The sequence below is a fragment of the Euphorbia lathyris genome, chromosome 8 (assembly GCF_963576675.1).
Source record: "Euphorbia lathyris chromosome 8, ddEupLath1.1, whole genome shotgun sequence".
In the NCBI taxonomy this organism is placed as follows: domain Eukaryota; kingdom Viridiplantae; phylum Streptophyta; class Magnoliopsida; order Malpighiales; family Euphorbiaceae; genus Euphorbia; species Euphorbia lathyris.
The window spans coordinates 64,909,289-64,981,377 of NC_088917.1; the positions used below are offsets into that span (position 1 = coordinate 64,909,289).

General features: G+C 35.9%; 3 protein-coding genes across 3 annotated transcripts; 2 read left to right on the plus strand and 1 right to left on the minus strand.

Moving 5' to 3' along the window:
- Positions 1–4,267: 4,267 nt before the first annotated feature.
- Positions 4,268–25,456, plus strand: LOC136203708 (probable manganese-transporting ATPase PDR2). Its single transcript, XM_065994918.1, has 22 exons — positions 4,268–4,574; positions 5,307–5,571; positions 5,662–5,754; positions 9,015–9,217; positions 11,405–11,477; positions 13,863–14,035; positions 14,116–14,287; positions 14,874–14,978; positions 15,090–15,200; positions 15,295–15,381; positions 15,460–15,642; positions 15,913–15,963; positions 16,050–16,175; positions 16,409–16,488; positions 17,092–17,200; positions 17,851–17,979; positions 21,073–21,138; positions 21,277–21,348; positions 23,130–23,275; positions 23,718–23,829; positions 23,909–24,025; positions 24,122–25,456. The coding sequence occupies exons 2-22, from the start codon at positions 5,323–5,325 to the stop codon at positions 25,226–25,228; spliced, it is 3,564 nt and encodes a 1,187-aa protein (XP_065850990.1). The 5' UTR covers positions 4,268–4,574; positions 5,307–5,322; the 3' UTR covers positions 25,229–25,456.
- A 28,402-nt stretch (positions 25,457–53,858) lies between these two features.
- On the plus strand, positions 53,859–57,229 carry LOC136203807 (choline monooxygenase, chloroplastic). Its single transcript, XM_065995043.1, has 10 exons — positions 53,859–54,216; positions 54,302–54,347; positions 54,440–54,575; positions 55,662–55,736; positions 55,835–56,041; positions 56,117–56,212; positions 56,417–56,538; positions 56,625–56,718; positions 56,804–56,854; positions 56,939–57,229. The coding sequence occupies exons 1-10, from the start codon at positions 53,946–53,948 to the stop codon at positions 57,074–57,076; spliced, it is 1,236 nt and encodes a 411-aa protein (XP_065851115.1). The 5' UTR covers positions 53,859–53,945; the 3' UTR covers positions 57,077–57,229.
- An 817-nt stretch (positions 57,230–58,046) lies between these two features.
- Positions 58,047–62,527, minus strand: LOC136203178 (bifunctional D-cysteine desulfhydrase/1-aminocyclopropane-1-carboxylate deaminase, mitochondrial). Its single transcript, XM_065994263.1, has 9 exons — positions 62,171–62,527; positions 61,885–62,079; positions 61,614–61,724; positions 60,510–60,601; positions 59,870–59,962; positions 59,304–59,361; positions 59,110–59,223; positions 58,628–58,725; positions 58,047–58,446 (listed from the first exon to the last, which is right to left on the minus strand). Exons 1-9 carry the CDS (start codon positions 62,483–62,485, stop codon positions 58,242–58,244), a joined length of 1,281 nt encoding a protein of 426 aa, XP_065850335.1. The 5' UTR covers positions 62,486–62,527; the 3' UTR covers positions 58,047–58,241.
- Between the last annotated feature and the right edge of the window lie 9,562 nt (positions 62,528–72,089).

Genomic DNA, 72,089 nt, shown 5'->3' on the forward strand with positions numbered 1-72,089 from the left:
ATGAGAATAACACTAACCTAATTGCAGATCCACATACCATGAAATAGATTGATTCATCTAATGCCCTGCCATCAATTAATTTCTTTAATGACATTCCTCAATTTCTTATCAGATTTTTCATTGTCTCATCCTTTTCTTTGTCCTTATTGGTTCTCGCTTCAGAATTAGATCATGCTCTATGCCATAAAAAAACAACTTACTTAAAAGCACTACCTAAATACAAATCCAGAAACCACATATTACCTACCAGTTTGGAAAATAACTATAGCCTCTTCCATCTCATCTGCGATGAAGAATAACACAACCCCAAATAAAAAAATATGAAACTCTTAAGAAATCAACAAAAGAAAGTAAAATCAAAAGTAAAAAGCCATATAAAACCCATCAGAAATTTGAACCTTATGAGAGGCTGCAAGCTGCAAACATGTAAATATCATGAGAACATGAAACTAACATGTTATAAAAGATTAGTAAACCGCATTATAGAATACGAATCAACTTTAGTTGCTTAATTACTCACCAGTTTAATCAAAGCCTTATTCAGCTTTAGAAATTGAGGGGTCATCTGTTAACAAAGCTAGAGAATTTAGATCCAAAAACCTAAAAAAAAACCTTAAACCATAAAGAAATCTATACATGCAAAAGTCCTCTTTAGAGCATCCAGTGAATCGAGCCTAATAGAGTAAAAAAAAAATCCTAAAGTATTGATTTCCACTCCACAAAAATCCTAAAGCATTGATTTCCACTCCGCTTTAAGATCTGCATATCACAACAACTGAAATTAGATGAGAGAAGAAAGAGACAGAGGAGACACGGAGGAGGAATTGAAAATTAGTCAGGGAAAAGATGAAATTAGCGTAAGAGAGAAAGGAAAGAAAGGAGACGGAGATGGCCCATAAATCGATGCTCTTGAACTGGAAAAGACTATGAAAACCGAATCGTCGAAGTTGGATCGATTGGTGAAAATTTATGGAAGGCAAAATGAGATTGGTAAAACAGAAAGCTAAGCGAGCACAAAAGTAAAATAGATCTAGAAACTGAAAAAAAGACTACACTAAAGATAATTGAAGATTAATTACACAAATCAATACATAAATACACAAATAGAAATACTAAGGAAGAAATATGAAAGGTAAATAATAGAAAAGAAAAATAAAAATAAATACTTGTAAAGACCAAGAAGGAAATAGCATAAAAAATCAAAGAAAATATGAACAGAGCCTGAAACACAAAAAGAATATATACCTGCAAAGTTCTGATAAAAGCATCTACATAGGACATCAAAAGTTGAAGTCTCAATACTTGGATGAAAGGAAAAAACTTGAGAAAATCATGCAATCAGAAACAACCCAAAAAAACATAGAAAGGCAAGAAAACCGTTCAATATTTCAGATCCTTCCAACCTACATATCACAATAATTGAAGGTAGATTTGAGAGAATCAAGAGTGAGGAGACACAGAGGAGGAATGGAAGAGATAAATGGGAGAAAATGAAATGGAAACAGAATAATAGGATGGAGATTACCTCATGTCTGAAGGATAGAACCGTAGATCTTCGAGAACGGAGGAGGTGTGGAGAATAGAGACGGTTGATGAGAGCAAACTAATAAATAGATGAGGGAAGATAGAGAGATAAAGAGAGAGAAATAGTAAGAGAGTGATTGTCTCTGGGAGAGATGAACGAAGAGAGAAGGGGAGAAGGCGCAGAAATCAAGGAAAGATGGAAGAACGACATCGTTTTGTTGCCATGTAGCTGAGAATTTAAGTGATTTAAAAGGGTAAAATTGTAAACTGTGTTAAAATTGGAAAAAAATTGTCAATTTTACTGTTCCAATGATTCACTTTTATAGTTATATATAATAACCCTAAAGTTTATATTTAATTCAATTAGAATCAATTAAGTTTAATTGAAATATCCACAATTACTATTCAGGTCCAAAAGAACTAAATTGCATGAGTAGTTCCCTTAATAAATTATCCTATGCAATCTAATTAATCAATTGATTAATTAATTATATTAGAAAATATGTTAATTAACTATAATCAATTTAAATACTAAATTGATTAACTTGTTATTTAACAAATAATCAATTATTTCCTACTGTTAATTAATTGACAATTAATTAACTCGTTCTTTCAGATTAAATACAATACATGTACTTAATGATTAAATTCTATTCCAGCAGTTATATGTGCACGATCCTAAGAGTCCGTCCTCAATCAGTCATGGACCTAAAGCCCAATGACCGTAAGTGGATTCTAGCAAACCATTACGGTTCCGACTAATACGAATGATTTCAGCCATCTTAAGAAGACATATGAAACCTAGTAGATGATCTCTCAGAATCTCTTACCAATTGTATATCAATATTATAAACTAGAGACATAATGATTGTCATTCTCCGTGTGATTTATTATATTTCTTGATCAGAAGTGAACTGATGAATAAGATAAGTAAAACTACTTATCAGGGTATGACCATACACTTTTTCAGTTCCATTTATTAAGTGGCCGGTGATATCAGCTCACTGTTAGGTAAAAGGCAATTCCTTCAGTTCACTTATCTGTAACAACGTGTTCACTCATTCATCCAATATACCCATATTTGGCATCTTGTTATGGACATGTTAGGTTTATATCAAAATGAACCAGATTCCACGTCGTTCACTATAATGAAATCAGGTCTAGAGATAATAGAGTTCTACATATAGAAAGATCAATGACACGTCCACTATGAATCTTTCTAAAGAAGACTGGTTTATTCATGCATTGTGCTACATCAATGCGTACCTACATCAATATCTGACTATTTAACTTTTTTCTACCCTAGTGGACACCAAATCCTAGCTCGGTTCTAATGACGGTTCTTCTTTCTTTAATCCTATACAATATCACAGATTGGTAGGTGCTCTATAGTATCTACTTTTACTCGCCCAGATATCTCTTATGCGGTTCAGCAAATATGTTTGCATATGCACAATCCCAAAGATACTCACATGAACACCCTCAAACGAATTTTTAGATATATTAAGGGCACTCTTCACTATAGCCTTCATCTTTTCAAGTCCTCCTTCTCGAATGTTGTCTCATATACCGATGCTGATTGGGGTGGTTGTCTTGATACTCGACGTTCTACATATAAGTATTGTGTTTTCTTAGGTGATAACTTGATCTCCTGGTCATTAAAACGACAACCTTACTCTATCTCGATCTAGTGCTGAAGCTAAATATAGAGGCATAGCCAATTTTTAGAAACCCTCTGCAATCTTCAGTTGGAACTTCCTTGCCCACTTGTTAAAGCTACTCTCGTTTATTGTGACAATATCAATGCCATTTACTTATTAGGTAATCCGGTTCAACATCAAAGGACCAAACATATCAAAATGAATATTAATGTTGTTCGTGAGAAAGTTGCTCGTTGTCACGTACAAGTTCTTCACATCCCTTCTTATCATCAAATCACATATATTTTCACCCAAGGGCTTCCGACATATCGTTTTTGATGATTTTTGCTCCAATCTCAACGTCCTACCACCTCTCGCTTCAATTGCGCGGGGGGGGGGGGGTAATGGAATAATTACCTTATCTTGTAAATTAAGCATATACATCTGCATTGATTTGTAGTCAAATCAGTTAATATTCCTCCCCTATTCAAAGCTTACATTATAGGCTAAATTTTTGTACAAATCTTATATATCTAGAACGTTTCTGAGCAACAGAAAGCGACCAACGATATTCATCCTTTAATAATAATATTTTTTAATACAAAAAAAGTAATTAATGTAATTATGGAAGATTAATCAGTAACTATCATAACTAATACAATTTATTAACTTTTAGTTTCCTTAAAAAATATAGCGACTAATTAGTAATTAATAAAATTTATTAACCTTTAATTTCCTTTAAAAGAATTTGGAAATTTAAATTTAGACTCGCTCCAACCCGTAAATCCATACAGGGCTTATGGGTCACTGATTGAACTGTGGATTGGACAATTTCTTTTAACGATTTTTTAATAATTTGATAACTTTGATTATAAAAATATCATGAGCCTATTAATCGGTTAAGTTTGATTATAAATTGATATTTTCTTAAAAATTATAGACATATTTTGATACCTTATCCTTTTAAGGAAGTAGTGGGTTCGCCATTTGAAAAAAAAGTCAGGGGTCTAATTGCTGAAGTTTAAAGTATAAGAATGTAATTGATTTTGATGTAAAGATTCGCGTCCAAATTGAACTTTAAACCATAAAAAAAACCCTTCTTTTTTCCTCTTTGTAAAATCCTCCAAATTCCCAATTTTAGAGATCCGAGTTCTGGCCCATCTATTTCCCCTAAACCATCGTCGCATTGTCCCCTTCCCGCAAGTCGGAGGTTTCATAGGTAGCACCCATCGAGCCCCACCCTCAAGTCGCCTGAGCTTCGCCTATTCGCCACCACCTCCAGTCCGTTTTCAGTCGCTTGCCACCAGGCACCAGTACTGGAACGCTCCGCTGACTCCTGCCTTCATCATTTGCTATTTGCTCTTCGATTTTTAAATTTGAAGCGCTCTACTGCTGCCCCTCTAGATCCTTGTGAGTTATGAGTTGTGAAGTTTTTTGTTCATGTGCTTGAAGTAAGCTACTGATTGTTAAGTTTTATAATGATTTTGTCGATGAGCATCAGAGCATGAACTGATGAATATGAACTAAATTACTGCCTTGTGTTCGTGCGGTCATGGATTGATGATTTGCGAAATTTTTTATTGTTTCTATTTGGTGATGCTGTCAATTGTCCTAAATTTGTGTTGCACGAAAGGGACTTGACACGCCAACTAGAATAATAAGAAGTTGATGTAATGGATAATCAAATTTGGTTAATGAACTTATTAACTACCATTTAATACTTGATGTAATTTCCTAATATCCCAAAGGCTTTGATTTTATGTTGCTCGTCTCATTTTATAGTTTCCTTACAAAATTGAGTAAATATATCACAATGCACCAAATGGGCATAATAGACCAAACTTTGCAAAAATCTCTGCCGGACGGACCATCTATGGGACCAAAATCACATTTTTCATTTAACGGGAACAAACCAAAGTCTCACTTCACAAGTCTTGCCCGAATCAATGTGGCTTTCGATCTCCTCCCCATCTCTCATTTTATAACTGTGAATGTTAAGTAATTTTATTCCAATTGCTTTTTTTCTATTTCATATATTTCAACGTGCTATTATTTTTCTGGATTTCCTAGTTTTCTATGAGCAGGAAGGCTTGATTTGAATTTGGAGCATGATTGATGGTGACGTTATTGTTGTTGTTTTAGGGTTTAAAGGAGTGAGATGTCGAGATTTCATGTTGGAGGGAAAGTGGTAGAGAGCGTTGATTTGTTAAGGAATAAACATTGGGCATGGCGTTTGGATGTGTGGCCTTTTGCTATAATCTACCTTGTCTGGCTTGCTACTATTGTCCCCAGCATTGACTTTTCAGATGCTACAATTGTTTTGGGTGGTCTTGTTGCTGTTCATATTCTCGTCTGGCTTTTCACTTCTTGGTCTGTCGATTTCAGATGCTTTGTTCAGTATAGTAAGGTATATGACTTTTTATATTCTGTGTGTGTATTATCTGCATAATTACTAATCAATGCTGTAATATTTGGGCACGGTTCTTTCTTTTTGAAGGTTAATGATATTCACCTAACGGATGCCTGTAAAATAGTTCCGGCGAAGTTTTCTGGTCCCAAAGAAATTGTCCCATTGCATATTCGTAAACAGGTCAGCCTAGCATTCTGTTTTGATTTTGAACTCAGGATTTACTTTAGCTTGATGCATTCCTTGATTGTGTAACTCTAGTGATATACCCTCGCTAGCCGAACTCTGTTTCCCCTGTGCTAGGATAAATTGAATACAAGGGTGCGGGTGCCAATAAATATCGTTATCACTCTAGGTAACATGTAATCTGTTTGTGTTTATTATATACACACACACACACACACACACACACACACACACACGTAAAGTGTGATTGTAATTTGCTAGAATACGCGTCTGCCAATTCAGCTGATTGATTTTTTTGAACAACTACTACAAAAATAAAATAATGATAATTGTAAAACACATATGCTAATAATGGGATTAAATATCTTAATTCAATTGAAAATAATAACTTGGATGTCAGGAGTAATTGATGGTTGCAGTAAGTGATTAGGATCAGCCTCCTTAAATTTTCACTTGTTTGTAGATCTTTTTCATGGAAATTCTCTCCTGGGCATAGTTATTAAAGGCGCATGGCACGATAAGGCGCAAGGTGGTTCCGGAGCATTGGCTCAAGGCGCCGGCGTGAGCCCAAGTGACACAAGCCACACTAAAGGAGTAAAAATATATAAAACCATAAGTAATAATATTTAAAATATAAAAAATATTAAATTCTAAAATCAAAAGGCAATAAATACCAAATCATGACAATATTCTTAATCATAAATTCTAACATGCAATAAACCTCATATTCTAAAGTTTTAGTGTTCAAGTAAATAGCTTATCCTAAGTTGGCTAACAGCTACTTCTCATCAAATTCATGAGAAGTAGCTATTAGTCAACTTATCACAATTCATCAATCATCACTTATCACCATCATTCTCCTCATCTCCAACATCATCAAATTCTTCTTCAAGGATTTGATCCTCTTCATCCTCATCATACTCATGTACAAAGTCACTAGATGTGTCTAATCCAACGGTGGAGAGTAAAACCCTAAAAAACCCATGTGACATATAGGCGTTCCATGATGCCCCTCTTATAAAAACGGCTAGGCGCAAAAAGGGCCTAGTGCCTTGTGCTCCTGGAGCTTTAGGCCCTATGATCCTTGGTTTATCAAATAAAAAGTTAAATAGGTTGCAACACAAGAGTTAAATTCGCTGATTTTATTTGTTTCAACCTTTAGGAACTAGAGAGCATTATTAGCTATTCAGCTGGTAAAAATGACCTAGTCAAAGGATGCAGATGAAGCTTCTAGGAACAATAGGCGTTGATCGATTTTCATTTTGATCTAAATAATATGTACCTCACCTTTTTTCTTGGAATTTTAGTTTTGATTTACTCATAGTTTTACTAGAGGGATTGCTTAATTGAGAGAGATGACAAGTAAGTAGGATTCTATATTGTTTTTTGTTGGAAAGTGATTTCTATTCTCCCGATGGCTTTGATAAGGCAAACAGGTTGGAAAGATATTTCAATGAATTAGATTGGTCATAGTACTTGGATTGGGAAGAAAGGAAATTCTTCACATATGGGATCTTCCACTTCATGTAATTTCTTTCACAATTTCAATGAACTCATGGATCATAGGTGATGTTTGAAAGGGCTAGCTAGTATGATATTGGAACAAGGACATCCTAAAAACTAAGATTCCATGCAAATATTCTTGGGATTGGCTTCATAAATCATTTTTCGATCCTATTTTACTTTTAATGTCTAACCTTTTACTGGGCTGGCAGTTATACTTGGATTGGGAAGTGGACAAGAGCAAAAACTTTTATCAATTTGGAGGAGTTCTTGTGTATTGCCAAATAAAGCTATCCATGATTTTTGATACTTACAAAAGAATTATGTACCTTTTGAGTCTTGTATAAGAGCATGATATGGTCTACTTACAAGACATATTCACACGTACCGTCACTAAATTTTTTGTTTAAGTAGTTCAGATTGGTTTCAATTGAGATTTTCCAACTAATATACTTATCTGTTGTCAAACTCCCAAGCAGTTGAAATTTAAGTCTTGTAAGACAACACACCTCCTTGTCATTTCTGGTCTATTCCTTGTCCTTCTCTTTCCTAGATCTGTCTTGTTAAAGGCAGGACTGGTTCAACTAGGTGCTTCCCCTTGATAAAATAAGGTGGTGGTGCGCAAGTCCCTCATGTTAGTCAATACGAGATGATTTCACCTACTTGCTGCCTGCTGTCTGGGCACTGAGACTGAGCATGTAGGTGCTGATTCACTTATTAATGTTACATGGTTTAATTCTGAAGTAGGTAAACATAGGTTCTGGCAGAATTTCATTGATCCATGACTACTGCACAGGATAATCATTTATTAACTTTTGAGAGAAGAGACGGAGAGAGGTAAACATAGGATCTTTCCTATATAAACTTTGGTCCATGACTACTGCATGGGTTAATCATTCTCCAAATGTTTTAAGATATCATATGCAGTAGGATCCACCAGATTGCTGAAACAATTCTTTCTCCTGATTTTTTGCTATGGTATTTTCAGGAATGATATCCTATAACCATTTTTTGATTTTTTTTTTCAAGGACACAGGTTTCATTTTCCAAAATGAATTATATAACCCTTATTCTTCCTCTGTCTATAGATATGTATGAGAAGCTTTTAAGTGAGCAGATCTTAATAGGGTCACAGGATGGTAGATTAATTTGCTGTTCACTTCTGTTTCCTTTGCAGAATTAATGTTCTTGCATTATGCTAGTCATATCATCATTCTGGGGTCTTGAGATTGGTATTTTTGGTATGTTAAAATAATGGGTCCTTGGTAAAATTAGAGATTAGAGGACTTAATACACCTGAGATTTTTTATTACTGAGTACACATTGGAATAAACTTAGGAATTAAAGCTTGTATCAAGTGAATCTGCCGATTCTATTTGCATTATATGGTAAATCGAGTAAGTGCAAGTAATTATAGACTTTTTTTTAGGGAAGTTCAAACTTCTCATATTATGTGCACTTCTTTTGCCTCTCTGTCTCTCTCTCTCTCTCTTCTGCCACAGTTTTAATGCTTAGAAAATTAATGTCACTGCCTACACTAGCAAAGACAAGTGTTTCTCTTAGATTATCACATGTATCAACTTATATAAAGTTGTAACATTTGGTCAGTCTATTTGGTTGTCTCCAGCTGTTTTCTCTGTGAGTTTTTTTTTTTTTTTTTTTTTTTTTTTTTTTTTTTTCTTTTTAAAGTTTATTAGTCTACAACAAATTACCTTGGTTATGTCATTTTATTTTTTATTTTTCCAATTCTACAGTTGGGAGGTTCTTCATCGGCTGGGGACATAGAAGAAATTTACTTTGATTTCAGGAAGCAACGTTTCATCTATTCAAAGGAGAACGGAACGTTTTGCAAGCTTCCTTATCCTACCAAGGAAACATTTGGATATTATCTCAAAAGTTCTGGCCATGGCACTGAGGCTAAAGTAGTGGTTGCTACTGAGAAATGGGGACGAAATGCGTGAGTGGCTTTTAAAATTTCTTTTCATTCATATTCACGTGTAATGGCTATTATGTCTTTGATTCCGTCTCCTTACTTAAAATGAGATTTGAGAAACTGTTAAATCTATTTTCCTCTGCCATTCTGTGTTGTCTTTGTTAACTTGCTTTCTGATTATGTATTGTTTGTGCATGCTATCTCCAAAACCTCAGGTATTCATTCAGCATAAATGTTGTTTATCTTCTATTTATGCATGTATAGTTTCAAAGCATATTGTCCTTAGATTTCAATGGAAGTGCTACATTAATGTTGATAAGAAGAGAGTAGCACTCCTTAGGGTCCAATTGAGGGTCCACAAGATAAAGTAAATTTTATGATTTTTGAATTTCTGTAGAAAACATTAAATCCTATCAGCTGCAAATATTATATTCTGCTACCAGGAAAAATTGATGCTACTACTTCCTTTTTGACAGTCAACTGTTATTGGTATTTAATGAGACTTGGAATTTACTGATTGAAACAAAATGGTTTGTATAGAAGCCATCTTCGAGTTAAGGATAGCATTTAAGATGTCTTAATATTATTGTTCTAATGCGTGGTCAATTTGATGCAAAATAAAATGGCCTAGCAATACTTTATTTAGGAATTGAATTATTGTGGAATTATTAATAATTTATCCTAACTATCATTATAATTTATCCTAAGTATTATTGTAAAGTACAATAATTCTGATTGGGGTTATTAGGTAGTGAATGAACTTTTAGTAGTATTGCAGCAAATTCTTTTATGGAGGATCATTTGTGCCATCTGCATGAAGATTGTTGTTCGTCTTCCTCTTATGTCATTTCATTATTTTAGGTACTTTGTTAGCTTATCGTCAGAATTACTTTGACCATATGTGTACTTTATTATTAGAATATTTTGCTTACATATATGCGTATTCTCCTATTAAAATTGAATGACTATGGAATAAATATATTGCTTTATACTTTTGTTCAAGACATATGTGCGTAAGGTTAACTTATGAGACTCAGTTCTTCTGTTTTAGTAAATAAACGTTCTGAACTATTGAATAGAAAATAAATATTCTGAATACTCAGTTGCTACTCTTACTTGGGTCAATCTAAAACATATGGTTTGAAGCTCAACTTGATTGATTTCTTTGTTTCACATTTTTAAATTTGATTTTATGGTGTATTTGGGATGCTCAACCTCTAACCTTCCAATGAAAACTCATGCCAATTTTTCAATTTCACTTTTGGCTCGAGTCTGCTAAAGTTTAAGATTGTTCTCTCTCTTCATTTTTTTTACTTGTGATTTGGTTATTTATTGTATCATTATTTTCTGAATTTTTATATAACCATAGACATTGATATGAAGGGGTCAGAGGGGAATGAAAAAGAAGATTTTTTTGCCTGTCCTTTGATCATTATGTGTAGGAGGTTGCACCTAATTGATATGTGTGTTTAAAATCTGTAGCTTTCTTGAATTGAGGAAACCATTTATAAAATCGTCATTAATTACTGCATGAGAAGCTTCCTGATAAGTAACTAAAAATAAAGGTGAAATAACAGTCGTGAAGCCATAGATGTGTATGGGTGATATAATTAAATCATCGAATATTTAGTTCATCCTATTCTCCTTATTTGTTTGGGTGTTAACAAAATTAAGCCTTTAATGAAATTATTAATTAAAAGCTGAAGCTTGCTGGTCCATTTCTTCAACCTGATGTTTGTGATGCTTTTGTGCTGCAAAAACTTGGCCCATGGCCTAATTATTGTTGGGATACGTTACAATTTAGCCCTCAAGTTTATCAACAAATATCAATTTAGCCCTTTAACGTTAACTTTCTTTCATTCTTGTCCCTACCATTACTAGCCCTTGTTAGTTTAGCCCCTAATTGAATATTCCATTAACTATAATACTCTTATCATTCTCCTTTGCCATGCTATCATGATTTTAACGGAATTTTCAACTGGGTAAGTTGACTAGGATTAGTAACATTAGGAGCAAGAATGTTGAGGACCAAGTTGATATTTCCAATATACCTTGGGGGCTAAATCGTACCTTATCCCGATTATTGATTTTGTCCTTGTTCATCTGTATACATTGGTCTACTTTTCCTGTTTCCCAAAAACTTACTCTAAAGAAGTTTGCATTGTATATATTTCTATATTCGTTGAGTTTTTTTGTTCTCTGATGATGTAGATTTGAATATCCGCAACCGACCTTCCAGGGTTTAATGAAAGAGCACTGCACAGAGCCATTTTTTGTCTTTCAGGTTTTATCTTTAATTGTTCTCTCATACACATGCACACCATCCACTGATGCATAAACTTGCTCCTACTTCGAGAGTTTTACCTGTTTTGATATGCCTCAAGTTTTTCTCCCTGAACAATTTTATATACTAGGCTGAAGGTGCATTCAAGGACCTGAATTGTGCGCCTTCTGTTTTTTGTTTTTGTTTTAGCAACAGAGTCAATTTTTCTATTATCTTTGCTGACATGGATTTGTGAAGTTCATAAGTTATGGAAAATTAAACTTTGAATTAAATAAAGGACAAGATGTGATTTAAATTTAAAGGAGGATAAGATACAAAAGGAACAAGTTACCTTTTCATAATCATTTTATTAAAAGAAGTAAAGTTATATCAGAAAATAAGAAATAGAACTTCAATGCTAATTATTCTAAGCAAACCTGATATGTCCATCCTGGCATGTCACCCACATATCACAATGGATCATGTGCATGAATCTTTATTGCTGTGTGTGAGAGCATCCAAAAATCATCTGAAGAATGCAATATGCCTCTCTATTGCTATATGCATGGTGACTTCAAAGAGGTTTTACTTAAATCAACTTTCAACTTCATAACATGAGAATCACCTCTTCTGCACAATACTTGAAAAGGATGGGCCTTTCTCTGAGGCAACGGGATTTCACATTCAGTTGGGAATTTCTTCTCTTTGATCGATTGGTTTGCTTTTCTTCTTTTTTGGGGTAAAATACTGAGAGGGAGTTCATAAATGGTTGTTAAAGTGTCATCTACTGTTTGGGTAAAGTATTACAGTCCAGAGTAAGTTTGTAGATGAAACACGTCAGATGAAACTCAACTGTGACGCTTGACTGATCCAGGTGCTTGTTCATTTTCTTCTTATTTTTATTTTATTTTTTTTATCCATCTCAATTCCATTTCAGCTTGAACAGTCAACCCATATTAGCAAGTACAATTTGTTCATTCTTTTAACGACGAGTGAAGTACACTTTCCAGTTACTAAATGGCTCAAAATTGGAGTTTGTAAATAATTAGGGGCTTAATGTGATAAAGTAATACATCAGGTGCTGAATAGCCAAAACCATGAAAACTGTGGGGCTTAAAAGTACGTTATTCCTGGTACAAATATTTGGAGAGGAAAAGAAAACATACAACCCAAACTTGAACAGTCAAGAATCCATAATTCAAAATCTAAATCCAAAATGATTTAAAAAATTTCTCATACAAAAATATTATTGTTGAGAGAAAGAATGCCTAATTTGGAAAAATAAGAGCATAATTCTAGATTTTTCTCAAAGAAACCTCTCTCCATCTCCTGTTATTAATTTTAGAACTACTTTTTTAAATTTCCTCCATCCATTCATCCATTCTTTCATTCAATAACTTGGGCAAAGGTATCGTAATTAGTCCATCTACAATTGTTAATTTCTACCCAATTCTTTCTTTTGTTCTGGTTCAATCAGAAGCTAGTACAAAATCAACAAAATTAAGTTGAAGTAAACTTTTCCCATCAAATTCCCCACTTAACAAAATGAAACCTCCATTGTTCTGTTAATTCCAGACCCAGACTTCTTAAATTTCCAAACTATCAAAACCAGAATCCAATTCAACTCCTTTTTTTAAGTCTTCATAGGAAAAAGAATTCTTTGGGAATTTTAAACTATGGGATTGCTCGAGCAGTTCAATTTCTACCTTCAATTTTTTTTAATGTACTTAAGGTGTTAGTACGGATTGTTAGCAATTGTAGGTGTCAAAGTTTTTTGGTAGAGATAGGGTGCAAGACTACTTTTCAAAAAAATAAATAAATTTTATCCTGTTCTTTTTGCTTGTGAAAATGGTATGGAGTTATTCATATAACCTAGATTCCACACTTTTTCCTCAAAATCTGAGCTTCGAAGTGCATTGTTAAACTACAACGGCAAGTTCAACGCCAACTAGTTTTGAGACAAAATCTCCATTCTCTCCTCTGCTTCACTTGCGCTGCTTATGGAAACTTCAGAGCACCAACTTATGCACAAATGGTCGAGAATAGCACATTCAGAACTCCTCAACTCTTCATACTTAATCTATTTGCATATCCCTAAGAAAATGTCCACTACAGAAAGAAAGAGAGAAGATGAAATTTGAGAGGAGAAGGTATCAACAAAGAACGGGGGAAGTGAAAAGAAAGTGACTTTTTTCTCCTCTTATCATAGACTCCTCCACGTGTTCCATGTCAGCAAAGTTATGGAAAAGAAAAAGTCCTAAATGATTCAAATCCAAGAGTGCTTGTCCTACGTGGACCGCAAAAATAAATAAAATTCTCGATCGATAAATATGAAGATTCAAGTCCTTAAATACACCTTTGGCCTATTTAATATCTATGCATTTTCTCATATACTTTCGTATATAGGTCTTTTGTGTAGGGCTTTGGTGCTTGGATGAATATTGGTATTACAGTTTGTTCACACTATTCATGCTGTTTATGTTCGAGTCAACAATGGCAAAAAGTAGGTTGAAGACTCTAAGTGAGCTACGGCGTGTTAGAGTAGATAGCCAGACCCTAATGGTCCATCGATGTGGGAAGTATGTAATTTTGATGCCATTTTTATAGCTTTTACTATTGCTTGAGGTCTGTTGAATCATTCTGTGCATTGCAATTTTAGGTGGGTGAAACTCTCTGGCACTGATCTTTTGCCTGGTGATGTTGTTTCCATTGGGCGCTCCTCTGGTCCTAATGGAGAAGATAAATCAGTGCCAGCAGACATGCTTTTATTGGCTGGAAGTGCCATTGTAAATGAAGCTATTCTTACTGGCGAGTCTACTCCACAATGGAAGGTTGTTTTCTGTATTATTTCTTTTGTTTTGCTGTCCCTAAAAAAGCTCAACAAGTTATAGTTTTGTGACATGGGATTGAAATCTGGGTCAAAAAAGCTTTTTGATTTATGAAATAGATTCCTGATTGCCGAATTCAAGGTTGGCGCTGTATTTAACATGCAGTAGTCTACTTAATTTTTAAGGACAATAATTTAAATGAAAACATACTCTTATAAGTTCATGATTAAGGATGCTCATATTAATGATATTATCAACAAGGTATCTTGTTGCTGAATTAAACCTTAATCGTTTATTAGAATGGTAAATGCCAAATAAGCATTTTACGTGGTTCTCTTGTACATGGTTTTGTATAGGGTGATTTTGTATTAATTGATTTTTGTTTATCTTTCTTCTCCTTAGTTGATAAGTTTAAGGATAATTGAAAAATTATTGTCTTTGATGCAGTAAAATGGAGGAATATGATCCGTATAGTCAATCCTGATTGGGATAAGGCAGTTTTCTGTTATGTTAAGAAAATTCTTATTCAGATACTAGAAATTAGGATACTATATGGATAATAAGTTCTTTGGTCTAATTGTTTTCTCAGGTTTCTGTCATGGGTAGGGGCACTGAAGAGAAGTTATCAGCTAAGCGAGATAAAAGTCATGTTTTATTTGGTGGGACTAAAATATTACAGCATACCCCAGACAAGGTAGGTTCTGCAATGAATGCTCAATTAATTTTTATTTTCTTTTTTCCATTTTTTGTTGAGTTGTGATATACTGTTCAAACGGTTGCTTTCTTTTTTCATTCCGGATTCAAGACTTTTCCTCTGAGGACACCTGATGGTGGCTGTTTGGCTGTTGTTCTGCGAACTGGATTTGAAACAAGCCAGGGCAAGCTGATGAGGACTATTTTATTTTCCACAGAGAGGGTAAAATATACTTCTGAGTTTGGTGATTGGAGAAGATTTATTGATTATTAATTTGCTTTGAGTAATTTCTTTTTTTAATTTGTGATTGATGAAGGTCACTGCCAATAGCTGGGAAAGTGGACTCTTTATTCTATTTTTAGTTGTTTTTGCAGTTATTGCTGCTGGTTATGTCCTTAAAAAGGTAACCTGATGTTCCTTATCAAACTGCTATAAGAATTTACATATTTTACTTTTAATAATGATGATATCCTTAATGTAGGGACTAGAAGATCCTACGAGGAGCAAATACAAGCTTTTCCTAAGTTGCTCTCTTATTATAACTTCTGTGATTCCGCCTGAGCTACCCATGGAATTATCAATAGCAGTTAATACATCACTCATTGCATTGGCTCGGCGTGGAATATTTTGTACCGAACCTTTTCGGATTCCCTTTGCTGGGAAAGTAAGTTGGTTTCTCAAGTACTGTATTGTTTCTGCATGCACAAATTTTGTTTAATCATTCAATGGATCGTTCTTATGTCGCTGATTTGATGTCATTTGTTACCCATCTTTGCTTCTTATGCTTCAATTATATTACTTTTTTGCTTGCAAAAAATTATATTGGTTTAGCTGTTATATAATGGCGTTGTGCTGTTTTGTCAAAATTGAACAAATCATGCATGGATATTCGAACGCTTGTATGATCAATATTCTCTTCCTTTTTCTACTGCAGGTTGACATATGTTGTTTTGATAAAACAGGAACACTGACATCAGATGATATGGTATGCCCCTGAGATAATTTAAGATATTGTCATAATTTATGTGAGATATCTATCAATCAATGAATCATTTCCCTTTTGCTTCCTAGGAATTCCGTGGAATTGCAGGGTTGGCTGGTGAAATGGATTTAGAATCTGATATGACCAAAGCGCCTTCGCGAGCTATAGAAATTTTGGCTTCTTGTCATGCATTGGTGTTTGTAGACAACAAACTGGTATGTTGATTTAATTTTATCCTATGTAGTGTTAATGAAATACTTTTACTTAAGTCTGAACACCTGTGAATACGATTTAGTAGGAAGGAGATGCTGAAATTGCTAAAACAAAAACCACGCCATTAAGATTGCTGAAACTAATAGACTATGTACTGAAGAGAAAAGAGATATATCTCCAATGATTATCTTCAAGGTCTTTATGTTGATCTGATGCTCCTAACCATTGGGTGCAGGTTGGCGATCCCCTTGAGAAAGCTGCACTCAGAGGTATAGACTGGAGTTATAAATCTGATGAGAAGGCGTTGCCAAAAAAGTACGTTCTTATGTTTATGGATATTTTCATGTCTATGTTGCTCCAAAGTGATTTGTAGATATGTTGATTCATATTTGATATTTACTTTCATCCTGATATTGTAAGTTCTGAACTGTTTAATTTTTATATAGTCTAAATTTCTTTGAATTAATATAAAGGAAGAGAAGAGTTTATCATAGAAAACAAGTCTACTTACATTTATTAGAAAATTGTGACTTGCTATTGATCTAAATGGTTCATATAATTAATTTTTTTTGGATCAAAATATCCGCTGTTTTCTTGGAACTGCTAATAAATAGATATAGGGAAATAGATAGGGTTATGAAACATAATAGAGGTTGTTAAGTAATTCTTACATTTTGATTTGATCTTTCACTCTTCTTTTTAAGCCTTATTGTCAAATTGGCATGTTCGTTCTTTTTTTCAGGCGGTGTAGTTCTTTCTTTGCTATTTTATGTGTATGTATTTATGTATTCCATGCACATACTGCATTTTCTGTTGTTGTTTTCTACAATGTTTTCCGTTTTTCTTGTGATAGTCTCAGTTTTTATTATATTGGAAGAATGCAATGCGGTTATTCTTGTCATTTACTATTAATTGCAGGGGAGGTGGCAATGCAGTACAGATTGTTCAGAGACATCACTTTGCGTCGTATTTGAAACGAATGTCTGTTGTTGTTCGCATACAGGATGATTTTTTTGCTTTTGTGAAGGTTTGTGGTTTCCAACTTTCATTTGAGCGAAGCATCTTGAAATATGCTTACAGACAAAAAAAATGCATTGTGTAATAGACTGGTTATTTTGATAGTCCCCTCCACACCAACACACACAAAAATTAATGTACTAGAAATGAGTTACATAAATTATCATGGAAATTATCTTAAATTGGTTCCTTACACAAAATTCATTTGAGTTCATAAATTTTAGATATTGACATATAAGGTACCCAATTTTTATGAAGCAAACCTGAGGGACATGGCAGTGGCACAAGGGTAGCTTGCCTATTTCCTCTGGCACCCTTCAGTAAATGTGTGCTTTATACTAGTGGGAGGATCCTGAATCTGAGTCACCTCTCCCAATTTGTTGAGAGATGATTGTTTAATCTCTGGACTTACCTTTTGCACTTCACAACCCAATCTAGTTGCAGAATAAACAGAACTTGAAGTTGAAACGCAATGGCCCGTTCAAACATTCTCTTACATTCTTGCATGAATATTTATCATTATTTAATTACCTAGTCATACATGATCTGTTTTACAATTGGGAAACACAGTAACAGAAGAACCATTTTCATTGCAGCACTCGCGTTACTGTGATTTGGCAAGTTTGTAAGTTTATTATTTTTTAAATGTTTTCTTTTCAGGGGGCACCAGAAACTATCCAGGACAGACTCACTGATTTGCCCAAGTTCTACATGGAGACTTATAAGAAATTTACACGTCAAGGATCTCGTGTCCTGGCTCTTGCGTACAAGTCTCTTCCAGACATGACAGTAAGTCCTAACAAATAACAATCTCACCACCTTTGAGGCAAGACAGAATGACAGTTCCTATTTTCAATGGAAAACTATGTAAAACACAAGAAAAGGTGTAGGGGCTGGTCCACTGTAGAATGAAGAAAAAACACAAGGTTTCTAAGGGTTACGCATAGAATTCCTTAGTGTCATATATCAGGTTCTTATAGGAATTCACAACCTATGGAGAGAACTTTATCATATTAAAAGCCCTCCAATTTTATCTCTCTTCCTCTATTCCTTTTAGTTGTATCAAGTTCTGTTCTCTCAAATTTATGCATTGGAGCATTCTTGGACCAACATCAAACATGTTTAAACCGCCTCAAACGTCCTCTTGTTTTGTCTTCCACATACCATTTTTTCTGGATACACTATCCATCTGTATACACTCATTCATCCATCTCAATGTCCTTGTCTTTTCTAAGCTTATATTTATCAATATTTTGTCTTCTTCCCAGCACTCACTTGCATAAAGCCTTGCTGGTCAAATAGCTGTCAGTGTAGTTTGAGTTTATAGGTATATTTCTTTCACATAATGTGCTTGTTGCACCTCTCTATTTCAATCATCCTGCTAGTTTATGACTGACATCATTCCTCTGCCATATTTCCTGTATTATGAGTTATAAATCCTAATTTTACGAGGTAGTTAGACAAAGGTATTGGCATCCCCCAAGACAAACTTTAACGTCTATATTAGCCTTGACTATTTTGAAATTTAGGTTGCCTATGCTTAATTCTGTTCTATTCAACTTGAATCCTTTATCTTCTGGTGTACTTCGCATAGTTCCAACGACATATATACTCCCTCCTCAAGTCTCATCAGGGGATCTCCTCTTTATATGCTTGGTTAGCTTATCTATTACTATGGTAAAAAGATAAGGACTCAGAGCAGATTGTTAACTAAACAATTATAGGGATTTCTCTTGATTCCCCAGTCAAGGTTCTTCACCTTTGTCACGACCCAACCCAGGCCATGACCGGCGCATAAATTAAACTAACTTTAATCTATGCTAGCCTTAATTCTGAACAAATGAAAATTCCAAAATTTATTAGCAGAATATCAAACTCATCTCAATTACATCAATAAACCTTAAAGGAATCAAATGTGCAAGTCTAAACCTCAATAATCAAAGTTCTCTAAAGAATAAAATAAAGCTAAATTCTTAATCAGTCTCCTTCAACATCAATCCAAGGGTTACCTCATGAACAGGGACCTTAATCTGAAAAAAAAAAGATTCAACGAGAACCTCTCTTGATACTGTATTCTAAGTTTTCTCAAGGTCCATGGAAACCATATGTTGGTCATATTTGGCTAGTTGTAAATTTTCACCGAACTTCTTTTGAGGAATATAGCTTCCATAGTCAATCTTCTGTTCATAAAGCCAAATTAATTCTCACACTTTAGAACAACTTCTCGTTCAGTGACCATCTGATGCAAGTTCATAGTATTAGTCATGAGCTTGATACATCGATAATATTAAACTCTGTTACTGAGGACAAACCATACAAACTCTTACATTTCCTGCACCTGTCCATACTTCTATGGGAATCTCATATGGTTCATTAGTTCTTAATGTCTTCATATTTTTTGAAGAACTTTTTCACCTCATGGGCATCTCCAAAATTACTCGAATGATGTTTGTCAGATATTAATATGTAGTGGACCAAGCGGTCTAGTGTTCGATTCCTGGCAGCTCCATTTGTGGATTAAATTGCAGGACATGGTAATACGGGCCTGTGTTGTGCACAGTTCAAACCAAGTGGCATTCGCGTGTGGGGGTGTGTCAGATATTAATATGAAGTGAACCTTTAACTATCAGCTTAAGCTTTTAGTTCAACTGGTTCCATGACAATTTTCAATAAAGAGTTCATCATAATGCTCCCCTATCTCTCCCTGATATCCTATCGCTCATTGAGAACTGATCATCACTATTATTTGTACATCTCAGTTGATTTAGATCTTTACTTTTCTTCTCTTTTGATCTGTAGATCTGTTCGTCGCTTCTTTAGTTCTCAATAATTTGGTAGAGGCCTTTTAAACATTTACTTCTCGGTTCTCCCTCCACTCATAATTTTCTTTGCTTCCTTTCTTTTTCCTTGTTTTTATAATGCCTTTGTAGCCCGTGTTTAGGTAAACCTCCATCAGCCCCATTTTTCCTCATGCATCTACCACCACAAACTCTTTTCCCTCACATCTTTCCCTGTAGACTGTCCCTACACATCTCATGCTTTTCCCTTGATGAAAAAAAAACCCCTTAACTAATGTTGCAGAAGAATTCCAACTAGCAGCTAATTGATTAAGATGAAAATGATGGTTTTTTCCAATCTGTAATATTGGGTGTACTTATTTACGTGTATAACCATGTCCTTCGTCCCTTCATTTAGTATTATTAGGTTCTTCTCAAAATTTATATCTCTTGACTTCATCCTGCCCAAGTGCCTTTCTTTAGATGGAAGATGTAACATAATAGTCATTCTCTTGTAGCTTGTCTAATATTATCTTTTATGTTTTTTTGTGTGCTTAAATTTAATTCCACTAGTCAAGCTCTTTACTCTTTTAATAATCTTGGTTGATTAAAGTGTGAATGTCCACTCCAGTAGTTTTCATGTTTGCACGGTTACTTGTCATTAGCCAGAGTCACAGTTACAAACATTGTTGTTAAAGGCGCAAGGCGCGGTAAGGCACTAAGGGATCCTGGAGCCTAGGCTCAAGGCGCAAGGCGAGGCGTGCACCTTAGGAACATGAGGCACATAAAATATAATAAAAATATATACTCTTTTACTAGTTAAGCATAAACCAAAAAAACACACTTATGACCACACAAACAAAACAACTATGGTTAGAAACTTACAATCGCAAAGGAGCTTAGCACTAACTAAGCTTAGCTCTTGGGTGTTTTGAGCTGTGAGTGAACGCACACACATGTTAAAACACACATCTATTTACTTCTCTCTCTATCTCTCTCTCTTGTGAGTGTGCTTAATTTCTTTTTATATTAAGAATGTGTGTAAAATTGTTCTCTGTATACTTAATTCTTAATTCGGCACATGTCATCTTTAATTTGGATGAAGGTTAGTGAGGCTAGAAGCTTGGATAGAGATGTAGTGGAGAATGGCCTTACTTTTGCGGGTTTTGCAGTAAGTACATGACAACAAGACTCTCTCTCTCTCTTGTTCTTCTTCCTTACTCATATACTAATTGATTGATTTTATAGAGTATGTTTTGCTTGATACCTTATTGTTATTTACACTAATTATTTAACAATTTAAACTCAGGTTTTTAATTGTCCTATAAGAGCAGATTCAGCTGCTGTTTTATCTGAATTAAAGAATTCATCCCATGACTTGGTAAGCAATAAGTTTTCAATTACTATTTTTGCTGACTTGCATTTTATTTATTTAGTGAACAACTATAAGTTACGTGCAGACTGTAGATGTGCAGTAGTGTAAAAATCCCAAGGTTTCTTTTTGATTGGTGGGGTGCAAGTGAACAGAATCATACTTGATACATTAATCTAATTAAATGTATACAATCTGATGTAAACCCCTATTAGTATGTTGAGATATCAATTTTCTATACATAAGCCCAATTTAGTAAAATATGAGGTACACAAATGTGTGGGTTAAAGAGAAAGCTCTGGTTGTGTTCTAAGAGTTGGAGTGTCGCTTTCAACATTAAAATTTGAAGAATAGTACATTAACTTGTTGCTGTTCAAAAAGTGAGTGAACCAAAAGTACTTTAACTATAAAAATGAAAATTTTAATAAACCACTTCAGACACGTGCATTTGTTGGCATAATGTAATATCAATTATCAATAAATTCGTAATAATTTCTGAATATTCATGCAATTGTTGGAGAGGTTATGTAGCTTGAACTGCCTAATCTTTTGGTTGTCTGTTCCGTATGCAAATTTTATCAGTGTAATATTGAGGCAAAGTACATTTTTGAAGCTCCTAAATTTTACATGTTGGCTATTAATCCTTGAACTTTATTTGTCTATGTCATTAAGCTCTTCAACATTATTTTTATTCCATTAAACACGTGAAATTTTTAATGAAAATCTGTTGAACCCATTTTTTTGTGTTAGCTTTGTTAGCTAGAACATGTGTTTCTTTTTAATGGTGCAGGTGTGTTGTTTGTGTTGACAATGGCTTTTTGTCACCTCTATCATGCGTCTTTTATGGTGCACACATTCCTTTTATGGCTAAAAGGGTTCAATAAGTTTCAATTATAAGGTTCAGGGGCTTAAAACAAGTTTGAAGTTGAGTGGCTCAAATCAATAACAGAAACATGTAAAGTTCACGGGCTTAAAAGATGTGTTTTGTGTAATATTAATATAGAATTGATATGCAAAATATTGAAATACTGTCCTATTTATGGATGTATTTTTTTGTTATTTTGTAATTAGCATTTGCAGTTTTGATTTTGGGGCTTCATATTTCTTAGCTGATGTGCCTTTGAACATAAATTCAAGTCCTGCTATACTAAATTCTCATTAAAGATGCTGTACCAAGTGATTGAGTCTGTCTTCCTTTTGTTATGCTTCTATACCTTTCCTCCTTCATGAGCTATGGATATAGGATAGGTGATTCTCTCCTATCCGAATGTGATAATTCTAGTTCCTTCCTATCAGAAGCCCATTGCCTGCTTTTCCCTGTTCTTTCTCAATTACTTTATTATGACTAAATGAGTTTCGGAAGAAATTACTTTTCTGTAATTAGGGACTCATTTGTTTTAGCTGTTCCCTTAATTTCAATCTCAAATATAAAGCCATAGTTTATGTGAATAAAAATTATCATGCTGTTTCAACATCTTTTGCACTTGTTCGGTCTGCATTCTTTATGTTCATTTGGATTATTTGTATGGAAAGGAGTTCCTGGATTTTGAAGGGTCAGGTTTTGATCTTTGGATTTGATAGAATGAGTTCCATATTTTATTTTTTGCTTTGCGGTCTTGCCAAGTATTGTCTTTTAGCATTTTCAGCATAGATGGAGAATGGTTTTACATTTTTCTTTGAGGTTACCTTATCTGAAAGTTTTGTTCCTCACTCGTGTGAAATTAACTGTAACATTTACTGCGAAATTAATTGTAACTTAATTTGAAATAACCTTAAGCATTTTCTGTCAGGTCATGATCACTGGTGACCAGGCTTTGACAGCATGTCATGTTGCTACACAAGTGCATATCATAACTAAACCAGCATTGATTCTTACCCGGCATACCGAAGGATACAAGTGGATATCACCTGATGAAACAGAGATAATTGGCTATAGGTGCTGTATTATCTTTTTTTTTTTTTTTTTTTTTTTTTTAATATTTATCAGTTCATTTTCTTTCAAAGGTTATAATCTAAAATGTTTATATATTTCTAGATGATTTTTGCTGTCTAAATCACATTTCTTAGTGCAGTTTCTTATTTTTACTGGGGTGGTTAAATAATAATGATAAATTTACTTAGGAAGAAAAAATTGGTTGTTTATATGTTTGTTCAACGATGTAGGTGTTTTTCTTTTCTCCTTTTAGTGTCTTTTATCTTTAATCTTTTCAGCTGTTGGTTTACTTGTATTTGTTGCATCATGATTGTGATAACGTCGATCAGCGATGGAACTTGGAATTGAAATGACAAGTTCATAGTCATCTAACTTAGGGCGTATATTCTCGATGTTGCCAAAGATGTGCTGGATGCTTATTCAAGTTTCTATTATTGCATTTCAGTGACAAAGAAGTTGGAGCCTTGTCAGAGACACATGACCTCTGTATTGGGGGCGACTGCTTTGAGATGTTGCAACAGACTTCTGCTGTACTTCGAGTTATTCCTCACGTCAAGGTTCTAAACAATAACATTCTTGTATTAGTATTTGATGACAAATTTTCTTCGATGATCCTTATCCCCGTTACCTTATCAGGTCTTTGCAAGAGTTGCTCCCGAGCAAAAAGAGCTCATCTTGACCACTTTTAAAATGGTTGGACGGATGACATTGATGTGTGGGGATGGAACCAATGATGTTGGGGCTCTGAAGCAGGTATATATACACCTGGAATGCTGTGTTTATTGAAAATCTGTCTTCTACATTACAGTTTTTTAAAAGAAAACAAAAAACGTTGGACATAATTTTCAGGCACACGTAGGAGTTGCACTATTGAATGCTGTGCCGCCGGCACAAACTGGTAATTCTTCTGCAGAAACATCTAAAGATGGAAACAAGTCTGCTAAATCGAAAAAATCTAAGCCTATTTCAGAAGCAGCAGGTAAAGTTAACGGAGAAGGCTCTTCTAAAGGAAAGATTGTTGCAAAATCAGATTCCACTAGCCAATCAACCGGTAATCGCCATTTGACGCCTGCAGAAATGCAACGGCAGAAGCTAAAAAAATTAATGGATGAGATGAATGAGGAGAGTGATGGTCGTACGGCTCCTGTAGTCAAGCTTGGGGATGCCTCAATGGCTTCTCCTTTTACAGCAAAACATGCATCAGTTGCTCCTACTACTGATATAATTCGTCAGGGTCGCAGTACCCTTGTCACTACTATGCAGATGTTCAAAATCCTTGGCCTTAACTGCCTTGCAACAGCTTATGTGTTGAGTGTTATGTATTTGGATGGCGTCAAGCTTGGCGATATCCAGGCCACAATCAGTGGAGTCTTCACAGCTGCATTTTTTCTGTTCATCTCGCATGCACGCCCGCTTCCCACCCTTTCAGCTGAAAGGCCACATCCCAACATTTTCTGCTACTATGTTTTTCTTTCGCTTATGGGGCAATTCGCAATCCATCTGCTTTTCTTGATATCTTCTGTAAATGAAGCTGAGAAGCATATGCCTGATGAATGCATTGAACCAGACTCGGATTTTCATCCGAATCTGGTGAACACAGTTTCGTACATGGTGAGCATGATGCTCCAGGTGGCTACATTTGCTGTAAACTATATGGGTCATCCTTTCAACCAGAGCATCACAGAAAATAAGCCATTTCGGTATGCCATTTTGGGGGCCGTTACTTTCTTCACGGTTATCACTTCCGATCTGTTCCGGGACTTGAATGATTGGTTAAAGTTGGTGCCATTGCCCCCAAGCTTGAGGAATAAACTGCTGCTTTGGGCTTTCCTTACTTTTATAGTATGCTATTCATGGGAGAGATTTTTGAGATGGGCTTTCCCCGGTAAGATTCCGGAATGGAGGAAACGACAGATTCATGCCGAAGCTAATTTGGAGAAGAAGAAACGTGTCTGATTATCTTATTCATTCTTGACTGATACAACTAGTAGGAGAAATTTCGTCCAGAAGGTATACCTGAGTTTGCTTTCATATATTATATTTATGTCCCATTAATTTTGTCCGATGTGGGAAATTTTTTATATGGTTCAGTCATTCTCCAGGAATATTATATTTATTGTGGTACGAGATTTTGTTAAACAGGTTTATCCTGTTATAGTTTTAACCATGACCATTTTTGTTGTCTGCTTTTTTGTTTAAAGTATTAATATTTCGGGTAAATAATTTATTAATCCCTTCAGTTCGACAATTAGATAATATATTATGTGAAAGTATAGGGACTAATAAATCACTTACCCATTACTCTAAATACTTTAAACCCGACTGTTATCCTCTTATTTTGAATTTCATCATTACGCTCTCTCATTTTGAATTTCATCATTATGCTCTCTCATTATTTTGATGTTTAGTCTAGGATTGCAAGTAGATACGTAATCTACAACACATGCTATGCAAAATGAAACCTTGGCCAGAAAGAAGAAAATAATTATATTCGTGCAATCCAACAATTAAAACAAACTCGATCTAGAGTAATTGTCTTCTAGTTTGGGTAAATATGAGGGTGTTCAAGAGGCTTTAAATTAGAAAGAATAAGTTGAGGGGTGCCGGAAGGTAATTTTTTTTTTTTATTACTTCTCACTTAAGTTCAACTTATTATCATTTGCAGGTCTTGTCATGACATTCTATCAACAATCATTGTTAATACTATATATGTAGCTATTTTGTATGCTGAGTTAATGCTGAGTTTTTGAGTTCGATATTTTGATCGATATAGATTTTGAGGAAAGAAACAGATCCACGAAGAAAAAATGTTTTCAAAGCGGAATTATGTTCAAAGTTGTCAAATCATCTTAGCTTAGCTTTTTCATCTGTTTCTTATTAGCAATCTTGGTCAATCCTTTGAAAACATTTGTTCGTAGTCGATTTGCTTCTTCCCTCAAAATATGATATATCAATCAAACTCAACAACTCATCATACAATTTAGCAAAAAAAAAAAAAAAAAAAAAACTGCTTATATTCTAGATATATATAGTATCACCAATGGTAATTGATAGAATGTCAAGACTAGACATAAAAATATAATAAGTTGAACTTAAGTGAAAAATAATAAAATAAAATAATACCTTCAGACGCCTTTCAACTCATTCTTTCTGATTTAAGGCATTTTGAACACTCTCATGTTTACCCAAAGTAGAAGACAATTACTCGATAGAGAGTTTGTTTCAATTGCTGGATTGCACAAATATAATTCTTTTCTTCGTTCATGACTAGGGTTTCATGTTGCACAACATGTGTTCCATATTACGTATCTGCTTGCAATCCGTAGATTGAACGTAAACAAGTGGTAAAAAAATGATTACGCACAAATCTAAAGAGAGAAGAGAAAGCAAATAGTGAGAGAAGAGATGGTGATGAGAATCTCACTTTTTGACGAAACCCCGTGTTTTTGGCCGTAAAAGCAATTTCACTCGATAAAAGAAAATGGAAAGAAGACTTTTTACGTTTTCCTGTGTCACTTATAGATTTTAAGTGTTCAAATTATATAAAAAATGGAATGACAAAAATATTATTTGATTAAAAATTGCCACACTCACAGTGTTAATAAATGAACTCCAAGATACCCATTTGTCAAGTTTTAAAACGATGAGGTTAAGTATGAAAATGGTTGAAATCATATGGTTTATTTTTGTATTTCCTTTTTTATTTATGTTGAAATGTTTTGGTTATAAGAATGGAAATCACGGAAAGCTAGAAAATATAAATGAAATATGGCATTTTGTAAAGAAATTGAAATTAAATAAAAACAAACTTGAAACTTGAATAAATCAACTGGAAATGTTGGAATCTTGGACGAGAATTTAAATTGAAATTTTGAACTAAATTGTGAGAAAACTTGAGAAATTGGCAAAGAGATGATCTAATGGACAAGGATGAGAATGAGTGTTGATTTTTTTGAGTTTTAATGCATTGTAAGTTCCAAAGTAAAAAATTAAGTTTTTTTTTTAGAGTTATTGTATTCGTTGGAGTTTTGGCCTTTCATTATTTCACTCCGGCTGGAATGCCGGTTGAAAGTGGTCTAAATTATTAAAAAAGTTTAATTCCCATACAAAACTTTTTTTTTTGGAAAAAGTACAAAAATAATACTTGTGGTTTGTCCAATTTGCAAATAGAGGCATGTGGTTTAAAAGTTTGCAAATAGAGGTCTGTGGTATGATTACACTGTTGAGTTCTTATTACAACCAATAACATTTTTATCTTGAAATATTCTTACATATCAACAAAATAAGGCCATTCTTCCAAAATGCAGCTCCCTAAATCGAACCATAAATCATATGGTGGAAATTTTACGTTTTTCACTAATTTCACGGTTTATGAACTATAATTAATATTGAAGTTCATTTTACACAACTGCAGTTTAATTTTTGGATATGTGTTTTATCAATATGTAAATGTAATTTAAAAAATAGAATAAAAATTTTCTTGATTGAATCAGAACATTGTAATGGAATTTGAAATACCTTATTTTGTAAATTAAATCATACCACAAACCTTTATTTGCAAACTTTTAAACCGCATACCCTGTTTGCAAATAAGGCAAACCACAAGCATTATTTTTGTACTTTGCTTTTTTTTTTTGCTATTCTGTGCAAATTGACAGAAAAATGTGCATATCTCGCGTAAACGATTCCGTTTTGGCTCCACGAAAAGTCTACTAACTCGTAACGAATTAAGGAACTCCAACTTAGCTCAGCAGGATTCTATTGAATTTTACCCTTAAAAATCAGACTTTTAAGAAGAACGTGGAACTGAAAATTAGATTTCAAATATTAACTTGTTGCTTCCCTTAAACATGTAAAAAAACATTCTTTAATATTAATAAATTATTCTTGTTATTTAAAGGGCCAATTATTTAAAGGGTTGGTAAATTATGATTTTATTATTCTAATAAACTTAAATAAAATAAGATTTTGAATATTATACCCCCAACAAATGTGGTTTTTATATGTAAATAATTTTGATTTAATTTGTACATAAAAGATAAAACTTAATTTTTTTTTTGTCATTTGTACCAAACTCCTTGATTTGAATTTTAAAAGGGTAAATTACAAAACTAGGTCAAATGGGAAGCCTATTTACATATTTAACCCATTTACTCATCCTACAACATATCTAGACTATTTTTGTGTGACTTTCCCATAATATCCCAAATCTTTCATCTTCCTCTTCCTTACGGTTTCCTCTTCACCCAAAATGGCTCCTCCTCATTCCACAGGGATCTAACCTGCAAAATCCGTTGTTGTTTAACAGCGTTCTCCAGCAACTCCTACTCCGGTGAGAGAAAAGGGAAGTGAACGGTGGTAGAGGAAAAACGAGAGGGCGATTTTAGGGCGAACGACGGTAGAAGAATGTGAACAGTGAGAGCAAAGAAGAGGAAGAATGCGAACAGACGGTAGAAGAAGGTGAACAGTGAGAGAAAAGACGAGGAAGAAGGCGAACAACAGAGAAAAGGAAAGAAAGAGGGCGATTTTAGAGTGAACGACAACCTCGTTCTGTGAGGCGGAAGATTGGAAAACGCAGAGAAAATGCCTAATTCTATAAATCTCACTGAATTATTGTTGGTGTATTCATTTATGTTCTGATTTTTTTGTTAAATAATGTTAGAATCCGTTGTTGTTTGCCATTTTTTGTTATATACCACTTAGTGAATGTTAAAAACACATCCAGACTTCGCATATGCTAACTAAAATCATCAACTAAACCAAACGTTCGCTTCGCAGGCTTCACATATGCTAATTAAAATCATCAACTAAACCAAACATTAGCTTCGCAGACTTCGCATATGCTAACTAAAATCATCAACTAAACCAACCATTAGTTTCACAGGCTTCACATATTTAGCTTCGCAGGGTTCGCATATGCTAACCTCTGCGAAGTCAGACGGGAGAAAGACAACCGCGCGCTGTTTATGAATGTCTACGTGGTGGACTTTAAAGATAATGCGAACGTAAACTCCCAACCATTTATGCGAGGCATTTTGAATTGTTTGTTGACACGGACAAAGTCAAGGAAAACCTCTGAAATTATTCCAATATTGGACCTTAGACATATAATAGTTCCGAATCGAATCTATTTAGAAAGAAGATCTTTTGTAAATATTGAGGGTATTATGGGAAAGTCACACAAAATCAGTCTAGATATGTAGTAGATTGAGTAAATGGGTTAAATATGTAAATGAGCCTCTCATTTGACCCATTTTTGTAATTAACCCATTTTAAAACCAAACCCACTTGAATCCAGCTAAATCAAATAGATAAAAAAATGTGTTGTTAAATCCAGCCCTAAATTCCCACCCCTAGCCCCGTGAAAGGACGAAAATGCCCTTTCATGGGTTTTAGGGTGAAAAGCTATTTTTTTGCCTCTCCGTCACGCGGGCGTGTGGCTATCACGCCTCACCGCGTGGTCGGGCGTGATAGCCACACGCCTTACCGTGTGGTCGGGCGTGATAGCCACACGCTCGACCACACGGTAAGGCGTGTGGCTATCACGCCCGACCACGTGGTGAGGCGTGATAGCCACACACCTGCGTGACGGAGAGGCAAAAAAAAAATAGTCCGTTAATCCAATTAAACCCGTAAATACCTGTTACCTGCTCAAACTACACAATTATACTTAAAACCTATAAATACCATACAGTTTTAACTAAAATCAGTAACAATAATATAAGTTCATGAATAAATATTATTAATTACAACACATAAACTAATATACATCAATCAATGTAATCTAGTCCAAGTCGCTCTCCTTTCAGCGTATATATTGTCCGAGTGATGAACACTCAGATCACGAAATGTATGTCATAGGGTGGCAATGGGAGGCACTGGAAATCCAGGTCTTAAATAAAGACGTATGTAGTGTTGATAACTCCCCAAATGACAAATCACAATCTCTCGCTCTGGTGGTCTTCCATCCTCCGAACGCATCGACAGTATAGTGCAACATCCTAACTGTGATGTTTTTCTTTGATTGCAGCAAAAATAGCACAAGGCTTAGCTTGAGCTGAACTCATTTGACAAACAATTTTTTGGAACCCAGGCTTAGTCCGCTCATTTGTCTGTAGCCCTGACGATATACAACCAACTGATGACAATGTTGTCCTCTATCTCCAGCGATCCCATTCACCACCCAACCGGCTAATTCAGCGATTTCTAGAACTTTTATCTGAAATTTGCAACCACAGTAGTTTGTTTTTGTATTCCTCCGTACTACTTCCTCCCTATCCATATCCTTTTTCCTTCGATAATTCTTAATACCAAGAGCACATTTATCAATATCCATTTTGACTTGTCCCCTGTCTTATGCGACGCCGTGGTTAGCTCGAAGCCGATCTCAATTGCCTTTTGTTTTGCCCAGTTAACAGCTTCATGATATGTTTGAAACGTTTGTTCAGGAAAAAACTGGAAACTGTAATCAATGCCATTTCCGCCAAAATCTTCAAACGAAACCTCCTGCAAATGATAAATAACGAACATTACATTCCAATACGCGATATTTCTACAACGTTTCAGTGTCTAAACCCAAAAATGCGCCAAAAATAAGCTGGGACGTGTGCCAATCACGCCCCACCATGCGGTGGGGTGTATGAACATCACGCCCCACCATAAGGTGGGGCGTAATATTCAAACGCCCCACCACATGGTGAGGCGTGATGCTCACATGCCCGAGGTCCGTAATTCCGATTGTTTTGCAATTTTTTTACAGAAATCAATGGAAGTTCAATCGGAAAAATACCTCGACTTCAGGGACAACGTCATTCTCGTCTCTTTCCGGTGATAACGGATTGCTCGCCATGAAACGTATCCACTTAGATTTCAGAATAAAATGTATTTGGGAGAGTTTGAGAGAGTTTGGGAGGGTTTGGAATTTTCAATTTTTGGCTAAAGGACGGTTACGTCTTTTTTTGGGGCTGGAAGTGTGAAATTGGGACTGGGTATAGTAATTCACTAAAAAAAATCAAGTAGATGACAAAAAAAAGTCAAATAGAAGAAAAAAAAAGTAAAAACTCAATCAAAACAATACATGGGTAAGCATTTATTCTATTTAATCTCTCTTTTCTACCCCAAAACTTTTATTCGGATGGTGAAAATTTATTGAAAATTTTGGAAAAAGTACCTTTAGGGGCGTTGGACAGTGTATATTTGGGAAAACTTATTTTATTTTATTTATCATTTTTCTACTTTTAAACACCCTAGCAAGAAACTTTAGAATGTGCATGAGAATGGATGAGTAAAGCTCAATTTCAAATAAAGGAATTTTGAAGAAAAGTTGAAGAAAAGGGTAGAAACCATAACTTTTGAATTTTGGGAATTTCAATTTGAAATGATGATATTGGTTAATTGTTTGTGCAAATGAGGGTGCAATTGGTTATATCGGGTAAATTTGAAATCGAAAAGATGGAAATTTAATTTGACAATGGATTTAAAAAAAAACGTACGTGGACGCATGTTTTTGACCATTTTTTTTAAATACAGAAATAAATTTGATGGGTATTTACAAAATATGTTTTAAGATTTTTTTACTCATTTTCTTCTCTCAAATTTATTAAATCCCACTTAATTTGAAAATGCCTTTTCAAATACTTCCAATTGATGTATCTTTTGTGTGGTTCTCCTTTTAGTCTCTTTAACCAGGGCCAGCCCTGGGCATAGGCCCGGGGTGCGGCCGCCCAGGGCCCAAGGCTAAAAGGGGCCCAAAAATTTTAATTTTATTGAATATATACTATTTTTTTTAGTTACAAATTTAGTTAAAATACCCATTAGGTCTAAAAATTGACCAAATAATATGATATTTTAGGTCCAAAATGGGTCCAAATTTTTTTTTTTTAGATTTTTAAGTATATTTTTTTTTATTAAAAGCCGATTATCTCTTACTTCGCCTGGGGCCCCTAAAATGTCAGGACCGGCCATGTCTTTAACCAATAGGCGTTTTGGAGTAAAATTCTGTGTATTTAAACAGACCTTCCCAATTTAACGACTACTTTTCAAGTTTATGATCTTTTGTTCTAATTGGCAAGACTAATTTCTAAACTAAGTCTCATTCTTGAAATTTCTTCTTCTTCAATTTCCTATATTATAGACATCAACTACTTTCTTCTTCCGAACGATCATGCAATCTAGTGCCTTTTGTCTTTCATAATCAAGCTTCTCTAACTCCATCATTATGGTTTGCACGTAGTTGTCCGGTTCTAAATCGTTTTGTTTCATCATGCATAAAGATAAGGCCACGACTTCCAGTGGAGACATTGCGTCATGACCAAATGTTAGAAAAAAAGACTTACATAAGTGGCTCTAATTTTCGATGTTCTCATCATCCATAAAATTTATGGTAGAATATTGTACCATTTTCTCGGGCTATCTTCCAACATTTTTTCCAGGATTCTGATCAATGTTTTATTCAATGCTTTTGTCTGTCCATTTGCTTGGGCATAGAATGGTGTGGAGCGAACTAGTGATGGATTTTGTAATCTCAAACCTATGAATCAAATTTTCCTTGATAAATGGAATCACATCCTTTTATTTTACCTTCTCAATTGGCGTTTCCTCCACCTATTTTGTGAAATAATTTGTTGCGATGATAATGAAGTAATGTCCTTTAGACGAGGTAGGAAAATTTTGCCAATCCATAATGAATCCCTTAAACGACCAATGCTTCAGAACTGTCTGCAAATCCTCCACTGAGGCATACTTGAGTGTACACCTGACACTCCTTGCAACCCTTTCATATTTAATGCAATCTTGTAGAATCGTATGCCAAAAGTACCTATGTTTATTAATGAGCCATCTCATTCTTCTTCCCAACTCATGCGCCCCACACACCTTATGGACCGACTTCATGACCTCCACCTTATTTTGGAATCCTGCAAGAAGTATGCGATTTCAAGCCTCGATGCTAAACGAATCGTTTACTTTCTTGACGGACAATCGAGGAATTCCATCAAAGGTTTCCTCCAGTCTTATGCCAAGTTGATATGTACATTGAATGACTCCATCTAAATTCCTCTTTTCATGGCCGATGAATGTCCTTTCCTTTTGATAAATCATTTTGTACATTGTTTCTTTGGATATCTTTATACCAGATGCAATTTGACTAGTTCGTCAACTTCCCAATTCACTTTTCTTGAAATATGTTCTAGGCTTACTTCTTTGAATTCCTTTAGGAGTGGAGTGCAAATGTAAATGGAGCTAATGACAAGGTTGAACTTTTGTATTCTTTGGTTAAGTTTCTGATTACAAGTTGTGAGTTGCCAAAAATTTTGATTTCCTTTGTGCCAATGTCTATAAGAATCTCCACTCTAATGATTAACTTCAAAGTTCACTTGATTATTAGTACATTCAAAACCAAGCTTCACAAAAAAAAAAAAATCGTCTTTGCTCTTGATGGGGAAGTAATTATCACACTTGCTCCATTTTCATTATCTGTGCTACAACCATCAAATCTTAATATCCACGGCTCGTTTCGAACAATATATATTGAAAGCTCTAATCGTTTTACTGATGTTTGCAGTAGATAAATTAGTGTGAATTCTGCTAAGGCTAAATAGCTTTTCCAATTCTTCCCGAGATGATTAGTTGATTCAATATGTATTTAATCAAGTTCATGCCAAAGATCACGTACACCCTTGATTTCATTAAGTAATGGCGCAACTTGGTACAAACAAAATAAAGTGAGAGGAATGCCTTCTCAATTAGGTTGTAACACATTCTTACTACAAGAAACGTCCGACTAAAATAAGAAATAGCCTATTCCTGCTTGTTGGCATTATCTTGAGCAAGTGGGCATCCGATCGACTCGTCAGTTGCTACTATATGTAATTTGAGTGATGTGCCTTCCCGTGGAGGCATCAAGAGCGATGGACTGCTAAAGTATTTTTTAATCTTTTCACACATTTCTTGGTGTTTTCCTCCCACTTGAATCCTGTCGCTTCTTAAAGTTTTTACGAGTCCAAAAATGCCCTCAATTTTTCAACTAGATTTGATATGAGTCTTCTCAAGTAATTAACTTGATCCAAGCATCTCTACAACTCTTTTTTGTTCTTAGGTGGCTAAGCTTCCATAATGAATTTGGCCTTGTTCCTGTCTACTTCAATACCTTTTTGATGGACTATGAAACCAAGGAAAGTCCCAGGCTTTACATTGAATGGTGCACTTCAACAGGTTGAGTTTCAAGTTGAACTTTTGCATTCGCTTGACGCCTTTTCTTAAATGTTCCACATGATCGCATGCCCATCTTGATTTGACAATGATGTCATCAACGTATTCCATAAAAATTCCAAGCAGTCATGAAAATAGCATTAATCGCCATTTGGTATGTGGCTTATATGTTTTTTAGACCAAAAGATATGACAACACATTCGAAAGTTTGGATTAACCTCGGGCGATAAAAATCTATTGTAGAAACGTCTTTTTGGATATTGGAATTTGGTTGTAATCATCAAAAAAATCTAGAAATAATAGGTTTTCATTCTTTGCTACTGCGTCCACCAACATATCCGCGATTGGCATAACATACACATCTTTGGGCGTAGCAAGATTCAGATCACGAAAATCAATGCATACTCGTAGCTTTCCATTCTTTTTAATCAGCTTAACAATATTCGCAAGCATTCTACATACATGGTAGGAAAATTGAACTTAACTTTTAATAACTTTTTTTTTATCTCTTCCTTTAAATTTTCCTCCACATCCTTACCCATTCTACTTACTAGTTGTTTGAACGGTTTAAAGTATGGTATTAAGGGAAGCTTGTGTTCCACCATATTTTTTACTAAGTCCATGCATTTTGTCATAATTATAGGAAAAGTAATCTTCGAACTCATGGAGTAATTCAATGATTTTTCTGTGTCACCACGCGTTACGTATGTTAATAGACTGCTACAGCTATCTTTGGCACATAAAAATCATTGAATTACTCCATGAGTTCAAAGTTAGTTGTAGCAGTCCAGTAACATACGTAAATCATGGTTCTTCTTCCGCCCCCAAATTGGCTTCTTCCAATGGATCAGTATCCATGAAACCTTCATCTTCCAACTTGAGATTTGCCACTTTCAAATCCTGAAGTTGTAATTCATTTTCTTACTGGATTATCTTTGTAGAATGAGGACGAGCCTTGGCGCAACGGTAAACGTTGTTGTCGTGTGACCAAGAGGTCACGGGTTCGAGTCTTAGGAGCGGCCTCTTGCCAAATAAATTGGCAGGGGAAGGCTTGCCCCCAGTACACCCTTGTGGTGGGACCCCTCCCTGGACCCTCGCTCAGCGGGGACGCGTAGTGCGACCGGACCGCCCTTTTTTTATTATTATCTTTGTAGAATCTTTGTGGATTTTGGCCTTTGAGGCACATCACTCCATATATTTTTGGTACAACTTGCTGCATCTTTAATTTCATCTTAGCGGCTGCATCTACCACCTTATCCCTTGATTGAGATTTAATCATGCGAATTTTTCAATTATAGGTTCACCATTAATCGACCTTTGGTAATTACTGTTGGCTTTAAGATCCTCTTGATCTTATTGTCGCATGATTTCTTCTTTCCTTTGTTTTTAACTTTTAAATGACCCACACTTTCTTCATAAAGCCTACCTTCCACTATGTACGAACATGATTTGAAGGGCCTCTCATTTGCCATACGTTCTCCACATCGTTCACTTCCCAAAATAGAAGGAGCTAATGAAAGTATGATGTAATGCAAGAATTGGAACGAACCCAATATTGCCATAGTAGGGCTTAGTAATTGGTTGTTGAATTGCCCATGAAAACGGATGCCATGGTGAGGTGAGTGCTGATGAGAAGCTCCATTGGTAGGACTTCATAAGTTTTGGCTATTTCTCTTGTATATTCTGGAATAGACATTTCCAACGAGATTATATCATCTTCTGTCTTGCCAAAGGCCAAAACCATTCTCATTGACATTATATTGACAACTCAACCATTGGAGATAATAACTCTAGAGATAGGTTTACCATTCGAGTGTGCCTCGATATATAATGGTTTCATGTGACAGATCATTTTCTTAATTGGGTTATCAAAATAAACTAGCTGACGCCTTAACCGTAACTCCTATCTGCTCTTCTTTAATATCGTACACATGCTTTTTCATGTTCTCACCTTTAAAATTTGAAGGCAAAATTAAAGAGATCACATCACATCCAATTTGGACAGTGAAATTTCTTTTGATTTTCAATAATCTCGAAAATCCATCCCCTGAAATTTCTTTTGATTTTCAAATTCTAGCCCCTTTTTACGTTGTTTTCAAAAATTCAATCTCTGGAATATTGACCCTGCAATGATGTCTCATCTTTTTGAACATGCTGATAAAAACTTCCATAGATTCCCCTTGCTATTGTGTCATTTGTGATAGCTCAGTGACACATACCTCTAGTTCGCTTCTACAAAATTGAGTATTGAACAATTTTTCTATATTTTTCCAATCCTATATAGACTCGAATGATATCATGGTGTGCCATGAAAATTTATGGGTATACTCTTTTATAATGTTGATTGCATGATTTTGTATGCAAATCGTAGGTATGTCGTGGTTAGTACCAACATATGTGTCGTTTGTAAATTGTCGTTGGTAATTGTTATTTTCTTGTAGTGTTTGCTTTTTGTAGCTTGGCCATATTATAGGCTATAACCTCCATCCATACTCCCATGCACTTCTGAAAATCTTGTATCATTTGAGACGTGTTGCACTATCTCATTCATGCGGTGACGATGGTGTTGGGCGACTTCCTCTTTCGATGTTGCTCACTACTTCAACAACCAAACTTTCAGACTGTTTACGATTCAGATTTTGATTTTAATTCTCTCTTGGGTTGAAAGCAACTTGCTCTTTTCGTGTATTCTTTCGTGGTGCCATTGTTAATAGGTCCCAACGAGCGTGCTAAAATTGTTAGTGCTAAAATTGAAGGTATTTTTACACATTGACAAATAAACATGTGATTAAATTTTAGAAAATAAATAAATTAAATTAAATTAACTAATTATATGAGATACTATTCAATTTAGCTAATATAAAAATATAATTAATCTAATAGAAAAAAAAGAAAGGAAAGTAAACTTACAAATGAAGTAAAACAAAATAAAAGAGAGAAACTTAGCTCGCTCGCTCGCTCACTCACTCACTCACGTGTTCAAAACCCCAACTCAGCTTTCTCTCCTTCTCTTCTTGCCTATTCCTTCGATGAGTTGATCCCGCCAATGACAATGCCGTTGTTAAAGTGGCGCTCCTTCTATTTTCAAAAACAAAGAAAGGCATTCCCGCCCATCCTATAAAGAGATTGCTATATTTCTATTTCCTGTTACTCATCCTCGATCAATTCGCTCCTATTCCTATTGCTATTCTCTCCGAATCTCCCTCAATTTTCTCTCGCTCTCGCTCTCGCTCTCTTGCTGTCACTGCATTCTGAACATCTAGGGTTTAATTTCTGTTTTTCTTAATCTTCTGCTTGCTTTTAGGGTTTAATTTCTGTGTTAATTCTTACGTTTATCAATTATTTCTATATCATTATTATTTGTTAGCCCTATATTTTGTTGGTATTAACATAATGGATGCAGGATTCACCAGCTCTTGTTCTTCTTCTTCTGCGATCTTGAAACCACGTTCCACATTCCGACTTCAAAAACAACATATTCAGAAGAGGAATTCTAATTGTGAAAATGTAAGTTCTTATTCATTCTTAAATCACTTCCCTTAATTGATTGAGAATGTAAATAATTTGTATTATTTTATACATGGATGTTAACAGTTGATATCAGCAATGAATGGATATATGGATTTTGCAATGAATGGATATAATATGGATTTTGCACATAAAGTGGGTGGGTTGATTTAACATTCATTGTCTCAGAATCCTAATCATCTTATATGTATTCATTGCATTAACATTCGTTAATTGATTATTCATTGCATTAACATTCGTTAATTGATTGAGAATGTAAACTAATTAGTATTTTCCTCTTTTATTTATGTTGAAATGTTTTGGTTACAAGAATGAAAATAACAGAAAACTAGAAAATATAAATGAAATATGCCAATTTTGCAGAGAAATTGAAGTTAAATAAAAATAAGGGTTAAGGTGCAAAAATACCCCTAACGTTTTGGGTCAGGAGCAATTTTACCTTTAACGTCTAAAATCGTGCAATTTTACCCCTAACGTTGGAAGCCAAGAGCAATTTTACCTCTAACGTTGATAAATTGGGTCAATTTCAGACACTATTATAAAACACAGATATTTTTGTTCATTATTCTACACCAATTTCATAATAATTCGTCCTAAAAAAAGGATTTCATGTTTTTTATAATTTAATAATAGAATTTGAGATTAATATTTATAAATTTGGTTGAATTTTTGCATTTTTTTTGTTTAATCCGTACAAAAAGACAGTATATTTTTTTATTTTTTTTCATATCCCAACGAATGTTTGTGATTTGTTACTGATAAAATGACACACGTATGAAGTTTAGATAACAAGATTTATGACCGAGAAGACAGTTTCATGAATTGTTTCTCAAATTGGCCCAATTTATTAACGTTAGGGGTAAAATTGCTCTTGGCTTCCAACGTTAGGGGTAAAATTGCACCATTTTAGACGTTAGGGGTAAAATTGCTTCTGGCCCAAAACGTTAGGGGTATTTTTGCACCTTAACCCTAAAAATAAACTTGAAGTTTGAATAACTCAACTGGAAATTTGAGAAATCATGCGGAGATTGTTGGAATCATGGATGAGAATTTGAACTGACAAATTGAACCCTTGAACTTAATTGCGAAAAAACTTGAGAAATTGGCAAAGAGATGATATAATGGAATAAACAGAGAAAGAAGAACAAAGAGGATGAAAAAGAATTTTGATGTTTTTTTAGTTTTGATGCGTTGTAAGTTCCAAGTAAAAAATTAATTTTTATTTTATAGTTACTGTATTTGTTGGAATTTTGGCCTTTCATTATTCCACTCTGAGTAGATTTTTTTTATGGCACATTCTCCTCTTGAGAAAACACGATTTCATTTTAGAATGTTGGTTGGAAGTGGTCTAAATCATTAAAAAAAGTTTAATTCCATACAAACCATTTTTTTTTGTTGTTGTGTGCAAAATTGGCAGAAAAATGTGCATATCTCATTCAATACGGTTCCGTTTTGGCTCCATGAATAGTCTGCTAACTCGTAACGAATCAAGGAACTTAGATTGCAACTTAGCTCAGCAGAATTCCATTGAATTTTACTCCGAAAATTTCAGACTTTTAAGAAAAACGTGGAGCTGAAAATTAGACTTCAAATATTAAGTTGTTTTTTCCCTTAAACATGTAAAAAACATTCTTTAAAATTAATAAATTATTCTTGTGATTTAATGGGCCAATTATTTAAAGGTTCACTAAATTATGATTTTATTATTCTAATAAATTTAAATAAAATAATGTTTTTAATATTATACCCCCAACAAATGTGGTTTTTATATGTAAATAATTTTCATTTAATTTGCACATAAAAAATTAAAGATAAAACTTAATTTTTTCATCATTTGTACTAAACTCCTTTATTTGAATTTTAAAACCAAATCAACATCAAACCCAGCTAAATCAAATAGATAAAAAAAATCAAAGACAAAAAAAAGAAGGTAAAAACTCAATCAAAACAATACATATGGGTAACCATTTTTTTCCATTTAATCTCTCTTTTCTACAAAATTTTGTTTTGGATGGTGAAAATTCATTGAAAATTTTGAAAAAAGTACCTCTAGGGGCGTTGGCCAGTGGTGTATATTTGGAAAAACTTATTATTTTTTTTTTTGACCATTTTTCTACTTTTAAAAACCCTAGAAAGAAACCTTAGAATATGCATGGGAATGGATGAGTAAAGCTCAATTTCATAGACCGTGCTCTCAATTTGAAGGAATTTTGAAGAAAATGGTATGAACCATAACTTTTGAATTTTGGATATTTCAATTTGGAATGATGAATTGGTTAATTGTTTGTGCAAATGAGGGTGCAATTAGTTCTATCGGATAAATTTGGAATCGAAAAGATGGAAATTTATGGAATTTAACTTGAGAATGGATTTAAAAAAAAAAACATACATGGACGCATGTTTTTTACCATTTTTGTTAAAATACGGAAATAAGTTTAATGAGTATTTACAAAATATGTTTTAAGATTTTTTTACTTATTTTCTTCTCTCAAATTATTAAATACCACTTAATTTGAAAATGCCTTTTCAAATACTTCCAATTGATAAATCTTTTGTGTGGTTCTCCTACTAGTCTCTTTAATCAATAGGCGTTTTCGAGTAAAATTTTGTGTATTTAAACAGACATTCCTAATTTAACGACCACTTTCCAAGTTCACGATCTTTTATTCCGATTGGCAAGAATAATTTCTAAACTAAGTCTCCTTTTTGAAATTTCTTCTTCTTCAATTTCTTATTATAGACATCAACGACTTTCTTCTTCCGAATGATCATGCAATCTAATGCCTTTTGTCTGCCATAATCAAGCTTCTCTAACTCCATCATTATGGCTTGCACGTAGTTGTCTGGTTCTAAATCGTTTTGTTTCATCATGCATAAAGATAAGGCCACGACTTCTAGCGGAAGCATTGCGTCATGACCAAATGTTAGAAAAAAAGACTTACATAGGTGGCTCTGATTTTCGATGTTCTCATCACCCATAAAGTTTCTGATAGAATATAGTACCATTCTCTCGGGCTATCTTCCAACATTTTTTCCAGGATTCTGATCAAGGTTTTATTCAATGCTTTTGTTTGTCCATTTGCTAGAGCACAGAATGTGTGGAGTGAACTAGTGATGGATTATGGAATCTCGAACCTATGAATCCAATTTTCCTTGATAAATGGAATCACATCCTTTTATTTTACCTTCTTCATTAGCATTCCCTCCACCTATTTTGTGAAATAATTCGTAGCGATGATAATGAAGTAATGACCTTTAGACGAGATAGGAAAATTTTGCCAATCCATAGTGAATCCCTTAAACGACCAATGCTTCACAACTGTCTGCAAATCCTCTGCTGAGGCATATTATACTTGAGTGTACACCCGACACTCCTTGCAATCCTTTCATATTTAATGCAATCTTGTAGAATCGCATGCCAAAAGTACCTGTGTTTATTAATGAGCCATCTCATTCTTCTTCCCAACTGATGCGCCCCACACGCCTCGTGGACCGGCTTTATGACCTCCACCTCATTTTGGAATCTTGCAGGAAATATGTGATTTCAAGCCTAGATGCTAAACGAATAATTTACTTTCTTGACAGACAATCGAGGAATTCCATCAAGGGTTTCCTTTAGTCTTATGCCAAGTTGATATGTACATTGAATGACTCCATCTAAATTCCTCTTTTCATGGCCGATGAATGTCCTTGCCTTTTGATAAATCATTTTGTACATTGTTTCCTTGGATATCTTTATACCAGATGCAATTTGACTAGTTCGTCAACTTCCCAATTCACTTCTCTTCAAATATGTTATAGGCTTACTTCTTTGAATTCCTCTGGGAGTGGAGTGCAAATGTAAAGTATGGAGCTAATGACAAGCTTGAACTTTTGTATTTTGGTTAAGTTCCTGATTACAAGTTGTGAGTTTCCAAGAATTTTGATTTCGTTTGTGCCAATGTCTATAAGAATCTCCACTCCGATGATTAACTTCATATTTCACTTGATTATTAATACGTTCAAAACCAAGCTTCACAAAAAAATCATCTTTGCTCTTGATGGGGAAGTAATTATCACACTTGCTCCATTTTCATTATCTGTGCTACAACCATCAAATCTTGATATGCATGGCTCATTTCGAACAATATATATTGAAAGCTCTAATCTTTTTACTGATGTTTGTAGCAGATAAATTAGTGTGAATTCTGCTAAGGGTAAATAGCTTTTTCCAATTCTTCTTGAGATGATTGGTTGATTCAACATGTATTTAATCAAGTTCGTGCCAGAGATCATATACACCATTGATTTTAGCAAGTAATGGCGCAACTCGGTACAAACAAAATAAAGTGAGAGGCATGCCTTCTCAATTAGGCTGTAACACATTCATGCTAGAAGAAACACCCGACTAAAATAAGAAATAGCCTATTCCTACTACTTGTTAGCATTATCTTGAGAAAGTAGGCATCCGATCGGCTCATCAGTTGCTGATATATGTAATTTGAGTGACGTGCCTTCCCGTGGAGGCATCAAGACCGATGGACTGCTAAAGTATTTTTTAATCTTTTCACACGCTTCTCAGTGTTTTCCTCCCACTTGAATCTTGTCGTTTCTTTAAGTTTTAGCAAGTTCGAAAATGCCCTCAATTTTCCTCCACATCCTTACTCATCCTACTTACTGGTTAATTGAATGGTTTAAAGTATGATATTAAGGGAAGCTTGTGTTCCACCATATTTTTACTAAGTCCATGCATTTTGTCATCATTATAAGAAAAGTAATCTTTGAACTCATGGAGTAATTCATTGATTTTTGTGTGTCACCACGCATTACGTATGTTAATAGACTGTTATAGCTAACTTTGGCACATAAAAATCATTAATTACTCTATGAGTTTAAAGTTAGTTGTAGCAGTCCAGTAACATACGTACAACGTGGTTCTTCTTCCGCCCCAAATTGGCTTCTTCCAATGGATCAGTATCCCATGAAACCTTCATCTTCCAACTTGAGATTTGCCACTTTCAAATCCTAGAGTTGTAATTCATTTTCTTTTTGGATTATCTTTGTGGATTTTGGCCTTTGAGGCACATCACTCTCTTAATCTATTTTTGATACAACTTGCTGCATCTTTAATTTCATCTTAGCGGCTGCATCTACCACCTTATCCCTTGATTAAGACTTAATCATGCGACTTTTTCAATTATAGGTTCACCATTAATCGACCTTTGGTAATTATTGTTGTCTTTAAGATCCCCTTGATCTAATTGTCGCACGATTTCTTCTTTCCTTTGTTTTCGACTTTTAAATCACCCACACTTTCTTCATAAAGCCTAGCTTCCACCATGTACGAACTGTTGAAACACCGTTTTCACATGATTTTGATTTGATAAAAGTAATTAAGTTAATCCCATGATTAAGACAATTAAATTTAAGTGCTTTGATTTAATTGTACTAATGTGTTTGTTCAATGTTGAGTATATTCACTAACGAGAACATGAACTGAAAGTTCACAAATCAAAGACAGAATAAAGTCAGCTTGAACAGATCACACAGCACAAGCTGAGTGGAACACAACTCAGCATCAAGAAAAGTCTTCTTCAGAACATCGAAGCTGACCGAAGGCACTGAGTAAAATGCAACTCAGTCTCTGATAGGGATAAAGATCGAAGGCAACATCAACTAAGCCAAGCTGTGTGTTCGTTAGGTCAGCGCGAATGATCCGTTTACTAAAAGACAAGATCCGACAAAGGTCTGCGCTAATACAGAAGCCTCGGAATTACATCCAGAGACCTTTTCGAGATGCATGGATCAACTGGAGTTTGGAAAAAAGACAAACCTAGCACTAGAAGACGAAACCTGGTGCTAGAAGATGAAACTGGCAAGCCTGGCTTCTGTGGAATTCAGACGATAGGATTGGCCTGCAATTCTGAATGCTGACCAAATGAATGACGTAAGAAGACCGTTTGAATCCAATGGATACATCCGAATTCAAATGATTGAAGGTTCAGAAATTGCTATAAAAGGACAAGTTCATCACTTGGATCCTTTGCCGAATTACAAAAAGAAAAAGACAAGCAAAAATCATTACAAGAGTGAAAATCCAAAAGAGAAGCTGTCTGATTAGAAAAGCAAGTTCTTACACCCAAATCCAATCTCTGTGTAAAAGTCTAGAGTAAATTTGTATTCATCTAAAGTATTCTTCGTTTAGAGAGAACAATCTTGTATCAATTATGAAGGTTGAGAGAGTTAAGCTGAGTACTCGGTTTCAGTACTCAGTGGTAGAGAAATTCTGGGTGTTCGGGTATAACACTCAGTAGGGTTGAGTAGACGAATATAGGATGATACTCTTGCATACTCAATTGCTTTGTAAATGGTTTGTGCTCTACCTTTAAAGAGCTCAGTAGTGGATTGAAAAAGCCCGGAGGGACTCTGGGGACTGGACGTAGGCAGATAAGCCGAACCAGGATAAGACTGCTGAGTAATCTCTAACCCTATCTCTTGATATATATATTGCTTGCTTAATTTACTCAGTATATAAATTGTATAAGGCGACACTGAGTAATCCGAGTGCTGAGTTGGAAGCTGACCTCAAGTGTTATTTCCCAACTCACAAGTGAAACAATTTTAGTCAGCCTCTGACTAAAGCTGTCTTACATCACGCTCAGCCTTGCTGACCAAAACTAAGTGAAGTTATTTAAAGAATTTAATTAAGTTAGCGCTAATTAAACAAAAAAGTTATATTAGTTCCTAACCCCCCTCCCCTTGGAACTAATCATATTAAGTTACACAGGACCAACAAGTGGTATCAGAGCTCAGTAGCTCACTACTCAAAGATAAAACTATCTTGAGCTGATCCCTATAAATGGCTGAAAACAGCACTCGTTTCCTTCCAGGAAATCAAACAACACAGATACTCCCTGAGGAATTGTCTATCAGTCAGCCTCCCTTGTTCTTCGGGTCAAATTATACCTTTTGGAAGAACATGATGAAAAACTTTATTCAGGCAACAAACATGAGTGCATGGCTTGCGATAGTCCAAGGCCCGTTTGTTCCTTACAAAACGGTAAACAACGAGAAAGTTGTTAAAAGTGAGACTGAGTGGTCAGAAGATGACCTTAAAAAATTACAGAATAATGCTTCGGCTATCAATATGCTTCACTGTGCTTTAGATGCTGCATAGTACAACAAAATTTCAGGTTGTGAGTCAGCACAGGAAATATGGAAAAAGCTAGAAGTAACCTATGAAGGTACTAGCAAGGTCAAGGAGTCCAAAGTGAACCAACACATGAGACTATACGAGCTGTTTGAGATGAATGAAAATGAAGACATCTTAGAAATGAACTCAAGGTTCACCAACATCATCAATGAGCTTAAGAGACTCGGCAAGAACTTCACGGAAAAAGAACAGGTGAAGAAAATCTTAAGGAGTCTCCCCAAGAGCTGGCAAGCTAAGAAAACAGCTGTGGAAGAAGCTCAGGACTTGACCACATACAAATATAATGAGCTGATCGGATCTCTGCTGACCCATGAGATTTCCATAAAGAACTTTGAAGCTAAAGAAAAGTCAGAAGATAAGAAGCAAAAATCACTTGTCATGAAAGCTGACTCAACAGAAGCTGACTCATCAGATGATGAGGAGATGGCCATGTTCACACGAAAGATGAAGAAGCTGTTCAGAAAGAATGATAAGAACAGTAAAAGGCCATTCAAAAGAAGCGATAAATACAAAGCTGAGTCCACCGATAGTAGATACAAAAAGGACAGCTCGAAGCCTGTCACATGCTTTGAATGCCATCAAACTGGGCACATTAAATCAAGCTATCCCACACTGAAGAAGGAGAAGAAAGGTAGCATAAAAGCAATGGTGGCCACATGGAGTGATAGTGATGAGTCAACCTCATCAAAAGCTGATGCCACTGAGTCAACAAACATATGTTTCATGGCTGACGAATCTGCTGACCGATGTCGATCTGAGCAAGCTGACCTCTCAGATGGATCTGATCAAGAGGAACACTCCAATGAGGTAACATCTCTTCTCTTGCTTAGAAATGAAATGGTTAACGCCCTGAGTGATCTCTATACACTAACTAACAAGTGTAATAAGAAAATACGAGCACTCAGCAGGCGATGTGATGAGATTGAAGAGGTCAAACTAAGTGACCTCCGACATCTTCTCTAGGACAACACCAGGCAAGATGAAAATCTAAAAATCATGCATGGATTTGTCTCGGAAGTCCAATTAGATTCAAAGAAGCTGAGAAAGGACATCAAAACTATACAGAACCAGCTGAGTACATCGGCTAAGAAACGGTTCTATCCAAATGCTGAGTATCAAGGTACTGGTCAGCATAGACGGTACACTCAGCAGAACAGTCAGTGTGACTGTTGTGGAAAAAGAGGACACACCATTGATGTGTGTTGGTATGCTCAGCACCATCGTGCTGACCAAAAAAGGAAATACCCTCAAAGGGTAGTTTTTTGTGACTACTGTGGTAAAGATGGCCACACCATAAATATATGCCGTCACAAATTAAAATATGATGCTTCACCTGTTCATGCTAACCAACGAGGACCCAAAAAGAATTGGGTACCTAAAGATGACTAGTTTAAATTGCAGGTGAGCCTGAGGTGCGCGGAGAAGTCAAAGCTACGGTATATTGACAGCGCATGCTCGAGGCATATAACCGGTGATGAAACTCAGTTCATCACACTTGTGCATAAACGAGGAGGAAACATAAGTGTTGGAGACAACCAGAAGGGTAAGATAGTGGGATCAGGTACTATTGGAGGTAATCCTACTATTGAGTCAGTCTCACTAGTCAGGGGTCTCAAGTATAACCTATTGAGCATTGCTCAGCTGCGTGACAACGGTAGAAAGGTTGTATTTGATGCCACTGAGTGCCGGATACTCGAGGGAAAAACAAATGATTTGATTTTAACTACCCCTCGTGTAGACAATGTATTTATGTTGAGTTTAGAAAAGAAGTTTTTAAAAAATATATGCTTAGTGTCAAAGGAAGATAATTCCTGGCTATGGCATAGGAGACTTGGTCATGTAAGCATGGATCTCCTTGCCAAATTAGCAAGAAAGCAACTAGTTGAGGGGTTGCCCAAACAGGTGGTACTGAGAATGATCAATTATATAATGCCTGTCAGCAAGGCAAACAAACTAAAAAATCTTTTCAAAGCAAAAATATGGTCTCAACCAAACATCCATCAGAGTTGCTACACATGGATCTTTTCGGACCAGTCCAGCCGCTGAGCTTGGGTGGTAAGAGATTTTCCTTGGTCATTGTAGATGACTTTACTCGGTATACTTGGATCATCCTGCTGAGTAGTAAGGATGAAACCTTTGAGATGTTTTCAACATTGGTTAAAAAGCTTGAAAATGACAAAAACCTAAGAGTAGCTCATATCTGAAGTGGTAATGGCGGAGAATTCAAAAACCAACAGTTTGATGAATTCTGTGAAGTCAGCGGCATTGACCACAACTTTTCTGCTCCTAGAACTCCTCAACAAAATGGGGTAGTTGAGAGGAAGAACAGAACCTTGGTCGAAATAGCTAGGACAATGCTGAGTGAAAATAGGCTTCCAAAGTATTTCTGGGGAGAAGTTGTTAACACAGCATGTTATATACTCAATAGGGCTTTAGTTAGACCTATACTTAAGAAAAACCCCTATGAACTTGGAAAGGACGAAAGCCCAATATTGGCTACTTTCGTGCCTTTGGGTGTAAATGTTTTATACTCAATACAAAAGAAAACCTTGCTAAGTTTGATGCTAAAGCTGACGAAGCAATCTTTCTAGGGTACTCAACTAACAGTAAAGCATATATGGTGTTTAATAAACGAACTCAGGTCGTAGAAGAGTCTATACATGTTGAGTTCGATGAAACTGACCCTACAGGAAAGTCGAATCAGTCTGCCGAAGATGACCTATGCTCAGCTTCCGCTGACCAAAATGGTGTTAGGAATAATTGAAATTACGATAAATGAAAAATAAGCAAACACACAAGAATTGTTTACCCAGTTCGCCACTCAATATGAATGACTACGTCTGGGGGCACTACCAAGCCAGGATATTTACTATAATGAATGAGATACGGATTACAGAGAAAGAGGTTACATTTATACTCCTGAAACCCTAACCGTCTGAAACCCTAATCGCCCAAAAAACAGTTGGGCCCATCGCTTCAGTTGGGCCTATATATATTAGTCTCTATAAGCCCAACAATATCCCACCTGGAGACTAAATCCGTCATCTGATGGTAGTGCCATGCCTTTAACTTAATTACCAAAGCCAGCTGAAGCCATACAAAGCTTTAGCTTCTCTAAGGTTACAACCTTAGTCAATATGTCTGCAGGATTCTCTGTGCCTAGAATCTTCATCAACTGCAATATCTTCCTATCCAAGAGATGCCGTATGTAGTGATACTTCAACTCTATGTGCTTTGTTCTTGAGTGAAAGGCAGGATTCTTTGCCAAATGAATGGCACTCTGACTGTCGCTGTACAGAATATGATCCTTCTGCTCCTTTCCCAACTCACGCAAGAAATTCTGCAACCATACCATCTCCTTACTAGCCTCAGTCACTGCAATATACTCAACTTCTGCAGTAGACAAAGCCACCACCTTCTGCAGCTTTGAAGCCCAAGAGACATCAGTACCACCCAATGTGAAGACATATCCGGTTGTACTTCTTCTCTTGTCAAGGTCACTAGATGCCAAATCTGCATCCACATATCCTGTCAACATAACTTTCTTGCCCTCAAAACATAAGGCCTGTTTAGTGGTTCCCTTCAGGTATCTCAAAATCCACTTTACTGCTTCCCAATGCTTCTTACCAGGGTCTCCCATGAAACGACTAACAACTCCCACAGCATGTGCAATATCCGGCCTTGTGCACACCATTGCATACATCAAGCTGCCAATTGCTGAGGCATACGGAGTTCTCTCCATCTGGACTCGCTCTTCTCTGCTCTTGGGTGAGTCATGTTTAGATAGCTTAAAATGGCTACCCAAAGGAACCGTAGCTAGTTTGGCATCTTGTATGCCGAATCTAATCAAGACCTACTTGATATACTCAGCTTGTGAGAGATACAACTTTCCAGCCTTCCTATCTCTTTCAGTCCTCATGCCCAGAATCTGTTTAGCTTCTCCGAGATCTTTCATAGCAAACCGCTCAGATAATTGCTTCTTCAGTTTTCTCACTTCTCGAGCACTCGACCCTGCAATCAGCATATCATCAACATATAACAATAAAATTATGTAGCCTTCATTCAATTTCCTGAAGTAACAACAATGATCAGCTTCACTCCTCACGAACTCAATTTCATGCTTGAATCCGTCAAATTTCTTGTACCACTGTCTTGGAGCTTGTTTCAGACCATACAAGCTCTTGTTCAACTTGCACACAAGCTCAACGTTATCAGACTCATAGCCCTGAGGTTGCTTCATATAGATGTCTTCATCTAAGTCCCCATGAAGAAATGCCGTTTTTACATCCATTTGCTGCAGCTCCAAATCTTCTGTAGCTACCATACTCAACACTAAACGAATAGTAGTCAGCTTCACCACTGGAGTAAAAACGTCAGTATAATCTATGTCGTACCTCTGCTGAAAGCCTTTCACGACCAGCCTTGCCTTGTAGCGTTTGCTACCATCAGCCTCTTCTTTGATTATGAAAATCCACCTGTTTTGTAGAGCCTTCTTACCCTTTGGAAGCTCAACAAGTTCCCAAGTGCCATTGGTCATCAAGGAATCCATCTCATCATCTATTGCAAGCCTCCACTTGCTCGCATCCTCTCTACGAGATGCCTCCAAGTAGCTTTCTGGTTCACCACTATCTGTCAGCAGCATGTAGTTGCTTGTAGGCGTGTACCTGTCAGGTGCTCTACGCTCTCTAGTGGATCTGCGTAGTGTAACCGGTGGAGTTTGGGGTTCTTCTACCTCCTCCACAACTGTCTCCTCCACAACTACCTCCTTGCTCCCACCAGAATTCGTGATGTCTAGGTCCACGACCTCTGGTTCTGCATCAGCAGTATCAGATGCGCCCAGACTATCCTTGTACATTATCTGCTCGTAGAAAACAACATCCCGACTGCGAATAATCTTCCTGTTCTGACTATCCCAGAACCGATATCCGAAATCATCACCACTGTATCCAATAAACATGCACTTAATAGACTTCGCATCTAACTTACTTCTCTCAAGGGGAGCAATATGAACATATGAATCACATCCAAATACTCGTAGAAAGGACAAATTTACCTGCTTGCCACTCCAGGCCTCTTCAGGAATGCCACTCTCTTAGGGACTCGATGGCCCTCTGTTGATCAAGAATGCTGCAGTGTTAACTACTTCTGCCCAGAACGTCTTCGGAAGTCCGCACTTCAGCCTCATACTTCTAGCACGCTCACATAGAGTTCTGTTCATTTGTTCTGCAACTCCGTTCTCCTGAGGAGTTCCTTTCAGAGTCTTCTCCATGCGAATTCCATTCTCAGCACAGAATTTCTTGAATTCCCTAAGCTCATACTCCCCACCATTGTCAGACCTCAAAGCACTTTACCTTCAAACCTGTCTCATTCTCAACCAGGGCCTTCCATTTTCGAAAGGAATCAAAAGCATCAGATTTCTTTCTCAGAAAATAGATCCACACTTTCCTAGTGGAGTCGTCAATGAGGGTCATGTAATACAAAGCTCCACTAAGAGATTTCACAAGTGCAGGACCCCATAGATCGTTGTGAACTAACTCCAACTTCTCTTTCTTCAAAGTTCTGCCACCCTTAGAGAAACTGACTCTCTTCTGCTTCCCAAAGATGCAATCCTCACACAGCCCAAGATCAGCAGATTTCAGACCCGGCAACAGACCCTTTGAACACAACACTTTCATCCTCTTTTCACTCATGTGACCAAGACGACAGTGCCACAAATCTGCATTGACATTCTCCCTCACGACATCAATGCTATTGAAAACGTTGTCTGTTAAGTACAACGATCCAACCTTCTCACCACGGGCAACCACCATGGCTCCTTTGGTCATTTTCCAAGCACCACCTGCAAAGATTACACAATAACCTTCATCATCCATTTGCCCAATTGACAACAGATTTCTCTTTAGGCCAGGAACATGCTTTACTCCAGACAGCTTTATCACAGATCCATTCAGAGATTTGATCGAAACATCTCCCTTCCCTACAATCTCCAAAGGCTCATCATCAGCAAGATAAACCTTTACGAATTTCCCAGGGGTATAGTTTTCCATCAAATCTGCACTACTACATGAATGAAACCCTAACCGCCTAGTTAGATCGCTGCAGTTGGGCCCATCGCTTCAGTTGGGCCTATATATATTAGTCTCCATAAGCCCAACAAATGGAGCCGCTGAGTCATCACCATAAGGGCTGACCAAAGGTAAACACGAACCTGAAATTACATTTGCTGACCAATCTATTCCTGCAGAAATTGTAGAAACACCTATTCCTGGAAACTCAACACTGCCCAAAGAGATCAAAATTCCAAGAGGACATTCGGAGAAGTCCATTCTTGATGATGCTGAGAACAAGGCTTGTTGTACTACATAACATGGTTGTTGAAGGTGAGCAACACTTCTACTCTAGAACCCATCCTCCAGAACTATTTGAACCATCCGGTATTGAAGACCTTGAAGAAGGACCTGCTCCAGATTTTGCGAATTTGCTCGCACGGGATTTACAGCTCCACAGTAGAGCGAGTCATATCAATCTCAAACTCGATCTGGTTGAGCATATATGATAATGTTTCAGAATCACATAGCTAAATGTTTGATCATCGTAAACTGTTATGCTATTTTCTTGTATATAATATCGTACTGTCAATTATGCATTTTAAACTTTTATTTTTTTAAATGATGTACTATTTTCAATCGATATTAATTAATAATTATTTATTAATTAATCATTCAATAATTTTTATTCAATTTATAATAGTTATATAATTATTAAATTTGATGAAAATAATAATAAATATTCAATTAATCATTTTGTTGGATAAATATTCTTTTATAGAATTTATAATAAGTATTGAATAAATTATTAATTATATATTAATTAAGTCAATATATAATATTTTATCAAAGTTGGAAGTAATAGATGATTATAATGGCATTGTAACACATGTGCATGGGTTGGATCGGGTCTAACCAGCCATCACATATAATTAGTTTGTCCAAGCCCGACCCAACTCGTACTATATTTACATCGGGCTCGGACCGGGCTGGGCCAGATTAAGGGAGCTAATTCCCAAGCCCAACTAGTCCGCCCAACTATATTTCATATTAAAAAATAAAATTAAATTATGATTAGTTTGATTAAATAATAATCCGTTAATTAAATATGGAGTGATAAAAAAAAAGTTAATTAAATATGTATCAGATGTATAAAATATACATTTGTAATTATAATTTAGGCTTAATACATCACCAGCTCCCTGAACTTGTCCATTATAGTAGATTGGCTCCTTAAAGCTTGCAAATATCTTCCTAACTCCTTGAACTTGATTATTTCGTGTCACTAGTAGATTATCTTTTTGAACTTTATAAGTATCTCACCAACTCTCTAAACTTGCTTATTTTGTAACAACTAAATACAAAAACATATTAAACCTAACTTCTGAAAATGCATCTTAATCTATTCGAGGTGTAATTTTTTCTCTTCTCATACCTTTCAGCCCATCATAAGAGTTAATGTTGCAGGTTTGAGAGATAAAATGAATGGGGATTTAGAGTTGATCTTATGATTTTTGTATTTAGTTGTTACCGAATGAGCAAGTTTAGGGAGTTGGTAAGACACTTATAAAGTTCAAGGAATTAATATACTTTTATGGACAAGTTCAGGGAGTTGGTGATACAGAAGAATCAAGTTTAAAGATCTGGTGAGACATTTGTAAAGTTCAGGGATCCAATTTACTATTATGGACAAGTTTAAGGAGTTGATGATGTATTAGACCTATAATTTAATACATGTTAACAATGTACTTTTTCCATATTCATTAACTGGTAGCTTTATGTGTTATAATGTTTTTTAAAATATGACAGTGAATAAAAAATTCGTATTGTATTTGTGTTGTATATGATATAATAATAAAGATATACTCCATTATATTCAACAAAATAATAATAAAGATATAATATATAATACATTTAATGGGTAAATTTCATCAATGGTATAACTTTTGTCCCATTTCACACATTGGTGTACAACCTTCAATTTGTCTCACTAATATATACGAACTTATAGATGACCTTCCATTTTGGCATACAGCAGGTAAAATGACCTGTTTGACCGGTCAAAAGTCAAAAATTGACCTACCTAACTTAAAATTACTTGTATACCCTTTTTCTTTTTCTTTTTCTTCCTTTTCATTTTTCTTATTTCCAACCTCGCCTTTCTTTCTCTGAAATCAACCTCACCCCTCTTAATATCTTTCCCTTTCCCTTTCTCTCTCAAACTCATCTTTAGATGTTCTGTGAAAAGCTTTCTTCTGATTTTGGAAAGGTATAGTCATGAATATAGTGAAGATCATAGTGCATCATGAATATAGTGAATGACCGGTCAAACATGTCATTTTTTTCTATTGTACACCAATATGAGAGGTCACCTATAAATTCGTACATATTCATATTAATGAGATAAATTAAAAGTTGTACATAGGTAAATGTTGTACATCGGTACTGAAATTTATCTATATATCCATTTGATGTGCGGTTTAAAACCGGATCTGGATTGAGTCGATCCAAACATAAAATATACATGTGCAATTTATGACCGAATTGGACGGGTTGGGCAGGCCGACGGGCTAGTGAGGTCTAGACATAACTTGCTCTTACATCTTTCGGAAGAAAGAAAGAAGGAAACTTGCTCTTCCAATAACTAGAGTAGCAAATAGGAATAAGGAGAAGAAGAAGAAAGTCAACTTCCTTCTTGATGATCATATCAACAACTTCCATGATCACTTCCACTCGCCCTCTTCAATCTCATAATCCAGTTTCTAACTATGCTAATCATCGTCTTTGTTCCACCGTCTCTTGCTCTCTCCTTCCTCATACTCAAACTCACTGTATAAAAATGGTGGATGAATTCAATCCTCGTATTCCCATTCACAGCGCCGTCACACCTCCCTCCTCTTGGTATACTGATCCTTCCTTTTTCGATTTCGAGCTCCCTCGCATCTTCTATGCCGGCTGGCAGGCTGTAGGTTTGTTCTTCTTTTACTCTATTTTCATCTCCTTTCTTAATTTTTCCATAAAAGAGGAATTTCTTATGTTGTTTATCCACCGCAGGATATACTGAACAGATAAAGAATCCTCGCGATTTTTTCACTGGAAGGTATGCTTATTTATATCCATGTTTTTGTTGTTAATTTCGAATTGGTTACTAGAACACTTGAAATGTTTGAATTTGGGGATCAACTCTGACAGATTGGGAAATGTAGAGTTCATTGTGTGTCGCGATGATGGTGGCAAGCTTCAGGGGTTCCATAATGTGTGTAGGCATCATGGCTCTCTTCTTGCCTCTGGAAGTGGCCAAAAATCTTGTTTTGTATGCCCTTACCATGTGAGTTTTCTTCCTGCTTCGAAAACCATTGTTATTTAGTATTGGAGACAGAATCAAGTTCGAGTTAAGCTGAGGAACTCTACAGACTAAATTTTTGTTCTATGCTATGCTCTACAGACTAGCTAGATTGTCAAATGGTGATTAATTAGTAGAAAGTTAGTATTCCGAGTTTTAACTGGTGTGGGAAACAAAATAGCTTGAGTGCAAAAGTTGATTGGACCTGATATGATCCTGGGTGGGTCTAGTTTTATACCAGTGGAGCACCCAAGCAAAGTGCAGGTCCAGGATTCACTGCAGGGGTGCTCCAATGCATGTAGGTGCTTAATTGAAATTTTTTACGTGTCTTTGCCCTAAAAAATTAAAGCTCGATACACAAGTTCAATGGAGTTTTCCAGCGATGGTTGGGTGCTCAAGCCCCATCTCGACCCCCCTAGATCCATCCATGCTGCTGCTGCTCCATCCAAAATGTTAGCTGAAAATTATGCTTGATATACTTGGCTCAATAAAGATTTTAGAGATCTTTCAGTTTTACAATTGATGTGGATGTGGTCATAACTATCTCCTTTCATTTCAGCCTTCCTGTCTGGGCTTGTAAATCCTGCCATTCCATATATATTGCCTGCATATGTTTTTGTACTGTATTCATCGTTTTCAGAGTGCTCCTACTACATTTGGCATGTTAAGGAATTCGCATGCTGAAAAGTGAGGATGAGAATTATGTGCGCTTTCACCTTCATTGACCTAAGATGATACAATAACGAGTTCTGAACATGCATGATAGTTTCATGATGGCTTGACCTTGTGGTGTGTTGTACTAGCAAAAATTTCATCACATGATTAAACTGAATTAAGAATGTGTTTTGTTTGGAGAAACAAGGTAAACAGGGATATTTGGGGAAGAAATTTTATTTCGTGGAGTGTATATGCTACAAATTATATGCACATCTTGTGTTCTTGTCAAATCGTTTTCCTTGACCTGAATAAATGGAATCCATTCCTTAAGATATTAAGTTCAATATGAAATATAAGTATAAAGGGTTTCAATAAAACTATTCTATAACTTGTGTACGTAATCCTTTTGTGCAGGCATGGACATATGGGTTAGATGGAGAACTTCTTAAAGCAACAAGAATAACAGGGATGCAAAACTTCAATTTAAATGTATGCTGAAATTTTATAGCTGTGATCTGATTTTCTATTTCAGACATTGTTGGAAGTAATATATAGTTCGGTTCTTTCTTCCCTGAAATTGAGTTTAGGAGTTTGGACTTAAGCCACTAAATGTAGCTTCTTGGGGGCCTTTTGTTCTTCTCAATGTAAACAAATCACCTCTGGAGGAAGTTGAAGGTAGTGTGCTAGGTGATGAATGGCTTGGTAGCTGTTCTAAAATTCTGGAAAGCAATGGAGTTGATCCATCTTTGAATTATGTTTGCAGGCGCGTCTACGATATTGAATGTAACTGGAAGGTATGCAATTTTGAGTTCCCTGAGAAATACGGGAGCTGGATTTCATGGAATTCTGATATTTTGTCATCGATGTAGGTGTTTTGTGACAATTACTTGGATGGTGGCTACCATGTCCCATATGCTCACAAAGCCCTTGCATCTGGTCTCAAGCTTGATTCTTATTCTACCACAGTATGCAACTCTAGTGCTTTATTTACCATCCCCTATTCATGTTTTATGTATATGCTTGTTGCATATTGGCTCATACAGTTTTCGAAGTCCGGCATGACTCATATTTGATGTCTGCAAATATACTTGAATGTTATCACTCTGGCATTTCACTATCAGTTTTTCTTTTAACTTGTTCTTTTGAATTGTTTCCATTTTTTGAGATAGATGTATGAAAAAGTTAGTATCCAAAGTTGTGAAGGTCACTCAAGTGGAAGTGTAGATAATCTTGGTCGGCTTGGATCAAAAGCTTTATATGCTTTTGTATATCCTAATTTCATGATTAATAGGTATGCAATTGAGTTCTGGAGGGACAATAATTGATTTACTTTCACTTCTGTTCTAATTTATGTTAAGCTGTTTATGGGACTTGTAGATATGGACCTTGGATGGACACCAATTTGGTGGTTCCTCTAGGACCCCGGAAATGCCAAGTCATATTTGATTACTTCATTGAAGCTTCTTATAAGGTATGCAATTTGTGCACTTTGTACTGATGTAATTATGCGAATGTAAGAAATAGCAATCTGATTGTATTTTGACATTTGGTGTCAGGATGAGAAAGATTTCATTGAGACAAGTCTAATTGATAGTGAAAGGGTACAGGTACATGTCGGTGTCTAAATTCGAGTTGTGTAAAATTATGGGGGGTGTTGGGTATGCTTAGAATGTCCCGTATGTTGTTTGCAGATCGAAGATATCGTTTTGTGCGAGGGAGTTCAGAGAGGGCTTGAATCTCCAGCATATTCAACTGGTAGATATGCTCCTACTGTGGAGAAAACAATGCATCATTTTCATCTATTGCTGTATTCTAATCTCAAAAAATAAGTGGCCTTGTTTATATTTTCATGCTTTTACTCATTTCATCTTTACTGTACAGAATTTCAAATAAACAAGATTTGCAGAAAAAAATTAAACTAAATCTTGTTCAAACTGGAATTGGACTATAAAAATTTAAACAATATGTAAATATTGTGATTTCTTCCTCTTGTTGTTTGGATGCTCACAGATTGAAAAAAGATAAATTGTTATCGGAATACAAATATCAAAGTTCGGAATAGAGAGATTGACAGCCAATTCATTCAAGAGTTTTAGGGAACTAGAATTCTAATATAGAAGAAATAGGTAGTCTGTTTTGTAGTATTCAGGTGAAATCTCCACAACATTCAAAGTTTACATCTTCACTTGAAAATCTCCAAACAAAAAATAAATGATTAAGGATTAAGCTCGCCTAGATGTTCAAATATAAAATATCAAAATGCTAGATAAAACACCAATTCGGTTTAAATTAGGGAAATATTTCCTACCTAGGATTGATTGGGAAAAATGTTTCCGTAGATGGGTTCCACCTCAGACCCAATATTAACATTAATGAATTTTCTATATATACACACCATGTGTCAAGGAGATAAATCCTTGTCTAACTCTTGTAACCCAAACTTCTTAGGTTAACTAGGAAACCAAGTTCAACTGGACTGCTAGTCCAAGATTCGGTCCTAATCTAATACAAACTACACAGTCCAAACCGTAAACTACTATATTCTTCCAATACCTCCGTCATTACAGCACAATCTATGCTGTAATGAAGGAAACTCCTTATTACTGATTAATCAGGTCCACCAATCAAAATAATTAGCTTTATATTGATTTTTAGATCAGAAGTTGGTGTCATCCAATTCAAAACTATAACCAAAAAACCTGTTCTTACTCTTAGATTCAACCTTACTCATTTGCTAACCCCGTTGCTAGAGTAATCAAGCACGGTTTTCTGTTCTTCATTTTCCCCATATGGTGCATGAGAAGTAAACATATAGTGTATCCATACAAATGCCTAAGATGAATGCTGATTTATATATACAATACAAGCAATCTTATTATGCAAGTACAATGACATAGTTTTCTGCCATGATCATAATTCATAACATGTGTATTTGGAGATGGTTTTACCAATAAAATACGAGAGATGCGAACTGAATTGACTGAGTTTGCTCCTCTAAAACATTTTTCCAATACCATGATTCCTCGGAACAGATTCATCGAGATGCATGCGAGACCAATTTCCCACCAATGGTGACAACTGCTCGACCTTATCGTACAATCCAAGGAGCCCACCCGTGTGTATGAAAAGTATCTTTCTCCCTTCCCACTTCTTTGGATTCTCTGCCATGTCTTTCATCATTCCATATGCAGCTTTCCCACTACATAATTTACACAAATAAACACTTAAACTTGAGCTCGTTTTCGACTAAAAGATATTGAATATGACCAGTCATTCACTATTTTCCAACTCTATTGACTTAGTATAGTTAAGATTGAACATGATAAACAAAGAAAAATTACGCAAAAATTCATTGATTATGGTATAACGTTCTGGTCTACCTGTAAACTGGATCGAGAACAATGCCCGTAGATATAGCAACTTCCTTGACAAACTGAAGCTCATCAGAGGTGTTCATTGCATAGCCCAGACCTTTGGCCTGTAGTAAGGTTAAAAATGTCAAGGACAGTAATACGATTATTTCTTGGATGGACAATCATAATAGAAACAGTAAATGATTAAAACGAAATGCATATTCTAGACAAAGAAAATGAAAAGATCGGCACTAGGTGTAAAAACACGGATTAAAATGTATTGGAATGAGATTATATATGCACATATTCAACAGAAAGAAACTTTTGTCCCTAGTCATATTCATCAGACATGTGCTTCCGTGCAGTTTCCGTTCTGCATCTCGATTATATGTGCATCAGCATGCACACCCTCTAATCAGACTATTTGGACAGTTAATTATGTCATCACTATAAAAATGGAAGAACTTGAAAAAAAATAACAATTCTTCGCTAATGTGAGAAGAACATACGTTTTGTATGTTGACAATATCATATGAGTTAACCCTTGCCGTGAGCCCATCAGTTAGACCTTCAACAAAGCTGTGAAAATAATCAGGGTCATCACAAACAGAGAATGCATGAACCTGCAAAGAAAAAAGAACATGGAACTAGAGTCAATTGATGTACCTGACAGAAACTGAATCTCAAAAATAATATCACATACTTTTGCCTTCAAATTACCCAACCATGACCCTAGTGACAAACCAGCAATCGTACCTCCACTGGAAATCAAATAAGAACAAATATAATCTTAATTAATAATCAGCAAGAAATAAAATATTATTAATTTTTTCAGAATTTGTAGACCAAACAAATTCTGATGCCTAAATCCCATTGCTTAGATAATTCTTAATGGCAAGCACGTGAGTTAACCGAGTCCATGTAAGGCATTAAATTAGAGGCCGCCACTCATCAATGAATCAAAAGCATAATACATATCACCTGTCAAAATCCTGATGTGTAACTCTTATATTGAAAATCCAAAAATGTTTAGTTTCTCAAGCATTCTCCATAGCTAGAATCCCTCAAGGACAACTTTTGCCCTTTCTGTAACAACTATTACATTTATGCATACCAGAAATTGATTCAACCTCCACATTTTTGTAATAATGAAGTCAAGTGAAAGGATAAAAAGGAAAAAGAAATTGCTAAGGCCATAAAGCAATAATAGAATGAAGAAAAAAGACAGGTGATGATGATAGAAACTAGACAAACAGACTAGAGAAATACCTGCCACATGCTACAACAATGTCATCAAATTTTAATGTGCCTCCACTAGCCTGAACTTGTTGCTCAATTTCCCTGATTGCCTCAATATAACCCCTGGATGAAATTCACATACATCAAACTAAATTAATAATGCAATCATATAGAAAGGCATAAGAATTAAATAAACCCTCAAGTTAAAATCTGGAAATTTTGATCTCACAAAATAGGGAATACAAACAACTAAACAGGAACTAGGAGACTTAATATGAAATTCTGTTAGAGTTGCTTAGGATGACAAACTTATGGAGGATACACTCAAAGTAAGCAGCTCGTGTATCACATGATCTATTGGTTTCCACATGCATATGTGCTCAAAACTCGAGAGCTAGCACCACCTAGTATACCCTAATTGCAACTATGTAATGTGCGTCGTTATGGACTAAAAGCCTAAAACTTCTTCACACTTGCTGCACTTTTAACAAGCATTAGTGTGACTCATAGAAGTACCTAAAATGAATGTTTACCATGTTTATGCTGAAACAATAAAAGTGTTTGAAGACACCAAAGGCTTACATTGAACAAAGCTTCACTAGTCTCATCATAATTACAAACTGATCTTCTATGGAATGAGAATGTAGTTGTAATTTTTACCTAAACTCACCAGGTTCCTATGGGATTTGATCCACCAACGGGAATTACATACGGCTTTCTTCCTTCCTTCACCAACTTTTCTTTTAATATATTAGTAAGAGTCTGTCACACAATTGAACAAAGTCGGCGCAATCTATCAATTGAACATCTAAAAAATATGGACATACTACTTTAGGCTGAGAGAGAGAGAGAGACCGGACAAAATCAAACCAAAACTACATGCATGATGCACCAGAGCTGGTGAAAATCCACTCAACCATCAAGCATTAACACCTAATCATGAAATAAGTGGAATTTACAAGAAACCCCACGAGACTTGGTAATACAACACTCAATTCATTCAGTCAAAATTAGCAAGTTTAGACTTCTTGTTAGGAATGAACAAAAGCGGAGAAAGGAAAGAGAAATCACACAAACAACTGCGTTAGCTCTGTCTAAGTATTAAAATCGTCAACACCAGTGCTCCACATCTCTAAAACATAAATTATCGTAATTAAAGGTGTACAATTTTGAGGATTAAAGTGTCTTTCAAAGAACCAAACTAAAAAGTGTTGAACAAATTTCGGAGACAAAATTTGACAATTTAAAATCTAAAGAGAAGTACTACTAAATATTAAATGTATGATAACAAACATCAAATGAAAGCAGAAAAATCTGGTGCAGTTAACAAATGTGAAGTTAAGTGTAGTAGAGAAACAATACTAAAGACTGCTTCAAAGAGAAGAGAAAGAGTATGTGTTTGGAACAATGCTAAATTCAGTAGATAAAAACAGTGAACATTCTGCACAGAATTTCACAACCATCTGCAACTTCTATAATTGTGACCTAGGAAACAACTACCAAATTGCAGATGACGTGCTTTCTTGCAGATAAAGGGGATGATATCTTTCATAACTTGTCAAAAGAATCACTAAGAACAAGTAGATGAAAGAAAAACCAAAAAAGAAAAAAAAAATGTTACAGCCAAAGTGAGGTTGCGATGCAACAAATTTTAAAATATGCGACATTTACATTATACTTGCAGCAAAATAAAACTGCAAACCAAGCTAGATAGATGCATGAAACCAAGGAACAAAATCAAGAATAGTTGGAAATGAAGGGGCAAAAAACAAACCACACTCCCAGTTTGTGCATATTCTTCCTTTGAAACAAGTTGAATGTTAGCTCCAATTAGACGCTCAACCAGGAGATTTCCCGTCAATCCAGGATCTTGGTCCACAAGAACCTGCAAAACATCCAACACATTTTCAGCAACAGAAGAAATAAAACTAAAATTGGGTTTTTTTGGTCTCACTTACTAAACTTGTTGTTACTTATCTGCAAGCAATTAATACACAATGAAGGAAAGGAAAACGATGAAATGAAGTATAACCAGAAAAGAATACCTTAGAAGTACGGAGTATAAGATAGCAGTCAAGATTAAGATACGTAGCAGCAACAGCAGTAGCACGGCAATGGTTGCTCTGAATTCCTCCAATGGTAATGATACAATCAGCACCATTTGCCACTGCTTCAGCCATCAGAAATTCCAACTTTCTCACTTTGTTACCACTCAATTGCATCCCGGAGATATCATCGCGCTATATGTATAATAAATTAAAAGAAATTCATCAAAATTCCATTAAAATGAAAACGGAAAAAATTGATCGAATGAATTCATGATTTGTTCACCTTCAACCAAACTTCGGTGCCTTTGGGCAAATGAGGAAGTTTCCAGCGATGAATTGGAGTAGGAAGATGAGCTAGAGAGAATCGGTGAGAAGGAATAGGATTGAGATGGGAAGCCCAGGAAGGAGGAGTGTAGGGTTTGTGGGTGAAGAAATCGAGAGAGTTCTTGTATTTGTTGTGTTCTTCCGATTCCATGACTTGGGAAGTAGCAATTGGTGCAATGGAGGTTGGAGAGTTCAATGAGAGTTTGGGTCTGAAAGAGCTGTTGCAGGTGAGAGGTGAATACAGAGAATAGAAGCTTTTGCTTCCGCACAGCATCCTGGTGAAAGAGACGAACTCTCCTATTTGCTTTTAATGGTTGTCTTCTACTCCTGCTATTATTATTTTATTGATTTTTAATTAGGGTAAATTCCAAAAAAAAAAAAAACCGTCTGGTTTGATGTTGTTCCAAAAAAAAAAATCTGTGTGGTTTGTTATTATAAAAAAAGGACTGTGGTTTGCGCTGTTACAAGGAATGCAGAAATGGAGAAAACTCCGTTTAACTAAGTGACGTGGCAAAGGGTATATTTGTCCGAAAATGTTGAGAGGCCTATATAAGCTCCAGAACTTGTTTTAACAGAGTTTATCTTCAGTGACTTTCCATATTTCAGTTGCATTGAACGATTTCCTAAATCGGAATACGAAGTGTCAGCTAAGGAAGAACTCATTCCTAAGCACTTCGATCATCGTTTCTACTACTGAAGGGGTTTGATTTCGTAAGCGAGGAAATTAGATAGGCGTTAGAATCGATTGTTCGAAGTGGGTAGAGCAACCACATTTCAAGGCTCTCCAAGGGGTTACGTGTCAGCCAAGGTAAGCTAACAATATCCATGGAAGAATCGATTTTTTCTTATGTTACATCTGTTCTTGGTTTCGGGTTTTGTTTGAAATAGTTAGGGTTTTCTGTTTTGTACGATTAATAATCGGATTTGTGGTTTTTTTGTTGGGTATATTAATCATCAACAGTTATATTGCATGTATATTATCGTTTGTCGGGTTTTATTTGAAATAGTTAGGGTTCTAGTTGAATCGAGTCGTGTATATTATCGTTTGTGTCATTTGATACATCTCTCTGTTTCTATTTACGCGATTAGTGTTGGCTGTTGTTTGTTGTTGGTTTGATATTATGGTTTTGTTGGTCGTCAATAGCTATTTATTATTGTTTTGTTTGTTTTGTTGCTGGTATGTTGAATGAAGGGGTGCAGATGGCTGGATATGTGACCCTGGGTTTTCACCATGGAGGCAAGTGGTCCTCATTTGATGTCTCCATGAAGTATTTAGGGGGAGATGAAGCTGAGATTACATTAGACAAAGATTATTTAGGGTATTATAGATTGTTGGCGTATTATAGGCAGTTAAAGTATACAGGTGGTTGTAGGATGTGGATGCATGTTATAGGACTTAGAGGTGAATGGAGTTATTGGGAGATCGTAGATGATAAATCATGTTTTAGCGTGGCAGATGCTAATAGGGGTTGGGATACTTGGGATGTATATTTTGAAGCTTTACCTAAACCCGTGTCAATGATTAGGGATGATGTTTTTGTCAATCTGGTTGATGGTGATGAACATGCACCAGCTGAGTCCAATGCATCCAACTCAGATAATAGCTTATGCTCTAAAGTTGGTGGTTTTGAGTTGGTGATGGTAGGGGAGATAGAGGATTTAACTCTAGTTGATGATATGGTTGGAGTACAACTAGCTGAGGAAATAGGTGTGGATGGAGACGAACCAGTTGAGGATGTGAATGTAGGTATGGATGGAGATCACCAAGTTGAGGACGTGGATGTAGGTGTGGCTGGAGGTGATGATAGTAAGGATAGTGAAGATAGTGAGGACAGTGACTTTGAATTTGTTTCAGGGTTTGATAGCACAGAAAGTGATGACGTGTCATTAGATAGTAAGGGTGGTCCAGATGTATGTGATGAAGCCATAGTGCATGGAGTTGACCTAGTTGATGGTGTATATGTGACTAAAGGAGAAAGAGTTGATGAAGGAATTGTGAATGTAGGTTTAGCTGGTGGAGAACCAGTTGTTGAGCTAGGTGGGGAAGATGAAGAGCTAGTTGGGGAAGTAAATGGGGAAGATGTAGAGCTAGTTGGGGAAGTAAATGGGGATGGTAATGCAACAATGGATGAAGCAGTGGAAGCTAGAGAAGAAGTAATAGAGGAGTTTGGTGTTGATGGAGGATACATATTTGATGAAACAGTAGGGCTTGATATAGGTATGGATTGGGATGCAGTAGGGCTTGACAATGTTGGGGAAAGAAGAACAAGTTCTGGAGCTTATATAGGTCTCCCAACATTTTCGGACAAATATACCCTTTGCCACGTCACTTAGTTAAACGGCGTGTTCTCCATTTCTGCATTCCTTGTAACGGCGCAAACCACAGTCCCTTTTTTTTGTAATAACAAACCACAAGGGTTTTTTTGGAACAACATCAAACCACAGGGGTTTTTTTTTGAATTTACCCTTTTAATTATAAGTTACAAAATTGTAAAATCCTTTATTAAGTACCCCAAACGTTTTGGGTCGGGAGCAATTTTATCCTTAACGTTTAAAATGGTACAATTTTACCCCCTATTATTAGAAGCCAAAAGCAATTTCATCTCCATTGTTGATAAATTGGGTCAATTTGAGACACTATTATAAAACAGATATTTTTGTTTTATTCTGTACAAATTTCATAACAATTCATTCTAAAAAAGGATTTCACGTTTTTTATAATTTAATAATAGAATTGGTGATTAATATTTATAAGTTCGGTGATTTTTTTATCTAATTAATAGAAAAACAGTATATTTTTTCACATCCTAACATATGTTTGTAATTTGTTACGGACACATGTGTGAAGTGTAGATGACAAGATTCATGACCGAGAAGACAGTTTGATGAATTATTTCTGAAATTAACCCAATTTATCAGGGTAAATTTCATCAATAGTGTACAACATTTGCTCCATTTCACACTTTGGTATACAACCTTCAATTTGTCTCACTAATATGTACGAACTTATAGGTGACCTCCCACTTTGGTGTATGGCCGGTTAAAATGACCGGTCAACGCGCCACATCACCCTTTTTTCACCTCTCCCATTAAAAAATGTGGGACCCCTAAAGTTAAAATGTCTAAAATATCCTTGTTACTTTACCCAATAATTCTGCAAAATAATCACATAGAAAATGAATTAAAACCAAAACGTGTATTCAAAAATCCAACACATGAAATTAAAATCTGCTTTAAAAAAAACCTAGAAAATGAATCCCGCAAATTAGTTAGAAATTAACAAAATGGTACATTTGAAAGGAGCCAACAAAGAACAATTCTAAAAAAGCCTACAAATCACAGTGGCAATTCCTAAATGAATATACCTGCTAAAAACAAAATAATCAGACTTTAATTAAACAATCAACAAAATTGCTGCAACTCATTGACATTAATGGTGGAATTCATGAATTAACAGACAAAAAAAAGCAAACCCAAATCAGCTTTTAGCATAAATATACCGGGATCTTTGAATCTAAAGATAATAAAGAATTTGGACCCAGGAAGAAAAGCTCCATCTTTTCCCTCTTCCCTCTTTCTTTTCAAGAATAAAACAAAAGGTGCAACGAACCAGAAAATGGACTTTTTAGCGTGATTTTTATATAGAAAACTAATATATTGAAAAGCAAGGAAATGATAAATCTTTAAGCAAACAAAAAAAAGAAACCAGCTTTCGCTCTTCCTTGAAGCTTTAATGGCCGACAGGCATGGTTTCGTATCTGATCTCTCTCTGTCTCTATCTCTCCAGTTTCAGTCGGTACCCAATACACATACATACATGGTGCTATTGTTTCTCTCTCTGGATTGGAATGGTGGGCTAGCTAGTTTTCGTTTCTTTCTCTTTTTTAGTACCCTTAAAACCTGGGGATATTTTTTGGTCCCAGGAATTATTAGTTTTTTTTTGCGATGGTGGAAAACAATCAAAGAAATAAAGATAATAAATTATTTAGATGCATGGGAAGTTAGAGAGAGATAAAATAAAAAAAAATACAGTAGAGAGAGAAAATAAGGAAGAAGATAAGGAGATTTTATCAAATGATGAGAGAGAAAGAAATGGAGGGAGGAAGATGGTGGGATAGGGTAAAGTAATAAGGGTAATTTACACATTTTAATTTTAAGAGTCCCACATTTTTAAATGGGAGAAGTGAAAAAAGGGTGATGTGGCGCGTTGACTGTCGTTGACCGGTCATTTTAACCGGTCGTACACTAAAATGGGAGGTCACCTATAAGTTCATATATATTAGTGAGACAAATCGAAGATTGTACACCAAAGTGTGAAATCGGACAAAGGTTGTACACCATTGATGAAATTTACCCCAATTTATCAATTTTAAGGGTAAAATTGCTCTTGACTTCCTACGTTAAAGATAAAATTGCACCATTTTAGACGTTAGGGATAAAATTACTCTTGACCCAAAACGTTTTGCAACTTAACCCTTAAAAGTGCATGAAATGATAAAACTTTACTTTTTAAAGTTTTGAAGGAAAGAGCACTTGAGATGTGGTAATGATTTTCGCAACTCATGAAAATTGTCATTCGTGAGAATTGTCATCTAATGAAGTGATTGTAAATATTTGACAAAATTTCAAACAAGGTTGCTTAACTTTTTTTCCTTTTTTTTAAAGAGAACAAACCAATGAATTAATCAATATTCAAACCGTACTTACAAAAAATAGGAACTAAAAACTCCGGAGCTAAAAGGATTAGCATTGGAACGAGCATGACGAGCCATGACATGTGTCAACTCGTTCACTAATCTTAGAACAAAAGTCAAAAAACAATATTGACGACTAAGTAACAGGTCTCGAATCTCACTTACCACACATCCCACCTCAGATGTATCTCTCTTTGGGATGTGAACCACGTCTGCTATAATTTTGGCATCAATATCGAACTGTATGTATCCAAAGCCCATTTGATTTGGGCCAATATAACCATTGCCTCCGCCAATGTCGTTGACAAACTGCCGCTGGAGACTGAGCTTAATCCTGCTATAAAATCCCCCAAACTGTCACAAATCACAACCCCAACCCCAAACAGACCGACCTCCCTGAAGACAAATACGTCTATGTTTCCTTTGACCGCATCTGGCGGCTGCAGACTCCACCTAGCCGGAGCAGCAGAGACCATTGCACCAGCCACCGAACGCACCCGAACTGCCTGCTGTCTTCCCATCCGCCAGTCCAAAACAATGCTTCTCGCACTCACTATTGCTTCACGCAGCAATCAGTGTCCCTTCCATAATTTCATATTCTGATGCTGCCAAATTACCCTTAACACCACTGCCATCGTACTTGCTTTTGTTGAAACACATTTCCACATAATTTTGATTTGATAAAATGATCCATGATTAAGACAATTAAATTTAAGTGCTTTGATTTAATTGTACTAATGTGTTTGTTCAATGTTAAGTATAAAAGTATTTATAAGAACATGAATTAAGTAAGACAGAACTCAGTCAGCATGATAACATAGCACGAGCTGAGTAAAGAATAACTCAGTACGAAAGAAGAAAAGATTTCTTAAGTATCGAAGCTTACAAATGAAGCTGATCACAGAAGCTGAGTAAAAAGCAACTCAGCATGAAAGAAGAGAAGTCTTCTTCGGAACTATATCTTGCAAAATGAAGCTGACCTTGGAAGCTGAGTGAAAAAGCAACTCAGTATTGGAAATAGCAACAACGGCTATCAAAGTCAAGCTGTGTGTTTTTCAGGACAGCACCAATGATCTGTTTGCTAAAAGACAAGATCCGACAGAGATCTGCGCTAAATCAGAAAGCTTTGGAAATATGCATGGATACAGTTTCGAGACGCATGGGTCAACTGTCCGCTAGCTAAAAGATGAAATCTGTGCTAGAAGACAAACCTGCGAGAAGAAGACAAGCCTGCTGCCTGCCGAATTCAGACGACAGGATTGGCCTGCAAATCTGAAGCTGACCAGAACAATGACGCCAGCAAAGAGCCGTTTGAATTCAACGGATAGATCCGAATTCAAATGATTGTGTCTTCAGATTTCATCTATAAAAGGACAAGTACACTTATTGGATCCTTTGCCGAAATACAAGAAAAAAAAGAGCATACATACAAAGCACATCAAAACAAGAAAAATATCTTACACCAAAATTCTATCTCTGTGTAAAAGCTAGATTGATTTTGTAATCATCTAAAGTGTTCTTTGTCTGAAAAAGAACAAGTTTGTATCAATTGTAAAATTGAGAGAGTTGGGTTGAGTACTCGGTTTTAACTACTCAGTGGTAGAGAAATCTAGGTGTTCGGTTATAGCACTTAGTAGGAGTTGAGTAGACGAATAAAGGAAGATACTCTTGCATATTCAACTGCCTTGTAAACGGTTTGTGTTCTACCTTTAAAGAGCTCAGTATTGAATTGAAAAATCCCGGAGGGATTCTGGGGACTGGACGTAGGCGGAGAGGCCGAACCAGGATAAGTCGTGCTGAGTAATTTCTAACTCTATCTCAATATATATCTGTATGTGTTGCTTGCTATATTTACTCAGTATATAAATTGTTTAAACTGACACTGAGTAAATCAGAGTGCTGAGTTGGAAGCTGACCACAAAAGTGTTATTTCCCAACTGGCAAGTAAAACAGCTGTAGCCAGTATTTGACTAAAGCTGTCTTACACCTCACTCGGCCGTGCTGACCAAAACTGAGTTGTGAAACTCAAAGAATTATATTAAGTCAGCATAATAAAAAAAAGGGGTTAAATTAGTTCCTAACCCCCCCCCTTGGAACTAATTACACGGGACCAACAAGTGGTATCAGAGCTTAATAGCTCACTACTCAAAGATATAACTATCTTGAGCTGATCCCGATAAATGGCTGAGAACAGCACTCGTTTCCTTCCCGGGAACCAAACAACACAGATACTCCCTGAGGGATTATTAATTAGTCGGTCTCCCTTGTTTTTCGGATCAAATTATACATTCTGGAAAAACAGGATGAAGAACTTTATTCAAGCTACAAACATGAGTGCGTGGCTTGCAATAGTCCAAGGCCCATATGTGCCTTACAAAACTGTTGACAACGAAAAGGTTGTCAAGAGTGAAACTGAGTGGTCAAAAGAAGACCTTAAAAAATTACAAAACAATGCTTCGGCTATCAATATGCTTCACTGTGCGCTAGATGCTGCAGAATACAATAAGATTTCAGGTTGCGAGTCAGCACAAGAGATTTGGAAAAAGCTGGAGGTGACCTATGAAGGCACAAGCAAGGTCAATGAGTCCAAAGTGAACCAACATATGAGACTATACGAGCTGTTCAAGATGAATGAAAATGAAGACATCTCGGAGATGAACTCAAGGTTCACCAATATTATAAATGAGCTCAAGAGGCTCGGAAAGATCTTCACCGAAGAGGAACAGGCGAAGAAAATAATGAGAAGTCTTCCCAAAAGCTGGCAAGCTAAGAAGACAGTTGTGGAAGAAGCTCAGGACTTGACCACGTACAAATACGACGAGCTGATCGGATCTCTGCTGACTCATGAGATCTCTATGAAAAACTTCGAAGCAAAAGAAAAGTCAGAGGACAAGAAACAAAAATCACTTGTCATGAAAGCTGACTCAACCGAAGCTGACTCATCAGACGATGAGGAAATAGCCATGTTCACAAGGAAGATGAAGAAGCTGTTCAGGAAGAATGAAAAGAACAGCAAGAGGCCATTCAGAAGAGGCGATAGGTACCAAGCTGAGTCTAGTGACAAATACAAAAAGGACAGCTCCAAGCCTGCCACGTGCTTTGAGTGCCATCAAACTGGGCACATCAAGTCAAGCTGCCCTAATCTGAAGAAAGAAAAGAAATGAAGCAAAAAGGCTATGGTCGCTACATGGAGTGACATCGATGACTCAACATCATCAGAAGCTGATGCAAATGAGACAGCAAATATATGCTTCATGGCCGATGACGCTGCTGACCAAAGTCAATCTGAGCAAGCTGACCTCTCTGACGGCTCTGACCAAGAGGAACATTCTAATGAGGTAACATCTCTACACTTTCTTAGAAATGAAATGGTTAACGCCCTGAGTGATTTATATACACTGACTAAAAAGTGTAACAAGAAAATAAAAGCACTCAGCAGGCGGTGTGACGAGATTGAAGATGTCAAACTAAGTGACCTCCGATATCTTCTCCAAGACAACTCAACTTTGCATGACAACATGGAAATCATGCACAAGTTTGTCTCGGAAGTCCAATCAGATTCAAAGAAACTGAGAAAGGATGTCATAACCCTACAGAAGCAAATAAAAGGTTCAACTAAAATTAAATCCCACGCTGAGTACTCAGGTACAGGTCAGCATAGACAGTTCACTCAGTGTGACTGTTGTGGGAAAAGAGGACACACAATAGATGTGTGTTGGTATAATAAGCAGACTGTCCAATGTGACTTCTGCGGAAAGAAAGGTCATACCACTAAGGTATGTTGGCATGCTCAGTACAATGGTGCTGACCAAAGACAAAGTCACCCAAAAAGGGTAACTTATTGTGACTTCTGTGGTAAACAAGGCCACACCATAAATGTATGCTGTCACAAGTTAAAACGTGATATAGCACCTGTTTATGCTAACCAACGAGGACCCAAAAAGAATTGGGCACCTAAAGATGAATAGTTTAAAATGCAGGTGAGCCTGAGATGCGTGGAAAAATCAAAACTGTGGTACATTGACAGCGCATGCTCGAGGCACATGACTGGTGATGAAACTCAGTCCATCACACTTGAGCTTAAACAAGGTGGAAACGTAAGCTTTGGAGATAATAAAAAGGGTAAGATAGTAGGCTCAGGTACTATCGGAGGTAACCCTACTATTGAGTCAGTCTCCTTAGTTAAAGGTCTCAAATATAACCTATTGAGCGTAGCTCAGCTGTGTGACAGCGGTAGAAAGGTTATATTTGATGCCACTCAGTGTCGGATACTCGAGGAAAAAATAAACAATTTGATTTTAACTGCCCCTCGTGTTGACAATGTATATATGTTGAGTTTAGAAAAACAGTTTTCCAAAAATATATGCTTAGTATCTAAAGAGAACAACTCCTGGCTATGGCATAGGAGACTTGGTCATGTAAGCATGGACCTCCTTGCCAAATTAGCTAGAAAGCAACTAGTTGAGGGATTGCCCAAATTGAAATTTGAAAAGGATCAATTATGTAATGCTTGTCAGCAAGGTAAACAAACGAAAAAGTCTTCTCAAAGTAAAAATATTGTCTCAACCAAGCGACCATTGGAATTACTACATTTGGATCTTTTCGGACCTGTCCAGCCACTCAGCTTGGGAGGTAAGAAATTTTCCTTAGTCATTGTAGACGATTTCTCTCGGTATACTTGGATCATCTTGCTGAGTAGCAAAGATGAAACATTTGAGATGTTCACAACATTGATTAAAAAGCTTGAAAATGACAAAGACCTAAGAGTAGCTCATATTAAAAGTGATAATGGCGGAGAATTCAAAAACCAACAGTTTGATGAATTCTGTGAAGTCAGTGGCATTGACCATAACTTTTCTACTCCTAGGACGCCTCAACAAAATGGGGTTGTTGAAAGGAAGAACAGAACAATAGTCGAAATTGCTAGGACAATGCTGAGCGAAAATAGGCTTTCAAAGTATTTCTAGGGTGAAGCTCTCCACACAGCATGTTATATACTGAATAGGGCTTTAGTTAGACCTATACTTAAGAAAACTCCTTATGAACTTTGGAAAGGACGAAAGCCTAACATTGGCTACTTTCGTGCCTTTGGGTGTAAATGTTTTATACTCAACACAAAAGATAATCTTGCTAAATTTGATGCTAAAGCTGACGAAGCGATCTTTTTAGGGTACTCAACTAACA

Bases quoted from the DNA above. Each gene is read 5' to 3' on its own strand.
- LOC136203708 (XM_065994918.1), top strand. From the start codon at position 5,323: ATGTCGAGATTTCATGTTGGAGGGAAAGTGGTAGAGAGCGTTGATTTG. The intron at 5,572-5,661 runs GTATATGACTTT...TTCTTTTTGAAG, and splicing joins GCTTTGTTCAGTATAGTAAG to GTTAATGATATTCACCTAAC. The intron at 14,036-14,115 runs GTATGTAATTTT...TTGCAATTTTAG, and splicing joins ATGGTCCATCGATGTGGGAA to GTGGGTGAAACTCTCTGGCA.
- LOC136203807 (XM_065995043.1), top strand. From the start codon at position 53,946: ATGATCATATCAACAACTTCCATGATCACTTCCACTCGCCCTCTTCAA. The intron at 54,576-55,661 runs GTGAGTTTTCTT...CCTTTTGTGCAG, and splicing joins GTTTTGTATGCCCTTACCAT to GCATGGACATATGGGTTAGA. The intron at 56,042-56,116 runs GTATGCAATTTT...TCATCGATGTAG, and splicing joins ATATTGAATGTAACTGGAAG to GTGTTTTGTGACAATTACTT.
- LOC136203178 (XM_065994263.1), bottom strand. From the start codon at position 62,485: ATGCTGTGCGGAAGCAAAAGCTTCTATTCTCTGTATTCACCTCTCACC. The intron at 59,362-59,869 runs GTATTTCTCTAG...TTTGATTTCCAG, and splicing joins ATTGTTGTAGCATGTGGCAG to TGGAGGTACGATTGCTGGTT. The intron at 58,726-59,109 runs GTATGTTCTTCT...ACCTTACTACAG, and splicing joins ATATTGTCAACATACAAAAC to GCCAAAGGTCTGGGCTATGC.